Source organism: Numenius arquata, chromosome 11 (assembly GCF_964106895.1).
Source record: "Numenius arquata chromosome 11, bNumArq3.hap1.1, whole genome shotgun sequence".
Taxonomy (NCBI): domain Eukaryota; kingdom Metazoa; phylum Chordata; class Aves; order Charadriiformes; family Scolopacidae; genus Numenius; species Numenius arquata.
In genome coordinates this window covers 34639984-34710820 of record NC_133586.1, presented here as the reverse complement: position 1 = coordinate 34710820, position 70837 = coordinate 34639984, and the positions used below count along the sequence as shown (strand labels likewise).

Sequence of the window (70837 nt, the reverse complement as noted above, 5' to 3'; positions counted from 1 at the left end):
AATAGTTACAACCTGCATCAGTCCGGGGCAGGACTGGGATTCATGACATGAACACCCTGACTTAAAGCATGATAATATCAGCGATCTTAATCACTCGCATATTTACCAGCCCACCATGCTCAAGCCAAAGCTGCCCTTCTCCTCCTGTCCATGACACAGAAAAAGGCACAGCAATATGGCAAAGGCAGGTAAGGAATTTCCACCCATACTGCCCTGACACCCCCATATCTGCAGAGCCGGCAGGAGATGAAGGGACCACCGGTTAGTTGATTTTTCCCTGGAGAGGAAGAATCAGTGGAGGTTAGATGCAACCCCCAGCCCACCCCAGCATTGTCGGGACTCACCAGCCCTCCTTTGCCCTACCCTACCAAGTGCCCCCAGCAGCACCCACTCACAACCATAAGCACAGCCTTTGCAGGAAGGCCCCTTGGTCCAGCAGCAATGCGGGCTGCACACTCTGCTCTCAGACCCAGCGCCGCTCGAGGAGACGCATTTCCCTATTCTGCAGCACCATCTTGCAGCAAGAGGGAGGAAAGCACCTTTCGCAGACAACCGCACGGAGAGGTGGACCTGAAGGACACGGCAGCCTGGGCTGCAGCTGCAACCAGGAGCAAAACAGACAACTGATGAAAGATTTTGATTAGGGATGGTGAGTTATGGCCTCTAGCATCCCAGACAAACCCCAGCATCAGCGCTGGGGTTCAGCTGAACTTAGGAATAGTTTGCAGGATTCAGTATTTTATTGTTAAGCTCTTCTGCCCTCACAGCCCCTTTTCTGCCTACCTCGCTTGCTGGTGGTGCTTCTCACCCAGCTAAAACCAAGATATCTCCTAAATTCTCTGCTTGAACCTCCCCGTGAGCATTGCTCCAGCATGGCCCTCCATCAGCCACCGACCTACCCCACACCAGCACAGCCACATCCATGATGGGAAGGAAACAAATGTGACTCGTCTGCACAAAGGCAGCAGAAGGAGTCTAAAAAGTCTAATACGTCCCCACTACCTCTAAAATGTTGTTCCCTGGCCCCGTGTTCTCTCCAACACAGTTTTAGAGCACCAGGGAGAGCGAAGGATGCGACTGAAACTGTCCCAGCAACAGAAAAACGACCCTTTACACTCTTTTGCCTCCCAGTGCTGGGGTAACTTCAGATGTGATAAGAATGGGGAGAGGACCAGAGCGCGTGGAGGTGTTTGCTTCAGGTTTTCAATTTGCTTGATGACACTCTTAGTTAGGTCTCCTCACTTCTGGAGAGGAACTCAGCTTTTTTTCCTGTCAGTATCTAGATTTCTCAGATAACTCTGAGAATAACAGCAGAGGAGGTGCAAGTACTTAAATAGACAGAATATTAATTTGGAACCACCAAATGGGCTCTGAAACAGTGGAAACTTGATATTAACTTTAAGTAAGATTTAAGTTATTATTTCAAGAGCCTTTTTAGTAAAAGAAATTCAAATTTAAGAAGGCTATTTTCAGTAAAGTTACACTCAGACCATTTGTGTCATTACTTCTGAAGCTAGTTGTATTTTTTAATGAGAAAAATAATCCAAGTGGACCAAAATTGCCTATCACCAAGAGGTCAGATTTTTTAATTCTCCAGTAAAAGAAAAGTGGAGCGGCGCGAAGCTGGGAAACAAGGCAAAGCTCATCCTCCTACACACCGCAGGGTGCATTTTCCCCTTTGTGTCAGTCAGTGTGAGTGCACATAAAAACTTATTTCCATTAAAGAAAAACCCTGAGATCTTAACCAGAGGAGGGCTGAGAACAGCCACCACATTGTGTGTTGAATCTCGAAGGCAAAGCTTCGCCTCCTTTTGGCAACACCAACTTTTCCCACAAAGCCACGGCTTGGATTTATTTCTACACAGCGGTGGGAAAAGAGTATAAACTGTTTCTAAACTCAGTGGGTTGTACAGGCCACAGATTATGGTCAGGATTACCAAATTTTCTCAAATTATTGGGGGCTTTTTTGTTGTTCCTGTGTCTTTTATATTCACAGATTCTCTTGTGCTCTGAACTCTGCCTGTCCCAGCTCTAGCTCGGAGCCCAGCTCCCAAATCTGCTTCAGTCTTTTCCAGCATCCATACTCCTCATCCTCCCCTCCCTGCAGTACCTTTCTGTTTTCACTTGAAGGCAACCTTGCACCACACATGTCTATAAAAAGAACTGGGCTTGGAAAGCACCGAAGCTGCTTCCCCCAACAGATACCCCACCTTCCAGGTGGGAAGAGGCTGAGCTACAGGCGCAAGGGAGAAACAGCTTAACTGATCTTATAAGGCTTGATTCATCAGCTTTTGCACACTGCTGACTTTTCATCTAGCTCCTCTAAATGTGATCTCACCATTCTCTGATCACAGTCTTGCAAAGTGCAGGGAAGAGACGATCTGCAGCTGCGCAGGGAGCACGCGTGTCCCTGGGTGATGCCTTGATGCTCACCACCTATTTTGGCTCTTCTCTTCACGAAAAGCATCAACAGCGACCACAATTAATAGCAGGGACAGAGAGGGAGCTTAATTTTGAGCGGGGACAGAACAAGCTGGAAAGTGTGTAGATAAGAGCGATATTTCCTAATCATCTGTCCCCGAGGAATTTTATCCTTGGATACTCAGGAAGCCAGTTATCTCAGCCATTAGTGAACTTGTGAGGGACAGGTGAGATACCAGCAGACGGGCAAAGGGCAAACGTAGCGTCTGCCTTCAAAAGTAGGAGATGGGAGGAACCAGACAATTACAGACCTATCTGCATAACTGTGATGCCAGGAAATGTACTGGGAGAAATAAGTACCTGAAAAAACCCAAGATGAATAGCAGGACCCAGGGACTGGTCAATAGCAAGTGTAAAACACATGGTAGTATGTTTTATGCAGGGAAGAGGAATACAAGGAGATGCAAGATAGAAAAATTCAAGAGTCCAGGGCTTTAAATATGTCCTTTCCATTCATTTCAGGGAATAGAGACATTGATAAATTATATACATCCACCTCTTGACACTACTTTGGAAAGAACAACCAATAACATTACTGTGCATTAAGATGCATTTATGAAACCACTCTTCAAAGCAGAGCAGTATTTAACATTTTCTTCTATTCCTTCTACTCAAAATGACCATCTGGCAACAGACTTTCTGGAATGGAGCCTTTTCTCTGGTTTCTGTTTGGGGACAATCTGTGCCAACTTCCAGCAGTTCATGTGCTTTTGGGATGCAGAATATAGTTCTCTTCTGAAACATATGTGGGCTTGAAGTCAAATTCAGATACTGAAAAGATCTGGTGTGAAGCAAGCTGTGGGTTACAATACAGTTTTCTCTATGTGCAGGCAACACGTCAAACCAGAAAGATTGCATCCCTTTCCATGCAGTCTCAGGCTACGTGGTAAATTCTGTATATTACCCACAGTTACTTTACTTGCCCTAAACTAACCCCATCAAACCTATCTGAAGTTTCATTTAAAACTTCCAGGAACTTTCATTTGAAACCGTAAGATACAAGATCCTTCTCGGATATAGTGGGAACGATTATGGTCAATTAACTTTTCTTTAACAAAACAAATTCAAACTGCAAGAAGCTAAGAGGTCTCAGGGGCAAAACCTCCTATTTCAGGAGGAAGCGGGAGTCTGGGAAAACAGGGTAGACTATCCCTAAAGGAAGAACAATTCTCCCTGTGCATCAGCCTGCGTTGGTTTTAGAAGCAATGTCTGAAACTTTTAAGAACCAGTGTGTGGTGTATACGCTCAGCCGTCACTGCACACACAGGGCCTTGGAGACACAGACAGAAAAGTCTCGTCTAATGACCTGCGCCACCTCTGTAACTCTCTGGTCCCAGTTCCGCCTGGTCTATGGGCAGAAAATAGTAGGAAATGAAATCTAAGCCCCTGTTTGGAAACTTCAGGCCAGGTTTCTGATCTTTTCTCCAAATGTCCCAGCACACCGGTGACAGAGCTTTGAAACCTGGCCATGTCCATCTGGGGCACAGGAGCAGGCAAGGAACTGCTCAGCCAGGGCTGAGAGAGAGCACCAGCACGAGTAGGGAGATGGGCTTTCCAGACTGAGGGTCATTGCAGGATTAAGCAGAGGACAGGCATGCGGCTCCCTGGAAAACGCCACCAGCCTCCTGCTATTTCTCAGGAAAGTGTCCAGGAAACTATCACTGAATAAACCCTTTTTCTTAAAGGTCTTGGAGTATGTTATAAATGGATTAAAAATATCTTCACTTTTATTGCTTGGAGATAAAATATGGTTAAACAGTATTTCCAAGGAAAGAGGTTAGTGCCTAAGTAGAGGAAAAGACAGAGGCAGTCTCTTTGCTTTTGTGGACAAAATGAAATGCAAAAATAAACATCAAAACCCAGGAGAAATTCATTACTTTTTAAAATTCCTTTCAGCTATAACAGTCTCAGCTTTTATTTCTATTTATTAGATCTACTAAAGTAGGACGCCTGAGGAAAAATTTTAAAATCATCAAATCATGGTCCTTCTTTTCCAACAGCCCAGAAAGCAGTCCATGATTTTCACTGAAGTTTTTACCTGTGCTTCATCTTCCCTTTTAGGAAATGACCACCTTAGAAGCCAGCCTAAAATATAAAGTGTATGTCTGCCAATAAGCCTGAAAATAATGTTGCAAAGTATTTGCATTGGTATTTTGTGGGTTGGTGTTTTTTTTTAAATAAAAGCTGTTACAACAGGTTACAGCCCCAACCATGCTGGTGTGTAAGCGCTGCACAAACATACAATAAAAGACAGATCATGCTCCAAACACCATCCCACCAACAGCAAGGAGATGGACAGGGTCTTATCACCATTTTGCAAGTGAAGCAAAGTCAGATTTGGACACCCCCAGTGAGGTGCCTGCTTAGCTGGTACAATTTGGAGGGAGAGGCCAAATACAATACGTTCAGGAGAGGCCAAGCTTTCCTTGTAATGCCAGAGAGGAAAACTTCATGTCATTTTTAGTAACCCTGTAGGACTTTTTGCAATGGCTCTTGGTGCGTGGTGAGCTGACACCTGCACCTTGCATATCCTCCTGTTTGTGGTAGGTCTGTTGGGGCTTTAGATTTTGTAGCAGCCAACCAAGCAAGCTGCACCCAGCAGGTAGGTGGGTTTCCCAGCGTAGGGGCGTTAATGCTGTGAGAATATAATAGCTCCATTGAGATAACAGCAGCATCGGAAGCACGTGGCTCTCAAATATGGGACAGCTACTCAATCTGCTAATGTCACGGGCAAAGTGGAACAAGTATACAGCCTCCTGACCGACTCACCTTCAGAGGGGTGTATATTTTCATGGTGAATCTTTCTCCCCGATTTCCCTTTTTCCTTCTGGAAAAGTCGTTAAAGTTTTAAATATCTCCATTCACACAAGGCCCACCTAAATTGCTGCGCACCTATATCCCTGCATATGTACGTGTCCCCGGCTCCTAGACCCAGCCATGGAGGAAATAAGGCGCTGAGTTGGCTTTTTGACCACTTCTCTAATCCTTGCTGCTGCCTGTGGTTGCAGACATGACTGCCTCCTGCCAAATAGTAAATAAAGGCTACTCCCCACTCTGAAATTAATAGCATCTTGGTTTTGCCTCCCTGACAGACAGGCTGTAATCTAATCGCACGCCCTGTGGCTTTACCCAGCAATCGCTCTGTCACATCGCATCACATCAAGGATTCCTCAGCACCCACCATAGGTACCTCAAGCTGGGGCTTGTTCTGCAGCACCTCCTCAAGCAGCCTTCCTCGTGCACATCTACAGAGACTGAAATAAGAGGAGGATGTGTGCTGGGGATGCTGGATCACACACGTTAACACAGTGTTACTCTATGGTGAAGCCAAGGGATGCTATTTGTCAGGGAACCTTGATACACAGTTTTTGTTCCTCCCAAGAGAGCAATAGCTGTGCCCAAGCGGTGGCTGTTGAACAGGAGCATGTGGGTATCTGGCCGTTCCCACCCTACAGACCTCTCCATTATGGGCGTACGCTGCTTATAGAGGACTCTGGCTGATAAAACTCACAGCTATTTTTAACATATACAAAAGCCAAATGGTAGAGGTAGGGAACTACAGCAAGGCATTCATATCCAACAGATAGAGAAAGACTGCCTGAATATGATGTTTCAAGCTGAAAAGAAAGGAAATAAAGAAGATTGAGGAGAGAAGTAGAGAAGGGATGGACCTGGAGCTTGTGGAAAGGGTAGCTAGCGGTGCGATTTTGGTTCAGTTTGTTTGGGAGAAGACAACTAATACAATTAGCTTATCCAGCCGACAAGCTGGAAAGGAGTTCTGGACAAACATGCAGGAGGTGTAGGCCAGTGCATGTTTGGGGGTGTCCCTGATGCCACATGAGCTGCATCACTTCTCCAGGAGATGTAGAAGCAGCCAAGTCAGATGGCAAGCAGTCAGCCTGGGGTTGCTAAGTATCCAGAGCAAGATCTGCCGCAGGCCTTGCTCTCAGATGAGCAGGCACTCTTATATCTAGATGCATCCTAGACTTGGACATACGGGCACACGGGCATGAGGGCCCAAGGTTGGCTCCTCAAAGTGCTTTGACAGAGAAGCGGGGCAGACACAGATAGAGGTCACTCCTCGCAAGACTTTCACAGTCCTATAATTTCCTAGACTGTTGTGCACATGCTCAAAAAGAAAACAAAAAGCAGTACCTATCCCCCTGACTCTCCCTAAACCTGCAGGGAATATGCTCTGATATGTTTCTATGGTACCCTCCATAGAAACCAGTTCACCAATCCGTCCTCTGACTTCCTGACCCCAAACAGCCCCCATCCCTCTGTACACCAGCACTAAGATTTTGCCCTTCTGTTCAGACCACCTCTCTAATTAGCTTTGTTCTGACACCACTGTTAACCTTTTGGATCCATTAAATCCAAAGCAGTGTGGTGGAGAAGCCAAATAAGGGAAACTAATGAACCTCCCTTCCTTGGAGAACCTGCCCAGGCTGTATTTCACCTGATTAAAACAGGGTAAGTCCCAGTTCCATCTGCACGGACACAGATAACAGCACACATTACCTGCTGACATCAGGCAGGAGTACGAGATGCTGCTCTGCATTAAAAGAGGAGAGAAGCTCAGAGTTTGCTCTGTAGACAGCTGTCAGCTCCTCAGACCCGCCAGCTGTGCTTTGGCCACAGCCAGACTACAATCTACCGGCCGTGTCAAATATCCCGTTTCCCCAAGTCTGCAGAGCTCAGAGAAAAGAGGATCCAGACAGTGCTTTATCTTGGTGACAACTTTCTTTTCTGAGATCAGTTGGGAACGACATGTGCAGCTATTGCCAAAAAAGATCACCAACAGCTATTGGCATCATCAGCCTTCGGTTACGTGGTTTCCCAAGTGGCACAAGGGATGACAGATTCATATTAATTCCAGTCAGCAAATGGATTATAAATACTCCCACAGCCAGTTGCCACCTGATAGGACTGTCCTTGAGTCCTCCAATTGTGGAAGGGAGTTGTCAACTCTAAATTTACCCACCAGCATCTATTGTATAAAACACACTGGTCTGTGATCCTTGGTAGACACTTGTGCTGTAGCCCAGCATGGATTAGACCAGAAACTGCTCATTCCATCAACCAGACATCTCACTATCGCTTATCTCAAGACTTCGATGGCAGAAAGGAGAGAGGGATGGGTTTGACAGGATGCGTTGGTGTATTGGTCATGCAATTGCCACAGCAGTCCCATCAAGTCTGGGTTTATAAAGTGATCAAAAGCTAGGCCCACCTAACACCTTTCTGATGAGGTAACAGCTTCTGTTCCTAATGATAGCCTTTCCCATCAGAAAAAAGCATCACCACAACTGATACAAGTAAACCCACTCCAAGGATGGGGTGTCCAAAACCAGACAGAGCTGACACAAACAAGACTGAGATAATGTTCCCTGGAAAAAGCAGCAGGCAGGATGCTTAAAGTTTGTACAAATGGACTATTCACTTGAAGAACCATAATTAGACACATTTATCTTTTACAAAACGGAAAGTAAACAGAAGAAAGCAAGCGAGGAACCCCATGTTTTTCTAGCTTTAGAACGGTCTTAATGTCTGCAAATTGGGCCAATGCACATGCCAGCGGCACCTGCCTGAGGCAGATTTCGTCACATAAAAAAAGGGATCTGCCTGCATGGGAGGACAGTTTGTAATGATCAGTTCCGGGCACTTACCTAAAGTAAGCCCATTTTTTGCCTGTGGCTTGTTCATGCACACAAAAGCTTTCCAAGCTCAGGAGCTGGAGGCAGCATCTCATCCCTGTTGCTGGATGGCCACAGATAAAATCTGCCCTCAGTTAGACAAAGACACGGGAGTTACGTGGCTGTTGGGGGCTGCATGACATTTTGCTCCACTTTGGACTTTTTCTGATTTCATGCCCCAGGTTATTCTCTAGTGGTGCTCCTGAGGACATCCAGCCTGTCTGGCAGCAGCAAGAGCCTTCTGCTCACCATCTGCACCCACAGCCTGGGCACCCCCTTCCCCCAAACCCTGCGAGCCCCAGGGGCTACCACAGGGCTACAGGTCCCACAAGATGGCACTCGGCCACAGATGGAGGGACAGCAGCCCAACAGCCCCATCTGTTTCTGGACAGAGCAGGTTCTCTCACCTAATGGAGACTTGCCCCATATTCCCATAATTTTCACCTGCTGAGCACTTCTTAGCAGTTGAGCCAAAATGGTACCTGCCCACTTTCTGGAAACCTCAGGGGAGAACAAGGCTGGAAAATGATGCATCACAAAAATCCTGGGGATCATTGCTTTGAGAAACTGCAGCACACCTCTGCGTTTAGGAAAAGAAAATTTGACTTTGTGCCTTTGTACCAGGAACAGCCATTTTTGTCACCTGCATGAGAATTGCCCTAAACGTAGCCAAATCATACATTGTGCTAAATAGCAGTTTCTCCGAGCTTTCTACATACTTGGAACACTGTAGCATCTTTTAACATCCAAAACACTTTTAACTGACGCTGGAGCTATCTCACATAGGGTACCCCAAATCAATTAATGCTTTTAACCCCAAACTCTGCACCTTGAATTCTTTAGGCAGTGGGAGTAAAGCTCCTGGATTATTTCCTCCCCACATATGGGACATATGGGACAAGGATGGAATCACTCGTACCTTCAAAGCACTTGGGCACCCCTGAAATGAAAGAGGAGCTGAAAAGCTCCATCTCAGTGGTTTAGCAGTTTGCTGTGGAACAGGGCCTGGAGCTCAGTAGGAGGGATAGAACTAAATATTGAATGGCTGCGTGTTGCTTAAGAACTGTGCATCCTGTGCACTTCGTGAGACAGAGGCTTTAGGAAAAAAGCAAAGCTGAAATAAAACCAAAAGCCCGATGGGGAATGTACACAACAGAAAGTCACATCCTGAGTGCTGAGTGTCTGACTTTGCACTGTCCCTTTCACCTCATTTTTGCTCATGCGTGATATATATAAAAAGTAGTTCAGAGTGACTCCGGTCGTACAACAGCCTTTTTCAAAATGTAGATTTACTCCACGGCTGCTGGAGCTTATCATAAAAAAAGTACACAGAGCCAACATCATTTACTCACATCAAAATGTAGAGTACAAGTCTGTATTGCAGGACATTTTATCCTACTGGAACTTTAATCCAGCTAATGCTAACAAGTTATTCAAATAAACGTAGTGGGAATGAGAACAGGAGAGAGAATCAACTAGGCAAATGGATCTACTCTATTTCCATTAGATCTCCAGCACAGAGTTACACCAGCAGTGACGAGTCCATTGCCTCCTCCTGCACAACACCTAAAGCCTCAGCACTAACACAGCCAAGGATCAGGCTAGCAGAGGTTTCACATCCCTGAGGAAATTTAAGTTCCCAAGACAGGAGATACATCGTCATTTTCTGCTCCGTTTTGCCACAACTCCCATCACCTTAAGTGCAGAGCGCTGCCTGAATGTGAACTACTGGATCAGGTTCATATTTTGTAAATATTATTGTTATTTTATGAACTTTGGCATCAATGAGAGCAAAGCTAGAGAGGCTGGAATATGACACAATGGTTTTGAGCTTGACTGTTATTTGCCAATTTTTTAAAAAGTGGGGAGGCAGAAGGAAAAGGATAGTTTAGAATTGTGGTTAAACACATTTTTTCTCTAGAGGCATTTAGATTTTTGCCTTTGCTTTGTTTATTCTTCTTTGGGACTAAGTAAAGTCATATTTTTAAACATAGGACATCCCCCCTTTCCTTTTTAAATAGTGAATTTCTAAGAGTCACCCTAGACAGGGCTCAGGCTGCTCTGACTGCTTGGAGCCAAATGCATCTTTCAGAGTGTTTTCTCGTGGCCTAAGAAAGTATTTATTTTTTTCAGTCATTCCACTTGGATGTACCTTTGTTCACTTTCCAGGAGCGGTTCAGTTTCATTACTTTTTTCTTTTTAATCACAATATATAACAGATTTCCTATTTGGGGCCTCAGTTCTGTTATGATACTTCAAGCACATGAGTGATCCTTGTAATTGTGAGTGATTCAGATATTTAAAATTTGACCAGCACTTTAGGATCTTACTGAATCAGCGCTTACCTATTTCCTTATTTCTCTTTGGGGGGTTTACTCTCTTTTTACTTTTCTTAAAAGCAGATCCATAATCCAGCACCGATACACACAAAACCAAGGGCATGTTTTCACCAAAGCGTGTTTTGACAGCACCAGCAGTGAAGATCAGGGCCCTGGCTGAAAGCATGGATGTACCCATCCTCTCCGGGATGGACTCTGCCAAACAGGAGGGCTGGAAGCCATAGGGCAGCTAATCCTGACCTACACATATGGGGGTAGTGGGGAAAACAACTTCTGCTGGACACAGTGAAAGGAAAAAGCCTCAGAAAATACTTCAGGTTAGAGATTTCCAGCTCCCTAGGCTGGCTGTGCCTAAAATGTGTTTCCAAACCTGAGGAGCCACAGTGGAGATCCCGGAGGTTTCAGTCCCCCTGTGCAGACACAGGGTCGAGTATCTCTCAGCTGGAGCTGGAGGTCGGGAGTGCATCGCCCAAGCGAGTGCCCCGGGCACAGAGGGGCTGTGCTGGGATGGCCGCAGGGTTGGAGTGGAGAAGGCATTTGGGAAGAAGCAATGCAGAGCCTGACAGCTCGGAGACGGCCAGATGTTTTCATCATTATGGAAAAAATCTGTTGGTGCCTCTTTGCCCAGAGAAACACTGGAGGAGGAAATAGCCTCTTGAGCTCTGATCAGGGCTGCATATTAAAACTGCAACAGGCCAGGGTCAAAAAACAACAGAAATGTCAGGAAGGGACTTTTTCTGACTCTGGCTATAACATTCAATATGAAGGTGCCCCAAAAGGCTGCACTGCCTCCCCAGGGATCTTTTCTGAAATCACTGCCTCAGAGAGCTGGAGAGACAGGGCCTGAAAGATGGGCCCAAGTGATGTTTCTCCAGCCCACACACCTCCACCCAGTGCTCCGTTGTCCCTCCAGCTGCAGCAGGTGCTGCCCCTGGGGACATGCAGCCCCAGGGACACGTCACCCCAGAGCTCCATGGCTCTGGAGACATGCAGCCCTGGGGTTGCAAGGAGACTGAGCACAGCAATAATGCAACCAGGGGCTGGGGACCCCTGTCCCCACTCACAAAATCAGCATCGAAGGAAGCCGGCTGCCCTCTTAGCCCCAGACACCCCTGTCCACCCCAAGCTCCAGGCTTAGAGCTACAACCAAAACCAGGAGACACCCAAGAGCGAGACCCAGAGCCGGGAATTTTCAGCTGCATGGGGTAACAGGTTCCAGGTTTTGCTTTCTCTCCCTGTATTCCCTGCAGGCTCCGGTGTTGCTCTCAGCCCAAGCATCCCCACGGGCTGCAGGACGTCCAGGATCCGGCCAGCCCCTTCCCTCGGGCCGCCCTGGGACTCCCCCCGGGGCAGCTCCTCAGGATTCATCCCTCCTCATGGATCCCCCCTTCCCAAAAGCAGCACGGCCCTGTCCCCTGCCAGCTCCTCTCACTAATTTTAGCTTTCAGGCACGAAAGATACGGTGCAATTAAAAACCAAAAGTAACCCCTGAGGACTGCTGGGGAGAAAAGCGTGCAAAACTGTAAGAAAAAGCCAACAGCCAAACCTAAACCCCTGCAATTTCTGTAAGAAATAAACCCTACCCACAAAATAAAAAGACGTTTAACGTTTCATGCATTTCACTTAGATTTTTTTGTTCTTTAACTGACAAATAGAAAAGGCGGGCGCTGTCTGGGCTTGGAAACGGATGGCAAATGGCACAGACCTGGCAGGGAGGAAGGCAGGCACCGAGGCACCACTGGGAACTCTCCCTCCTTTCTTCCTCTTCTTCTTTTTACGGTATTGCTGGGGCTCCAAGGAAGAAAAAAAAAAAAAAAAAAAAAGCTACCGTTTAAACGGTGCTTTTTCCCTTTACTGCCGAAAAACAGGCTGATAATTAATGCAGGAATTGGGAAAAAAATATGTAGACCTGGTTTTATTTATGCGACCTTCCTTTGAAATTTAAAGAGACTTGTGAAGATATCCGAAACTAGGAAATTTTACGAAAAAAAAAAAAAAAGTAAAAATCTAGAAGAACCTTAACAAGATTTTCGTTTCTTTTCACCCTTTTCTTCTTTATACACGCTTGAAATATATTATATTTTATGTTCGGTGAATTGTATATTCATCAGGCTCATGAAAACACTTTGCCGCGCATGTATTTGCCAGTTTGTCTCCCTCATATATTTTATTTTTGCACGGATTTCTTCCCAACAGGATTTCTCTCTGCAAAACAAGCCGCGGGAGCCCTCGGAGTTTTAATTTTAGGAAGAGGATGCAGAAGCGGGACCCTCCGGAGAAACAAACCCATTCCCCGCCAGATCGCCACAAAAACCGAACAACGGATAATTTCCACCCTTCGGGAAAAAAAAAAAAAAAAAAAAAAAAAAAGCTCAAAGGCCTGATCCTGCTCCTGTGGATGAACCCGTCGGGAGCCCCGGGGCGATGAAGCGCTCCGGCCGACCCCCCCGGCTCCGGCCCGGCCGCGCTGAGCTGAGCCCGGTTTCTCGGTGCCTCCGTTTGCAGAATTCCAGGGTGGGAGAAGAGGAACCGGCCGCGCCAAACCCGCGCGTCTCAGGGCAAAAATAAAAGCAGGTCCGGGCGTCCCGGGGTAGGAGGGGGTATTTCCCTTCTTTTTGTTTGTTCGGTTAGGGGTTTTTTTTGTTGTTGTTGAATTTAGGGAATTTTTTGTTTGTTTGGGAGTTTTTTGGTCGGTCGGTTGGTTGGTTGGGATTTGGGGGGACAGAGGAGAGAGGGAACGTTGTGTGGTTTTTTTATATTTATTTATTATTATCTGGAAGTGCTCGTCGGTCCCGCCAGAAGCGGCAGCCCCCCCCCCCGGGGGATTTTGCGGGACGGGGGTGACACCCTCCCGCCCGTGCCTCCCCCGGGGCAGCCCAGCTGCACCGCGGCAAGTGCGGGAAAAGAAACGGGGCCGTCTTGGGAAGCCGCCTTCCCGATGCAGGGGGACGAGGAGGAAAGGCAGAGCCACCCACCCTGCAAAGGGTTCGCGGGGGCAGGTCGGCGGGGACAGGGGGACCCCCGCCCGTCCCACGGCTTGCCCTTGGGGCAGCCGATTTCATGCCTCTCCGGTTGTGGGTCACAGGCTGGGCCCTCGCCGGAGCAGAGGGGACGTGGCCGGGAGACGCCGGAGCAGGGGTGGGGGTCAGGGCTCTGTAACTCTACCCGCCCGAGTTCATCCTCCCACCGGTCTCGGCGGAGCCGATTCTCGGGAAAGGGCTCCGGGCTGGGTCCCTCTGCAGGGAGCCCCGGGGGAACCCGCAGACCCCGGCGGGGCTGAGAGCACCCCCGGGCAGGGCAGTAGCTGGGAACGCTGCCGGTCCCTCATCTCCGAGGGGTGGGGGCGGGGGGCGGGAAATCACTTTTAAGACAAATAAAGCCCAAATACCGTCTCATGTTAAATGCGGCTCCCCCTCTCCGGGCTACACGGCCAAGGGCGGACCCGGATCCCCGGGTGGGGGTGTCGGAGCAGGGCCCCGCTGCCCCGGCCCTGCCCCGGTGCGGCCCCCCCGGGCTCCCGGGGAGCGCAAAGCGCGCATGGTGACATCGCAAGACGGATCGGATTTGCACGGCCAGCAGGAAGTATCCGAGAAGTCAGACCTTTATCTCCTCTGGAAAACATCGTGCGGACAGACAAGCTGCAAACGCCCTGAAATCCTTGCGGCTGTTTCAGGCTTCCCAGCCAAGCGCTGCTCCCATTCCCACTGGAGCCGCTGGGAAGCTTTTTGCCCAGGGGGAGGTGGATCGGGCCAAAGCTCCGAGGGAGAGGGCAGAGAAGCCCCGCCGCATTTAGAGCTTTGTCCTCCGAAACAGCCCACGCCTCATAGTGCCTGGAAGGTATTTCGTTTTTAAAAGAGTTTTCTTGACCATCGCTACACACCGGTGCGTCCCGGCTACCGGACGCGTGTGTCAAACCGGTGTGGCATTTACTAAACGTGAAAGTCTCTTCGGTTGTTCAATTTTCCCGTCCCTGAAATAACCGTATTGCTTTTGTCCTGTGTGCGTCCCCCTTAGAAACGGAACGAACAAGCGCTTTTGTAATTAACGGGCCGCGTTAAAAAGCTTTCGCTCGAGCGCAGGAAAACGGCGGGTCCCGAAGGCAGCGTTAATAACGCGACCGCTGGAGTAACGGGTCCCCGGGTGCTGGGCGAGGGGCAGCGAGAAAGGCGACGAAATCCCAGATCGGTCTCTCGTCACCAGCGAACCCAGCACAGTTACAGGCAGAAAAAGTTACAGGCAAGGGAAAAAAAAGGTTTTGATTTATCTGAGCGGCTCCCAGCTTTCACTTCAGCCGGGGGGAAAAAACCACCTCCAGCGCCCGAGGTGCAAGAGCTGACTTAATTGTCAGATTCCAGGCACGGAGCCCAGGGCAGGAGGGGAAAATCCACGGTGGCATTTACTATTCAAGTCCCCCCCGCCCAGGCCACCCCGCCCGAGTCACCGACGGAGGCGGAAAGCGGCGACCGAGCCATCTCCCGGGCCCTGCCTGGAAAGCGGAGGGGGGAGCGGGGGCGACCAAACCCGAAACAACACGGGAGAGTTTTAGTCCGGGCTTTGCATAAAATTGTCCTGAAATAAAGGGAAGACACTCGGGTGCTTTCTGGCTGCTGCATTGGCGTGCTGTGCCCTGGCATCAGTCCGCCCGGCTGCATCAGCGCTCTCCAGCCCGTTTGCACGGAGGGAAAGGGCCCGATGCTCTCCGAAGTGCCCGGCAGGGCTGCGGCAGCGGCGGGCAGGAACCCCGGAGACCGAGCGGCGGCGGGGATGGCAGCGGAGCGGCCACCTCGCACCTGCCCCGCCGCCGGATAACGGGGCTGTCCCGGAGGAATCGTCCTCCCCCCCGGCTGCCGCAGCCGTCCCGGCCACCGGGCAGAGGGGAGGCACCTCGCCACGGCCCCCTTCACGTCAAGGTCAAAACTCTCTTTTTTTCTTGCGCGGTGCCCGAGGACGGGGAGGCCAGGGCCGCGGAGAGGGGCCGCTCTCACCGGCAGCGGCCCCGGCGGTGGAGGCAGAGCCGAGGAAAGGCGGGCTTCGTTAGAGGCTGAAAGGGGAAAAAAGAAAGGGGGAGGGAGGGGAAGGAGGAAAAACACCGGGGGGGGGGGGAGGTAACAAGAAAAGAAGGGTTTAGCTGCAGAAGAGCGGAGCGCCTGGACAGCTCCAAAGTCCTTTTCCTCCGCAGAAATCCAGAGGGGTGAAAGCAAACCCGGCCCCAGCCGCCTCCCGCAGCCGGGCAGTGGGGACCCCCCCAACCCCCAGGCCCCCTCGGGACCCCCGGTGGGACCTCGCCGCGGCGGACGCGCAGAGCAGACCAGCTATCACGCTGGAAGGATTTGTTCAACCAGGGCTCGCCGTTTCGTAGCGTGCCTTTTCTAATCGTTTGAAAGAAATAACTGGCAAAAAAACCTCGGGGAGCCCTCGGGGACCCGCAGAGATCCCGAAGTCCCAGCGGCTCCCGCCGCCCACCATGGGAACCGGGAGATTGGCACAAATTCTCGCAAGGAAACCCTAATAGGCTATTTCTGGACTACTGGCTCTCAACAAATCTATAGCACCTGAAGTGTTAGCACTCAATTAGTGACAAGGTTTCAAACCCCGGCGTTTACTGGTGAGGTATAAACAGAGTCCGGGGGAGATAGCCGGGAATTAGAGCGGGAGGGGGCTCTGGACATCTTAACCGACTGGGATTAAGAGGAAAACTTTTTTAAAAGGCCCCATGTCTCTCTCTCTAAACAGTCCGAGGTGTCGAAAGCTCAGGGGGAGAGAGGATGTGCTCTCCGGAGCTAATTGCGGGGTTGGGGTGGCTTGTTTGTTTGTTTGTTTTCAGCAAGAAAAGTTTTTGCTTTTAAACGAATCGCATTTAGCAATCCCGGGGAGAAGCAACGAGCGGGTGCGGAAGACAACCCTCGCCTGCGAGGGGCTTTTCTAGGCGTGGGGGCTAGACTCAGTCCCGAGAGGGCAGCGAGAACAACCTGCGAATGGCGGGAGAGAGCAGGGCACCCCCAACACACACTTTCCCCTTGAGCCAGGAAAACGGCAGCGGCTTTGCTTCCCCCGTCTCCACAACGTACACCCACGGGGGCTGGGTCCCGGCTGGATGGGTGGGCTGGAGAAGGTGTTTCAGGGCGCTCCTCCGGGGTCCCCCACTCCCTTTACTCCTTTCTGCGTGTTATTTAAACGCGATTCTAATTTCGCACCCGCTGGCCTGTAATCAAAACAGACCCCAGGGGCTGCGGTTGTCTCACAGAGGGCAAAAGCGGTGCGGGAGAGCTCAGGGTGCGGGTGATGCCTCCCCTCCACTCCTGCCCCGGGGGCTCAGCCGGGGCGGCCGGGCAGGAGGGAGACCGAGCCGCGGCGCCGGAGGGCTGCAAGCAGGGTCCGGAGCTCGGTGAACCGGTCGCCTTTGTCCCCTCTGCTCGGCTGTCATCGGCCGAGACGCCGTTTGCAGTGGGAGCCTGGCCTCAGCGGGCTGCCGGAAAGCACCGGCAAAGAGGGGAAAGGGGGGGTGGGGGGAAATGGGTGCTGAGCCCCGACCCGGAAAGTCCGTGAGCTGCTGTATGTCAGTAACTTACTCATCAATCAGCCGGACACAGAGCAGACCTGGCCTCTCTTTGCGCAGTGTTTGCTTTTTCACCAATTATTGCGGCCCTGCAGCTCTTTTTGTTGATACAGTAGTTCTAAAAAGTGCTAATGTTCATTTATCAGGGGGCCGAGCCCGGGACTCCCACTAGTTGTGATTCTTCCAAAAATATAAACACGAAGAGAAGGGCTAAGGCTAAAGCCCCCATTTGTTTCTAAACTGCAGTATTAAAAGTGATGCATTGTTGAAGATAAAGCGGAGATAACGCTGTCTGTCTCCAATGAATGTCTCCCCGACGCATTAATGACATTCCAAATGATAGCTCCGGCTTATCGTTCAATTAATCACTTCCACCCTCTGCAGCCGGGCCCACATCGATCGGGAGCCGCCGTGTGACTGGGGGTCTGGAGGAAGCCCGTCAATCCTCAATTCACAGCAGTTTGTCGGCCGGCAGCTCTCTCCTCCCGGTGGCCACGGAGCCCGCCGGCGTGGCTGCCCCGCCGGGGATGCGCTCCGGGACCCGATTCCCACCGGGTCGGGGCCGCTTTCCCCTCCGGGTTCACCGGGACAGGGGGACCTCCAGGGCAGGCACTGCCTTCCGAGCTCCAGGCCCGACCTGGGAAGGGCGTTTTGGGGCCGGGATGGAGGAAGGGAGCGCCGTACTCCGTTTCTCCCGTCCCGAGGGAAGTGGGTACCCCTAAGACAAGCGAAACTGCGGCCGCGGGTGTGGATTTGGGGGGGGGGGGGGGGGGGGGGGGAATCAGGATCACTTCTTTATTATAGTATGTATCTAACCTATCCCCATTAGCTTGCAATAAAAAGGAGGCAACAGGGTTAGAAAGACCACCGGGCGGTGCAGAGGGCAAGGGGTACCGCAGACACCCGGCAAAGTCCCGCCGCAAGCCCCTCTCCTGAGCCGAGCTGCCGAGGCTGCCTCCACCTTTCCCGGGCACTTAACCCCTTCTCCTGCAACTGAGGAAAATCCCCTCCGACTTGTTTCCCAGGGAATTCCGCAGGAAGCGCAGCCACGAAGAGCGAGATGGACGCTCGGCCGCCCCCCTCCCCTCATTAAATAGCAATATTTCAGGCCTCCCCGTACACGCTAATCGCTCCAACTGTCATCGCAAGATCCGGATCCGGTTCGCGGACAAACGGCTCTCAGGACACCCGCAGACGGCTGCAAGCGAGGGGCTGCGAGCGCCGGGGCTGTGGCTGCTGCCGCACCGGGCAGCGGGGCCCAGAGAGCGGGACCAAAGTCACGGCATCGCCCGTAAAAACATCCTCAGCTAAATTCCCCAGAAGGGAGCCCAAGGGTGCCGAGACACAAAATCTCAGGAAGGGGAGCGGGAGAGGGGACAGGAGCAGCCCGGAGAGGGGAGCTGCGGGCAGGTGTCCGCCTTTCCACTCGCCCCGGAGGGTTTTCCTCCGGCTGCGGAAGGAGGAAGGATTTGCAAAACTCGCCCTGAGGCCCCGCGTCTTCCCCGGGCAGGGCCCAGCCGAGGAACATCCCCCCCCAACTCACCGCATCCCCGCAGGGCTCCTCCGCTCGGCTCCCCGGGCCCTGCCTTATCTCCCGCCGGCCCCGGCCGCGGGGGCTTGGAGGGGACGAGCCCATGCCCGTGCCTCCCGGAGCCGGGCGGGCCGCACCGAATAACTCCCTGGAGGAGATTTTTTTAGTTAATTTTTTTTTTTTTTTTTTTTTTTACCTCGCCCCCCCGAAGCCAGAAGGCGCCGTAACGCCCCTCCTCAACCTGCGACTTTGCCACTAAGGTTTATTTTAACGACTCCAAGCGCGTTAAGTTAATGAGCCCCCCACTTCTGCTGCGGGGAGCCGGCCGGCACCGGTGCTCGTCCCCGGCCGCAGCCCCGCGCCCGGTTGCTTTGACTTATTCCTCTCTACCCCCCAGAACCCCTATATCTTTTGCAACGCCTTCAACCCGCGTTTCTTGCAGACAGTGCTTTGAGGGGGGGGTTGTTTTGTTTGAAAGCTTTACAAAGAGACGGAGGGCGGGGGGGGGGGAACCTAACCAGCATTTCTCTCTCCAAAGCCAGGCAAGGGCTGTTGAGGGTCTCTCTCCCGTCAGCTGGACTTTGCGGGCGTTGTGCTGCTTGAGAGTATCTGAATAAATCCTAAAAGCGGATTTCCTCTTGAGCGCGCTTCACACAAGAGCGCACTCCCGTTGTCTAGTTCCTGCGATCGGATACTGCAGAATACTAAAAACGAAACCTCCGTTCCCTCGCTTAAAAAAAAGAAAAATAAAATGAAATCAGCACATATTTGGTTGATGGTTTCCTCCCGGCCTGTTTATTTAATCTGACTGTATGATAGATAGCATCAGATAGTGGCTTTGTACACATTAGGCCATTCTGGATTTTTTTTTTTTTTAATGGATCAACAAACTCAGCGGGGAAAAGCTGGATAAATACAGTGCCGCCCCTTTAAATGAGTGGGGATGTTTTTGAGATGTATTACTATATTAGGTGACATGGAACTTTGCATCTCTCATACCATCACTGCAATGTTGGCCAATAGAAAGCTAAAGTCACCCAAAAACTGCCTAGTCCCTCCTTCCCTTCCCTTATGGTCTGGTCCTACCTGCCTCCAGTGCACAAGTCAAGGCTACTCGCGGGAATGCTATGTGCCCCCTCCGTGAGCCCACGCTCCACCACTGCTCCAGGTTGGCTGCTCCTCACCTGCTTTTCCATGACCCTGGGCTCCGGCCGCTGCCCTGCTCTCCTCCGCAATGTTTCCTAGCCCTGTGACAACGACACCCTTCTCGGTGAAGGATATTTTGAACTTGGAACACCATCAGAGCGGCCTGGCCTCCATGGAGCTCTCCTCGCTGTCCTCCCCCTCCTGTATGCTGGCCACCTTCAAGCAGGAGGCGTACAGCGCCGAGCCCCCGGCCCTGCCCGACCTGCGGGAGGAGCTGCCCGAGGCCCACCCGGCCAAAACCCCCGCCGCCTTCCCCGGCTCCTACTACGTTAAAAGCTACGTGGAAATGGACTCGGCCAAGGACGCCAAGGACAAGAAAGGTAAAGCCAGCGAGGAACGGCGGGGCTGGCCGGCGCTCGCCGGGGGAGCTGAGAAAAAAGGAGGGCAAGCGGAAGGCGACCCGCAGCCCGGGGCTGGGCTCTCGGCCGAGGGAGGCTCAGGATCCCCCGGGGAGGCGGGGGGAAGAGGGGACGGTGCGGGGCTGCCGGGGGAAGGCACCGCGCCCGGCCTCGGGGCCCGGGGAGGAAGAGCATCTTCATCCCCTCCTAGGATCCGCGGGACAGACGCACGGCGGGGAGCGTCCCACCGAGCCCGGTCCGGGAGACCCCTACCAGGGCTCCCCCGAGCGGGGCAGGGGCCGCGGCCGCGCTGGCTGCCCGACGGGAGGGGCAAAACTGCAGGATGATACGAGAGGCCTCGAGTCTTTCCAGAAATTAGGCAACAAATCTGATTTCTAATTCTCTCGGCTGAGCGAATGGGGTCGGGGTGGGATTCGGTACAAAAGCTACACGCGGTAAATTCGCGCTGTGGCACAGGCGGCCGCGACTCAAATCAGGGCACGGAGCATCCTTGTTTTCAAACAAACAACAACAACAACAAAAAAAAGACCGTCAGAAAATTACTAAGGAGGTACTTAAAGAGCGGGGCAGGGCCGGTCCCGCTGCCGCAGGACCGGGTCGCCGCGGCGGCCTGCGGGGCCGGGGAAGAGCCGGGGGCACGGGGCTCACTCACGATGCATGCGGTTTATTGAACGCTGCTTTACTTATTTATTTTACACATTTTTTTTTCCTCCCCCGTTTTCCTTTGCCCATTTATTTTGCTGCAGAACTGTGCTCCCTGCACAAGAGCCTGGAGCAGGAGAAAAGAGACCTGGAAGATCCCGAGCGCCCCAGACAGAGGAAAAGGAGGAAACCTCGCGTCCTCTTTTCTCAAGCCCAAGTCTACGAACTGGAGAGAAGGTTCAAGCAGCAGAAATACCTCTCAGCTCCCGAGAGAGACCATCTAGCGAACGTCCTAAAGCTCACCTCCACCCAGGTGAAAATTTGGTTCCAGAATCGAAGGTATAAATGCAAAAGGCAGAGACAGGATCAGACCCTCGAAATGGTGGGCATCCCTCCCCCCCGGCGGATAGCGGTGCCGGTGCTGGTGCGCGATGGGAAGCCCTGCCTGGGAGAGTCTTCTCCCTACAGTTCGCCGTACAATGTCAGCATTAACCCCTATAGCTACAACGCCTACCCCGCGTACACTAATTACAACAGCCCCGCCTGCAACGCCAACTACAACTGCAACTACCCCTCCATGCAGACCATGCAGCCCTCGGCGGCCGGCAACAACTTCATGAACTTCAGCGTAGGGGACTTGAATTCAGTGCAGACGCCCATCCCGCAGGGAAACGCGGGGATCTCCACGTTGCACGGGATCCGAGCCTGGTAGAGCCGCCCCCGCACCCAGCCCACTCCCCTCCGTGGACCACGGCCACCGGCGAGACCGCGGGGCCGGGGATGGAGGGGCTTCGGCCGCGCCTGCGAGCCGGTCTCGGGACATTTCCAGGCTGCGGGGGGATGAGGACGGTTCATTGCAGCATCCCGATGGGGTTCTCGAGCGTGGCGGCCATTTCCAGCGGGGAATTCTTCAGTATTTCGTGCGATCCTTGCGCTTCGGGCCGGGCCGGGCGGGCAGCGCGCAGGGGGAGCTCAGCGCTGCCCGCAGCCCCCGACCCGTGCGCCCGGCCCCGGCCCCTCTCGCTCTCCCTTCTATGGGGGTCTTCTCCCCGGTAATTCCCCTCATTCCTTCCTACAAAGCAGCCTGTCATTTTGCTTGAGTTGAACCCAACAACAGCTAGCCCTACAACTCTTTTTTTTTTTTTTTTCCTCTTCAATTTTTACTCTATACTAATTATTATTGAGATCCACATTTAATATTTTTGCACTTCCCGTGCGGTCCCCGCTCTCCGGCCAGTTCAGCATCTCGCCAGCGCCCAGATCTCCCCTTGCCAGGCTGCTAACGCCGGCCTCGGCTGCGCTCCGCAGGCGCCCGGTACCGGGCCGGGAGCGGGTATCGCCAGGGCACGGATGAGGACAGACCCCACAACCACCACCCCCCCGAACGAGGAATACAGACACTCCGACCTGCCAGGTCCCCGTAGGGTTATGCACTAAAACCTGAGTTAGTATTGAAATGCACTGTCCGCCCCTCGCCCCGCCGTCCGTTCGTACGTGTTTCCCTTTGCTGTACAAGCTGATGGAGATCAGCGAGTTGTCATTAAAGAGAGTGGCTTAACCTTGCGCGTCCCTGGCCTTCCTTGTGCGGCACGGCCCCCACCCCCCCCAACATCCCCCGCCGACGGAGCCGCCCGCCCCGGGGGCTCTCACCGGCCGCACGCTGCCGCCTCCTCCGCTCCGGGAGCCCTTCCCTGCCGGTTCCCCCCCACCCCCCCCGCCCCCTTCGCTTCGTGTAGCCCTCCCGTCATTTCAGTATTTCCCATTTTGATGCCTGCCAACCGTGCTTCTATTTTAACGTCTTTCAAAAACAATTTAAAAAGCCGCTTTTTGAGGTGACAGCCCGGGCAGGACCGCTGTGCACCGGCCGCGTCCCGTTCCCCACCCGGGCTGGAGTGGGAGTCATCCCCGTTCCTTCCCATCGCTCCGAGTCTCCGGGGGCGAGGAGCGAGCGGCTGATTTCTTCCCTGTACAGAAAAGCAATGCAAGGGGGGTACAAGCACCCCAAGCCATAAACCAAGGGGATCGGCCTCTGCCGAATCATGGGAACTGTCCCCCGCATCCGCGGGAGGTTTCCGCGGCCCCTCTGCGCCCTGTCCCCATGAGGGAGAGGGGCAAAGGACCCCCCGCCTGCCCCGGGGCAGCGAGTGGGGCTCCACACCGCCCGGGTCCCTGCCTCTCCTCTGCCTCGGCACCAGCCTCTCGGCCGCTTTTACAGTAGTCGCTATCAAATGTCAATTATTGGGAGTGAGAAACAACAAACATTGTAATTCAGCGCAGTCAAAACATCCTCTGAGTGTCTGAGATTGTCCGGCCCGGTGACAAGGCGATTAGAGGAACCCGCAATCTCTCCCGCCTTGGCCATATCGGTCCCATCAGTAAACAGGGATGGAGACAGGGTGGCTGTGGCCCTGGGACATAGGATGAAAGGCTGCCGGTGAAGGGAAGCTGCCTGCAGCCTCTATCCCTCCTTCCCAAGGGGACCAACCTCACACACACACACACCCCGAGGTAGGATTGCACAGATAAGGAGCTCCGACCGCCTTCCTATCTCTGGAAATGGAAGACGAGCCTTGGGTGCTGCTCACAAAGCCCCTAATGCAGCATAGACACCTGTCTGGGGCTCAGGGCTGGGCAAAGGGTGGCCTTCTGCCCCCACCCCACCCCGAGTCTGCCTCGGGGGCACTTACCCAGAGAGACAGAGGGACATCGGGTCTGTTACAACAAAGGGGACCAGAGCCTGCCAGCCTGAAGCAGGGACACAGGGTTGCCGGCCCCTAAGTGCACAGGAGCTGGGGCCGGCCCCACAGCTGTGCAGCCCGGGAAGAACCAAAGGCTACTTCTCCTCATTTGAAATCTCTCTAACCCCGATATCACTGGCTGCATTATGACTTTTGCCTTCTTCCTACACAGGCTTTGCCTTAGAAGGACACAGACTTCAGCAGATGCTGGAGAGGCAGCAGGTTAGCCAGAAAATACTCTGCTGTAAGAGAGCCAAGGGTGTCTACCTTTCCAAGAGCCCTGGGCAAAGAGCATGGGAGTGGGCAGAAGAAAGCCAGGCTTAAACTCTGTCACTGTTGGATGCTGTAGTGGAGTCGCAGTTTGGTGCCTCAGTTTGCCTGATCTGTAAAATAAGCACAAATCTGCCATGCCGCTCCGTGACACTGGTGTCACTGGCAGATGGATCCTGCCACTGCGGAGCTTGGCCAGGATCAGAGCTCACAGGCAGCCCTCAGGAGACAGGACAAGTCCTGAGTTGACATAAGGGTAAGCATTAAGATTAGCTAAAACTTGAACCGCTACTTTCAGAAGCTGGCCCCGAGTAGGGCCCTTTACTAAGTGGTCTACCAAGGTGGACTGTACTGAGACTCCAGGAAAAGCCACAGGAAAAAGTACCTCCACACATCAACACAGCAGCCGTCTCCACATACTCCAAATATCCTTTCCCTTCCTCAGATCTCTTCATTTCTTAAAATCTGTTTCTTTTCCTCTCAGAGGTACAGCTATCAGGGAATGCAACTGTCCAGTGGGATTTCAGCCTCCTGTTGCACTGCAGAGGCTGTTCTGGGCACCAGCTTTGGGCCTGATTTCCAGGACTGTGCTCATTCTCAGTAGGGATGGACGTACTACAGCCTCTGCTCACACCGCTGCTTGCACACTCCCCTCCTCCCCACGCTTCCCCATTCCTGTGGGAATTGCATCACGAGCAGATGCATGGCAGGATAAGACGGGGGCTTGGAACAGCAGCTGGAGCCTTGGAGCCAGTTCAGAAAGCGATTTAGGCAGAGGACACAGCCGCAGCTGGCTGAGGCCGAGCGCCGTGCGGCAGTCCCAGCTCTGGCAGAGGCACCGGCAGCCGCAGAGCAAGGCCCGGTTAAAGACCTTTCATTAGCTGGATTAAGGGGAAGCGCAAGAGAGATATATAGTAGGAATTAACCCCCGGCACACTGATTTTGGCCAAGGGGGGCTCACTGTCTTCACATACACAGACACCCCATTTCTATTAGTCCTGATCTTCCAGTCTGTCTCACCCCCGGCTGCAGCTCCACAGCAAGAACAGCCTCCGCAGCCAGTACAGCCAACAGGGTCAGGCGGCGGTAAAAGGTCTCCCCAGGACTTCCAAAAGTACCCAGGCTGTCGGCACACACCACAGCACGGTGATGTGCCCTCCTGGGTCCAATCCTCTCAAAGGCTTAGAAAAACTGAACGCATCAAACTTGATATGTTTCTCTGTCCGAGTCTGAAGTGTTTCAGATCTACAGAATGATATGAAAAGCCTGTGCTTAGAAAACAGTATTCCAGGGGAAAGTGCGGACTACTGGTGCTTCCCTGGGGAACCTGGAATCAGAGATCCTCTTGGTGTTTGGGGTCGTGCTAGAAGGTGTAGAAAGGAGGTTTTAATAAGATTTGCGTTTGGATTTGGTCTCACTGTCCTCAGCTTTTTTTTTTTTTTTTTTTTTTTTTGGATTACACAGCCTGGCACTGGCATTCATTTCTCTGTTTTAGACCAGCTTTTTTAGAAGAATTCAGTGCTCCAGCTCCACCTGAAGGTAACAGGGCAAGTGCAGCTCAGCCCACTTGTCTTCTGGAGACAAACTGCATATGGTAGGTTTATACAAACCATTTGGAATTCACAGTTTGTATAGGAACAAGTTGTCAGCTGTAAGGGACCAATACCAAATCCCTCGTCTTTAGCATTTTTGTAGGAACTGAAGTAATTGTTTTTCCCAAATAACACCCCTGCAGTTCCTAAACTGCATCTGTGGCCAGAATTTTATTCCTTAAGTTCAAGGAGTTTTCACATAGAAAGTTATTCTCTGGAGTCAGAAAACAAGAGATACGATCCTGGAAGGAATTAGCAAAATGTTTCAATGTTCCCGAGGAGCCCAGCAGGAAAACAACAGACCAACAACCCTCTCCCTATCCCCCTGCTCCCAATTCATCTCACTGACAACAGTTTAGATCAATATCAGCCTTAAGTGATTTCTTGTTAAAGGGGATTATTAAGAAGAATCAATACCTTTAAAATGCTACTCCACGTTGTCTCCAAAGTGAGAAAGGGATAGGCTTTCAGGCTGGAGTCTGATTTTTCATTCCTGGGTGGTTAGTTATTGACTACAACATGAACTCAATGCTACATCTTGATGCAGAAAGAGAGGGAAGTGGGGATTTCTCCTACCAGAAGATCAAGCACTGGCAAAACATTTGTGAAAGTTAATCAATCAAGGTTTAGCAAAGTGACATGGAATAAGTTCCTTGAAAATCACTACCTGTCTCCTGCAGTCATTTTAAACCCTGCCACTCCAGAGCATCAGTCAGGAAGAAAGCTGCATTTACTTGGAGCAGTCCATCAGCCACAGGCCTTTCCTAACCTCTCCCTAGTTCATTTCCACACCAAAAGGAATTCCAGTGGGTTTTATTCCACCAGCTTTTCCTCTCTCAAAACAGCTTGTTTTATTATTTTAGTAAAAACTCTCATCTAGCCTCAACAGAGGTCTCATCCTTACTGCTTCCTTCACTTCATGCATAGTGCGCTGATCCACACAGATTTTCCCTTCTAGGTGCTAACAAGGGATCTTTAAGGATCTCAAACTCCCCTCTTCTCACTTCCCACCGCAGCCTTCAGGAAACACAGAGTAAAAGCTCCAGCTGAACTCGATTATTGCTGCTGGTTCTAGCTAGTGTGAAGGTTGTACTGCTGTGCCTTAGCTAACTGACCAGTTTTAAAGCATCTCTACCATTTTTATGGTAGTACTGCACCGGCTTGCCCCAGGCTGTTGCTTGGAATGGCTACTAGAGCTGATGGGCTGGCTGAGACTGAGTAAAAACAGGGGATTTTGCTTAAAGAAGTTACTCGAACTGCAAATCACAAACAAGCCAGGTCGATGGAGTCTGGATGAATATGCTAAGAGGCAGGATAAGACAGAAAATAAACTGTTTCCCAGAAACTGAGCAAGAGGAAAAGCTGACAGAAGCCCAGGCAGAGAGATGAAAATTCAGCAAAGCAGGGCATTTTAAAACCAGCTCTGTGTGCTGAGCAGTAGATGTGCTGACTCCACTGAGACTATAAGATGTCTGTTAAGTCATCCCTGCTTAAAATAGCTTCTTTTTTTTTTTTTTTTTTAAGTGTCAACAAAGAAGCCTGGGCAAATGGCTAAACCACAGGTCTGTAAGTCAGGAGATCTGGGCACTTTTCCCAGCTCCGTTAGAGAAGGGCATCATGTTTGCAATTGGGTCAGCAAAGGCAGATGCTGACTCCTACACAGCTGTAAGCACCGGCCGTGCAAGTGCAGGGGCTCACAAATAAGGTTCGCAGAGACCACTCAATACTTGCTTAGTTTGAAGTGCTGGAAAAATAAGTTGTCCAAAAGGAAAAATGAACTTGCAAAGGGGCAGAATCTCTTAGTGGCCAAAATAATTTTATTTCTTAGGGTTGGATAAAATTAATTGGTCTTGGGGAGACATCCTGGAGCTAAATTACTATTTGTGGAGATGAGTAGGCTGAAGGAGGAACAAGCATGAATGACACTACTGTACAGTGGGCAAGGTCAGGAGTTAAAAGGCTCAAATAGGAAAAGAAAAGCAAGTTTGTCAAGTATTTCAAATTCTGCTAACTGCTCTAACTACTACTTAGTAAGAAACATAGCAAACATAATTTAGAAAGGCATTTTAGTCCTAGAACCAACAAATCATGTTGTTGAACAAATTGTTAACTTCCACAGTTAAAAACATCTACTCTCAGAAACATTTTCTAGGTGTTCTGCATATTGGGAATAGGATTTGGTGCACTCTGCTGCTGCAATATACCATGGTTTATTTTAGCACAGCAGTCATTTCCTAAATAGATTGCACTGTCCTCCAGCATAAGCTTTGAATAAGTCACAGTACTGGCTCCTAGAAATTGCCCCCAAATCCCATCTTCCTGGCCAGGATTTTTTTTGTACTCCTTACTATCTGTGAAAAATAAAAGCTGCTTTCAGAGCAGTCACTGCAGTCAGCGGAGGTGCAGCGTACAGATGTGCACAGTGCTGGCTGCCTGTCATCAAGACAAGCCCTTAAAAAACAGGTCACAAAAAAAACCCCACCCAATATCCAAACCCATTTCAGTCAAATAAATAAGTTTCTTATATTTTTAAGTACCAAAAAACTACATTGAAGTCCTACTGCCTGGCTTCAGCAAGTTAGTTCTAATGATATCAAGGAGATTATTTATGCTGTTTCAGGGAAGGAAAATATAAATCTTGGTTGAGTTGAGGTTTCACGTACTGCTTTATGCATTGTGCAGTGTCAGCTGCTGCTTCCCTCCCCGCCGCATACCCACTGAGACAGGTCCAGATCCATCCCGCAATTACACACACTTAACTTTACGGACATGCTTAATCCCACTGAAGATTCTCATACCGACATGGAGAGCGTACGAGGGCTCAGAGTGGAAGTAGACGGACATGCTGACACCCGGCTACATTTCTGGCATCCTCACATGCTGAGGCTCTAGTATCCTTCTGCTATTTATTTCTGGTTATGAGGGTCAGAGGAGTTTTTACACTTGTTCTGGGTTACTGGGTATATCTGAGTTTTTCTTTCCAATTACATGCCCAGAAAACAATCCATACCCTGTACAGCAGTGAGTATTGCAAGAGACCCCATCCTATAGCCGCTAAACATACAAGGATGCCACACGTACAGCCACGCTCAGAATGCAGGTTCCTCACTGCCATCTTTATAGACAGCCCTTTTCAAGCAATGACAAAAAACCCGCTTTACTTAACCCTCATTCTGAAGACACAAAAGCAGAATTGCTGCTATAAAAAGCGACGTTCTGCCATATCTCTCATCCAACACTCACAGGCATCCAGCATGCCCGTCTAGGACCTCGGGTTAATTTCTCCTTTTAGATGCACACACACACACAAAAAAAAAACCAAACCACAGTGAGAACTGCTGGTCATTGGCACCTCCGAAAGGCAGGCCTGAAGCGACTACATTTGTCTGGTTAGACACCAATTTAGAGCCCACCAGTATTTCACCTTGAGAATTTAAGACTAAACGATTTCTTACACAATGGGGCATTAGAACTGGAAACCAAATTTCCCTATTCAGTCCTCTGTGGTAACGTTGTCTATAGCGTTTTTCATTTTTATACACACAAAGATTAGTTCCCTTTTAACAAGATGAAAGTAAATACTTGATATTTTTCCCCACAAAAAAAAAAATAATAAAAATAGTAGGAGCACACAAGAGAATCACCCCTTGTGCAGCACACTGGAACCACAGGCACAGTTTTAGTTTAATTTCCAAATATCCTCTTTGCTTTTCTTTCTTTCCTAACCACATTTCCAGTCCTATTGGTCTCAATATTCTGGTTGTGAAAACACTGTGCTCTGCCCCTTTGATCAGCTAGTGAAAAGCCCTTTCATGTCTTGCTGTCTTCATTACCTTACATTTTAATTGCTGGCCTTGCATGGGACAGACAGGTGGTACAAGGTCACAACAGGAGATGATGGATGGCTTTTGGCAGTGCGTGTCCAGATTACACATGCTGAAATCAACCTGTGCGGCAGTAACCCGTCCTGCTCTGGGGGATCAGCGGGGCACGCACAACACCTGATGGCTACAGCCACCAAATACCTATTTTAGGTCCTGTTAGAAAATAATAATGACCTACGCTTCTTCAGCTCTTTCAGATTAGTATTTCAAAGCACCACCCATGCAAGCGTTACTTATCTGAGCACCACCATCCCTACAAGCTACCAGGACCATCATTTCACATGTTGGTGAAGCGATACATCCAGAAACAGGCATTTAACTCAAGTTAGGTAGAAGATCAGGGAGTGTTAGAGGTGCAGCCCCGAAGTTTCAGATCAAAGCTCCTGCACCAATGGCTCAGCCCTGGTGGAATAAAGATTTCTGAATAAAAGAATCCATTTCAGATGCCAACCTTATTTTAAATCCCATAAAAATCACTGGGGAAATGGATATGGTTTTCCTTTTACACACCCAGAGCCTCCCTTATTTTTCCCTAAAAGATGACAATTCAGTCCTTTGAACCCCTGGTGTACAGGAACTTCAGTTTTACCCATACTCCATCTACTTACACTTAGCAAATGCATACACCCATCATTGCTATGATACAGAAGGTTTCGTCTCCAATGCATTTGACTTGCTGCCTTCTTGGTCATGGCAAGAGTTACACAAGGTTTGTTGCATTGGATAGTAGATACCATGCTGCTATTTTATCTACTCAAACAGAGACAAGGTAAGAAATCAAGGAGGAAGACAGTTTGGACTATATCGTAGAAGACACCAGGCTAGACCATTTTACTTGTCCCTTTTGGCCTTAGAAACCTTTAGACAGTGGGTTCCCAAAGCAAAGGCTGGATACAAATATGTTTCTAAATATCATGCAATTCTGACCCAAACTTAAGTTCAATTCTCTTTATAGCACAGAGAAGCCATGATCTCAGTTCTGGTGACACAGGATGTGCTTCTGGTGAAAGTCAATACCACTATGCTCAACTTGTCTTGTGTAGAAAGGTATTTTGGGGTAGATCCATTCAAGCCTCAGTGCATAACCAAAACAGAATAGAGATGGAATTTTGTCAGACACCTACTTGCTCCCAGTAGTAAAATGCACCCTTACTACCAGTGCAAAATTAATTGGTTTAAAGAAAGCCGTGAAAAGCCAAGTTGGCCCTCCAAGATTTGTCTTGAAAGACAGAGACCCTGACTAACTGCAAAGCAGAAGGAAATGTCTCCTGACTATTTTCTCCTCCTCCCCCTGCCTCCCAGATGGCCATTCCTTTCATTTTCCAGGCAGGTTCCTTCCCTTCACGCAGCTGTTCCCAACTGCAGCTGAAATCAAGACATTGGGACTCATTAGCTCTACTCGGTCCTTTCATCCAGAAGTCGACATGACATGCTCAGGGACCATAAATGACAGGAGTCAAGTTTAGACTGAGGTACGGGTGTCTGGGACTGGAGAGGCCATTCAAGCAATTAGTTCCCACTCACACCATCTAGTTCTTTTTTTTTTTTTTTTTTTTTTTTAATAAGGTGAAATAACATCACACAAATTTTGCAGATTTTGGCGTGTGCCAGTTGAAGAGCACCATCCTCTTCAAAACGCATTAGCCAGATGCTTTCAAATCGAAAGTCTCCTTTAGGACCATTCCTGTTTTATCAACTAAGATAGCAGCATCCCACCCACCTGAAGATATTTAGAGGAGGTTCAAAATCAGTTGAGAAAAAAAACAATGTGCACTACAGGGCTTCATCCTGTACTTTTAGTTTTTCTTAGAACTGATGACTTTAGAGTTTTGAGTCACTGACATTTTGTGGAAATCTTTTTGGGACAAAAAAAAAAAAAAAAAATCATTCTGTGAAAATACAGCCTCGCTGTAATTACTATTCTGCAAAGTTACCTATGCACTGCTTGGTGCCATGCTTTTTTCAGTAAGCTCAGAGATGGTGAGATCTTGAAATTGGGCAGACCCTATTGTAACTCTGACATTCATTTGATGCAGAATCCGAGAGGATCGTTTAATCTCACATGTTGCACTACAGAGGCAGAGAGTTCAGGTGAGGAACAAGGGTCCTCCATCACCTGCTGAACGCAGGCAAGCTGTAAAGACCCGGACAGAAATCCCTGCTTTGGAGCACTTGGATGGAAAAATGGATGGGGCAGAGGGTGAGTGCGGGAAAGCCTTTGCACAGAGAGGAACTGACTTTTAGAGAGAGAAAACGCTTTCTGATGACCTGAGCTAAAGATAGGATGAGCACAACCAGCAGCTTTTTAAAGCAGCAGATCTCCTCTTATCAGAAGTCCCCGAGGAGGGGAACAGTGCTTTCACCAAACACGGCGTTTTACAGAGCTCTTCCCCCAGACACAAGGATCACCCACAGGACCAGCATCTCCGCAAGTTGCTGGCCCTGCTGGGGACCTGGCTGTACCCCAAAAACCTGCAGGGACCTTTCCCTGAGCCACCCCTCCGTTATCTGAGTGCTCTGCCTGGGTACTCGCAGGCGGGCGCTTCCTTTATCATTTTGACTTCTGACCTTGAGACAGATGGGGCTCTGCCCTGCCACCATCACTGTTTCCGTCCAGCCAAAACCCCCTCTGCTCCCCGCCATGGGGATGCTTTAGAAAAAGGGCATTGTGGTGATAGATTTGTCAAGACCAAGGGTCAAGTTTATGTTGATCTACAGGTGTCAGAAGTGTATTGATCCAATGATTAAGGTCCCCAAGAGGTCATCATAAATCCTCAGGGGGATGAAAATACCACATAACTTGCTTGCAGATGTTGCAGAAGTAACCAGATAAGGTAAAGCAACCGCCCAGAAAGCGTTAACAGACACCCTTGGAGCAACAGGTGATGCCACAATGTTATTTTGCTATAAGCCAGGGTGGCCAAACCCATAAAAAGGTGAAAACATCAAGCAATTCAGGCACTTGTCAGGGCATTTGTTTCAGCTTAAACTGGGGAGTCTTTGGCTTGCGCGAGATGAGAGACAGCCTTTAGTACAAACACTTTGCCCTGTTTGGTCAGCACTTTCCATATATTTCCCTGACAGATGTGAATTATAACCAAACACAAAAAATGCTCCTGTGAACATAATTATTTTAGAATAGAATAGTTCAGTTGGAAGGGACCTACAATAATCATCTCGCCCAATTGCCTGATTTCGCAGACAGAAAAGCTGTTACGCTAGGTAGGGCCATAGCAGATCTGTAAAAAGAATCTCCTTGTCCTAATTTCCAGCTCCTCATCTAACGCTGATGCTGAAGTTCCCCAAAGCGTTTGACAGTGACCAGTGTGCACACCATGATCCCTGAAGCCAAGGGCCACACGGACCTTTCTGGCTGCGGTGGCAGACTGGGGTTTCTGTAACTCAGGCGTTTAAGCTCAGCAGTTACCGCAGAGCGTGATGCTCAATCCCTTTATCGTGTCTCCTCTCCTTGCAGCAGACAGAGCAAGGTCTAATTTTAAAAAGCAGTGATATGGTGCTGTTGCAGTCACACACATTACAGTTAGCTGCTGGGTATTTAACTATAAACGTGTGTAAGCTGCTCTACAGTTAGGCTATTCTACAGTTGACTATATGGAGTAGAGTTAAACAAAATGCAGAAAGTTAACTTACTTCTTGACGCTCAAAAGTTTAAAAACAAAATTGGCAAGTCATCTATTTTGAGTAATTTTTTGAGTATTTCTCTGAGCCAACTAAAGTAATTTTAATAAAAACAAGTTAATAATCAACCCCCAATTTTCACCTGACTCCACTTCTTTGGAAGAATAACCTTTAACATTTTAAATCAAGACAACACATTTTCATTTGTGGCATATTCCAATGAAAATTAGAAATAGAATGGAACTTACAGGAATTAATAAAAATTATTGAGATAGAAGAAACTTAAGAGTTCAACGGAAAAAAATTTTGAGTATCAAACTGAAAATTAATATCTTAGACTCCGCTCACAATTTCTCTATAGAAATTAGAAAATTATATTCCGATAAAGAGACTTTACGAGAGCAAAATCCTTATGAGAACAACGTGCAATAAATCACAGTACAGTACATCTTGGCTATCATTTGCAGCTGTCACTGTCAAAGCACAAAGATTAATCATTTTAGAAACGTGTGTTGCAGCGTTTTAGTGCTAACAGTCACTTAGAAGCAGAATAAAGCATAACACGAACTGGTGCTTCCCAGCTGGGGCTTTCATCTGTGTGAGCCTCTGGTCTGCCTCATCAGCACAAGCAGCTCACATGTCTAAGGTAGGTACGTGCTGGAGTATTTTGCTGAATAGTGCCCGAAACATCTAAGAACACAGATAGTGACAGTTGTACCAGGGCTGGTTTCTCCCACGTGTGACTGTGGATCCAATACTGGAGAAAGTTTTAAACCCACCCTTGCTACCTTTACCCACGCTGAGACCAAACGTGCTGGAATTTGCATTGTCTTTGTTCTGCTGAGGCCAGCTGGGCAGGGAAGCTGCTGAACTAGTGCTGGGCTCCGCGGAACTTTATTTCACAGTGCTACCTAGTGGTTTCTGGAATAAACGATCAGTTTGTCAAAATGCATTCTCCATAGAGAACCTCAATACGACGTAGATACAAGTGTGTATAAAATCTAAACCTCCACCACTGTCTGAGATGGGTAGGAACTATATATTTATACTGCAGGGGAAAAAAAAGAAGGAAAAAAATGTGTAAGAACGCTTGCAAACTAATCCTGAGTGTTTCCGACTGGATATTCATACACACATGCACATCAACAACCCCATCCCAACCTCTGGCAGCTGTATCAGATGCCAGAACAGGCAGCACCTTTATTCAACAACCAGCATTTTTCCTTCCTCACAGGAACGTGGAGCTAGTGGCATTCACAGCTTTTCAGAGACTGTCTCTCCCTTTTTCATCCTCTCTCACAGCATCAAGGTGTTAATGCCAGACTCCGTGATCAGATTTTCCCAGATTTCCTGCCAGCACGGGGACACTCCTCAAAAAGAGCAACAAAGCCTCCTCCCCTCCAAAAACCCTTCCACGCTCCTCTCAAACTTTCCTTTGCTGCATTAACAGTGACAGTAGTTGCTGAACTGTCTTCTGTGCTGCTCAGTATCACCTCCTCCCCGCCACCAATATACATGTCAGTCTATATTGATCTATACATTGATCTATATGTTTTCCAGCATCGCAGGTGCCTCAGCGGAGAAGCAGCGCCGTTGCCCTGTGTTTGCTCACACAGAAGACAGTGCTGCCAGGGTGCAAGGCTTAGGTGCTACAGCAGCACACATGAACAAAGTCCTGTTAAAGACCGACAGGGCAGACGGAGAGCCAAGCCTGGCAGGATTCAGTGGAAGACGTTAAACCCAAGTATGAGTTTTCCCATATTTAGAAAGGGGAAAATGGTACTTGCTTCCCTGGGCAATGCCTTATGATTGCCAGATGAAAGGAGTCATGTAAGTACTAAGTAGTATTAATAGTCACAGGCGTAATATATATATATGAGAATAATATAGTCAAACCATACTTAACAGTTATTTCCAATAGCAACATTTGTATAATGCCATTGACACTCAACTGCTGATAAGTTGGACACACTTAAGGAATTTTAATAAGCCTTTGAAAAGGTTTAACTGATGTGAATTAAGCCCTGAGATAATTTAGACGCAGGGCTATCATTCTTCAGTTAAAAATAATTGATCTTGAATGTAAACGTCACATCTTAACGCCCTAGTGTACAAAGGCAAAGAAAATGTCATTTGTCACCAGCAGAGTCTGGGGCTGATGAACACGTTCCTGGAGAAGCTGCAGCGACTCTGAGCTGTGCCTGGACCGTAGGAGGGACCCCGCAGCTCCGCTCACCCCGGGGAACATTTTCTCCTGCGGGGTCATGGACAAGGTACCTCACAGAAATAAGATTCAGATATGTTAACTAACAATACACACGTGGTTGTTACTACAGCGACACTAAATCCAGCACCCCAGGCATTGAGAGCGAGCGCAGACAGGACTGCTAATATTTTTGGCTTTACTCCACAAGAACAGCTCTGCTACCACTCCCCTCTTGCAGAGGCAGAAGCAGAGTCTTCATCTAGAGTTCAGCACTGAACATAAAAGTTTTTTTTCTTTTGGAGAGGAATATTCTGTATTTACTGCTTGCTGTTCCAGGCGATATGCTTTCCTAACTGGCAATTTCTCTCCCAAAGCTCACTATCTTTTCTGGAATCCTCCAACAGACACGTAATGTAATGCCTTTTTGACAAGGTGATAAGACCAGAAGCTCTTGTTGAAATCTGCAAACCTAAACATCCACCCATGTCTTTATAGAAATTAATTCACTTGCAGTAATGAGAATGTAAATTCCCACTTGCTGTCTTTCAGCATGTGTATTACCCTGTGTCTACAAAGGTATTTACCATTAAGTCTATGAAAGATCAGGAACTAAGTTTGGGTCAAAGTCTGCAATTACCAAAGATACTAGTGTAAAGACAAAACTATTTTAAACAAATCTGAAGATAAAGAGAATTGTGGGGTTTTTCCTTTTTTTTTTTTTCCCTCCCTCTTTTCTCTCTCTTTTTTTTTTGGCTGGTTCATCTTGAACAAGCAGATTACTGGCACAAACCAGTCAGTGAAAGCTGGGAGTCACTGGCATTAAGCTACTTGCATTTTTGCTTCAGCTATTTTCAAATATCATCTCTGACATGTAAACAAATGGGAATAACATTATGATCCTCAGCAGCATTTGCAATTTTACATCTAAAAGAAAAGAAGAAAAAGCAGCATGCTTTTAAAAACACAGCTCAGAAAGGAATTCTTCATTGTTTAATCCAAAATACACAGCACTGATATACATATAATAGATCATTTTTCTATATGTACACACAATATATATAACAATGTACAGAACAGGAAGGCTCTCTTCTCTAGCAAAGATCAAGTATTTGCTATTATCAGACACAGGACAGGAGGCCAACTGGATCAATAGGCTTAATATAGAAAAGTCTTATCTTCCTTTCGGACTAGCTAGCAATAATGTCAGCACCTAGATGCCACTGACAGAGTTATCGCCCATCAGCAGCAGCAATAACTGTCCGGGAGCTGGGTGCCACCTATGAAAAGCCTATTGGCTTTTCAAACAGAAAAATTTTGTCCTGCTGTCCATTTTGAAGGTAAAGGGAACCGACCCACCCCTCCCTGGTCTTTGTGCATTTATCGGGACTACGAAATAATGCTTTGCAGCCCATGTGGGTTTCGCTTTCAAATCTCCAGTCCCGTTGGGACGATACAAACCAAAGAACTTGCGGGTACAACGAGACCAGACCCCTGGAGGGGTCAGGTCCAAAAGCGTCCCTGGATGCGATACTTAGCCATCGTGCTGTTGAAAAGAAGAAAGCAAAAAGCTTTCATGTTGTTCTATATATATGTGGTTCTATCTATAGGGCCTGGTGTGCGCTGATCCCCGAGGAGACGTTCTCCCTGCCTGCCCTTTGGGCGCTTATCGGGGGACCAGAGGGACGCACGCAGCATTATCACCAGGCCAGGCTCAGAGCAGCCGAGTGGCATTTTCCTTTCATGCAGGCACCGACACCCACCGCAGGGCAAAGCGAAGCGCTCCGCAGCGCAGCCCGCGACCCCGCCTGGCAGCTCCACAGCAGGAGATAAGTGGGATACGGGAGTCAGCTCTGATGTTGCAGCAGGAGACAAAGGTCAGGAGCGATAACATCTGATCAGTCTCACGTTGCGAGGTTAAAAATAGAAGGAAGCCCAAGTGGAAGCGCGAGAGTGTGGTGGCCTAAGGTACGGTGAGATGTCACAGCACTCCAGGGGGAGACCTTCACCAGATTTGCTTCTTGCTACCCCTACCAAATTATTTTTAATGACTTTGCATGAGCCTCGGGATTCACCCAACACTTCAGCAAACAAGACATCACTTTGAGGCAGAGGCACAGCTACAATTACCCCAGCTCTCACTTTACTGTAGTACCCAAGGTCCATGCTGGAACCGTGCCATTTTCCTCGACACCCGACAGCCCAGGACGGCCGGGCTGGGCCATTCCCGCTCACACGGAGTAAGTGGGAACAGTCAGTGGGCGAGGATGTGGGTAGGCAAAGAGAAACTGGCAAGCGCAGATGCTCCACGGTTATGATTTAGGTACTTAACACTTACGTAATAGGCCTAAAAAGACATTAAAAGCAAACCCAAACCAGGGGCAAATATAAGTAAAAGCTTCTTTTTATTAAGCATTCCATAGGGTTCATATTTAATGCGTTTGCTACTGTGAAGACCATGTATCTGCTTGTGTAGGGTTTGATACTTTTCATGATGACATGGTGGCAGAAGCTGGGAGTTTATTCGGTGTATTTCTGGGGCTGGTGGGACCAGCTGCCCCAGCCCATAGCACAGAGGAGGCACTTCAGCCTGGGAAATCAGTGCTGGCTTCGCTGCCCTTAACCAAATGCATTTACACAGTGACACAGAGACACAACTAGGTGGCACTTGCCAGTGAACTTGCAGAAGTGGGAATAATTATAGACAGTAAAGGGCTTGAATATTAACCTTCCCTATGGTTACCTGCTACTTGTCAGAGTTCTGCCACAGCCCAGGCAGAACAAGGATCTGGCTGCTGGTTGCATGAAACCCATTTAAATGCGGTATCAGAATTAACATATAAAGGAAAGAGTCTATCAAGAGATTCAGCATCACTGAACTTACAATGGAGATGTAAGAATATATGTCCTCTAAAAACCCTCAACAAATCACTTAACAAGAAGAAACAGGAAGAACAGGAGGAAAAACCTAGGTACTTATGGATGTACCCTTATTAACCAGTCTATCTACAGATTTAGTGTTATTCAGAACATAATATATGAATGAAACCTGATCTTTGTTATTCAGACTTTCACTATCCATTTAGTCAAACTACTGCTCATTTTACAGATCTATTTTGACATCATTGAAGGTCTCATATGATTAAACTGCTTTGTATGTTGATAAACTGTCAGCATGGAAAGGGAGCTGCTTTAGTGTTTGCTTTCCGCTCCTGGTTCCTATTTTAACCTTTGCTTTTTAAGAAGAAAAAGATGAAGGTTTTGCAGGTTTCAGAAGCCAGATGGCAAAAGGAAGCAGCAGATTTTTCTGTCATGCTCCCCTCTAACTATGGTACTGCAAATCCCTGTGAGCTCTTGGGGCTCCTCCAGTGCTGCCATGGCAGGAGGTTTCTCTGCAAACTCTTACGGTGATTTCAGAGCCTCGAGTCAGAGTTGAAAGATCCAGTCCAGCTTTTTGCAAAGAATACAAGAAGATACTGCCATGTACTTCATTCCTAAATTCATAATTTCCTCCGTAGTGACTGCACTGAAAAGGATGAGCTGTTTCTATCAGTGTGTCACATCAAATTAAGCTTTTGAAGGTCAGGTTTGGATTCCTGAAATTGGAGGCACATGGCAAAAGGGGAAAAAAACTGTCAATAATTGGTGGATTACTTCAGAGAAAACAATCTTTCTGGAAACCAAGAGGCTGACAGAGGCTACAGGCAGAAAGACGGAGCAGTTCTACATTGACAGAGGCGCAGCAGCTCCTCTCTGCTCACGGGATTTTGCCCCAAACAGTGCACCGGTGGCAGGCAGACTCACACAGTTGGGCAGCTCCAGAAGTGTATGATTTTGCTCATTGGCAAGAATTTATCAGTAACAGAAAGATGACACTGAACCCGAAGAATCACTTATTGTCCCTCTGCCCCGCCATTAATACATCTTCACAGGAAAGACAGAAAGAAAGAAAGAAAAAACCCAAACAGGTAAACAGTACATGAACAAGTCTCTGGACCGTCTTCTTATCTTCCTTTCTCTGATTTCACACATGCTGTGTCTCTCTGCTAGTTTGAGTGGAGATCTCAGCATACGGCATGTGAAGGGCCAGGCCCTAAACTCAGTTAAGTCAATAAAGACTCCCAGTCCCTTCCTCAGACTGTAGCCCTCTGTATGTGGATGAGGATCAATCTTCAAGCACAGTTACAGTGCACCGGCACGCTCAGAACATCTCTCTCTATGTGTCACCTAAAGAAATTGGCACAAACTGTTCCATCGCTTATTCCTGTGATAAAACTAGCATCTCAGCTCAGTGGGACCGTTATTTGCCTCATTGCACGGAGCAGCCCAGACCCTGTTTGTACTGTTTTTATATAAGCAAACAGATAAAGTTTAGTTTATTCAGTGTAACAGTCTCAGCCTGAACAAGTCCACAACGAGCAGCAGGGGCAGACACCTGCATTAAGCCACTCCACAAACAGTTCTGGGTAGCAGTAGGATGATTCAAGAGCCCCAGGATGCATTTTATACAGTTGAAACCCCAGCACAACGGGACAGATGCAGAGATAGCAGATGGAGCAATAACTGGCTATATGACTCCCGGTTGCAATTAGTGAAAGATCCCAGCATAGCCCGCAACCAGGAGAACAGTTTTCAGGAATGGATCATCCTTCCTTGACAAGCAGCTTGAGAAGTGTTTATTCAGTGAACACCTGATGTGAGCACAGGCATTCACAGCACACGAAGCAACTAGAAAGATAAAGATGATACTGCTCCAGATACCACAGTAGGTAGTTACACTACTTACACAACATGAGTTTAAATGATGTGATTTGAGATTTGTTTTCAAGAAGCACTGGCATTTTAAATTTATTTTTCTCCTACCAAGCTTTGAGCAATGCAGTATGCAACAAAGAAACAGAAGTCTGACTTCCCTGCCTCTGAACTTTTTAGGTTTTTATAGGTAAGAGACAAATCCTGCAGCCATCAAATCTTGGAATGTTACATCATCATCAACTGATCCCATTATTCCCTAACAAGCATACCTTAAGATGGACATGACTGAGAAATATTCAAGGATATCATGAACTGCTGCATTAGAAGAGAGAACCAAATATTTTACTAAAATTCAAATACAGGCTCTTTCCTTCTGTTTTAAGTTGAACTGATTTCTCAACTAATGTAAAAAATACCACACCTAATAGTACAAATGAGGACTGAAGGGAGGCTGAGGGAGCTTGGGCTGTCCCACCCAAAGAAGGGAAGGCTTCTCATCAAGAGGAAGGGGATCTTATCAATCTATATAAATATCTGAAGGAAGGGAGCCAGGCTCTTTCCAGTGATGCCCAGCAACCGGACCAGAGGCAATGAGCACAAACCGAAACAGCGGAGGTTTTCCCCCTGAACGTCAGGAAACATTTTTTTACTGTGAGGGTGACCATGCAGTGGCCCAGGTTGCACAGGGAGGCTGGGAGTCTCCATCCTTGGAGATATTCAAAAGCTGTCTGGACGTGGTCCTGGGCAACCTGCTGTGGGTGGCCTTGCTTGAGCAGGGGCTTTCACCAGATGGACCACAGAGGTACCTGCAAATGTCAACCAGTCTGTGACGCAGAAACGCAGATAACCAGGGAAACTGAATGACAACAGTGGAGCAAACCTCCACCCCTATTAAAAAGCCCAAGTTTTGAAGCAAGGTTCCTGTTCCCACCAACTACTCTCAGAGAAAGAACTACATCAATCTTTCAGCAATTAGAAAAAACTTAATTGGTGGGGACTTGGCATTTATACCACAGAGCATCACGATCAACCCATACTGCGGCTGCCACTCTGCTCTGGCTGGGCGCGTTTGGTTGTGGTACACAGCTCCTGCTGCCTCTTGGGAGAACTCTTATCACACCTTTAAGGGACAGGAACAGAGCACGCACTCAGGCACCAATTACAGGAAGGGCTTGGTGCACTGTGCAGCAACGCACAATCACAAAGGCACATCTCACTAAAATATTTGCTTAAGATTTCTCTTCTGGTGGAATCACACCATTACAAATAGGAAAGCAAAGCAACATTAAGCTGATCTTGCCCCCCGCTTCCAAAGAAGAGCCCCACATATTTGCAGACAAGTATGCACATGCCCCCTGGATATTCTCAGCCCCCAAAGATTCCAGCCTGACTTGCCTGGCTTGCTCTGGACCACTCGGCATGTGATAGCAGCCGTGCACATTTGGCAGAGACATTTTTAGAAACTTCCAAGCTATGAATTCACCCTTCCATTTTGGTAAAGCCAGTTATGTGGAAAGCATTTCAAAAGCAGAACTTCAACTACACACCGCATTTCCCCTCAATTGTTAGGTGGAAGGGAAATTACACTCTTGTTTTCCCACAGAGAGTTATCCTGTAATATTTCTGTATTTGCTGATGTTATCACCAATAACCGAATAATTACAAGTCAAATCAAGTAAATCTTTTCAGCACAGTTACGCCACATGTTAAAACTATTTCCATTTTTTTCCCTCAGATCCATGTTTTATTGCAATCACTAAAAAGTGACTTTACTTGAAAACATACATCAAAGTAAATGCTTAGAAAGTGACCATCATGCTGCACACTTCAGGGACATACTGGGGAAATGCCCACAATCCCAGCTATGGCAACAAGGATACCCAGCAGGCAGCTGCTCCTGCCCACAGGCTTTCCACTGTGGCCACCGAGGAATGAAGACCAGGATCACGTCTGCATCCACAGCCCGTTAACCACATGCTGGCAACACAGCTAAATACCCAACAGCGCTGTCAGGCTCCTGGCATACCGTGAGTCAACTTCCAGCTGTTTTCCCCTTTCCCACAGGTGCTCAGAAAAAACAAACTGATCTCAGGATGCTGGAATCCATGGACCTAACACGGACTCTCACAAACCAGCAAGCTCTTTAATAAATAACATCTAAATCTGCTGAGGCATCAGAACTGCCCCATCCTCATCCCTAAACGGCTCCAGCTGCACAGCAAAACACCAATAGTCCTTTAAACGCCTCAGCCCCCTTGGCCGGGAGGACACAGGTAGTTAACCACCACTCAGCTGATGAGGAGTTCATTAACCCACAGCTGTTTGATTGCTACCAGCTGCCTCTCTCAGCCCTTGAACTCCAGAGCAGGGAAATTTCAATCCCTTTTTAAGGTCACAGTAGTTCCTTACTCCTTGTTTTAAAGGAGTGTTACTCTTTGAAGGAAAAAAGAATTTCACTGCAAGCAACATTTTGTGACAAGGTGATTTTCTAACAATGAACCCCACTATCAGCTTGCAGCAACTACATCTGATACCTGCTGCCTGGGGGAGAGGAATAGTCCAGGTAGCAACAGGAGCACTATTGCTGGCTTTCACTTCTGTATGAACCCTCAGCACAGCCCTGAATGTGTCTCCAGAGCTCTCTTTCTTTCTTACCCTAAAGCTCCCCACCCACCTTCTGCAGTCCTGGAGCTCCTGGTCTCAGGAGGGCTCCGACTCTTGGCCCCCAAATCACACCTGAGCCCAAAAGCACAGAAGGAGCAGAGGCCATCCTCTCTCGCCATCCCTGGTGGGTCTGCTCCAATTGTCAGGGCAAACCTGAAGGGTGAAACACCTAAGCAAATGGTACTTCCTTTCAAATAAATTAGTATGATGCCAGTTTTTACTGTTCAAAACACAACCTCGGGTGTGCAGCAGAAGCAAGACCCTGAGGCACACCATCCTGTGTGACTCAAACCCCATCTTCACATTCAGAGGTGGCCACAAACAGGCTGCCTAAAACGCAGAAGATGCAAATAAAAATCCCCCTATAGACACAGAAGAGCTGCACAGGCCCAACTCTCCACACTCCCTAGATAAACGTTGCAACTATCAGACAACAAAAAGCCAGACAACAGCCACCTCTTCCCACAGTACTGTTCCCGCTCAGTTATTCAAAAGATCAAGATATAGAGACCTACCTTCAGGCCAGGAACAAAGTCTGTAGGTGAGGACAAAGCCAGACAGCACGCTGCAGCCTAGAGAGATGATGTTTGATCACACCCACTCAGCCATTCCCAGCTGTGGGCCATATGGGCTGATTGAGGCATCCCACCCTGCCCAGGAGAGCTCCAAGGCACCTACCACCAGCTCTGGCCCTGCTCCAGCACCCAATCACCAAGCCAGAACGTCTACTGAGGGACCACCTGGGGTGGCTGGTTCCACATGTTTGAGATGGTGCTTTATCAAATAACCCTTCTTACCCCAAAGTGAAAATAACATTTATCTTGCTGTCTCAAGTGATTATTTATTTCAGGTCAGTGGCCCACCAGGACCCTGGATGTTTTCTGGCTGCCTATGGAAGGTAACGGTTCCAATGCCCAGTGCCGCAGATCGACCAGTTGTGTCCAGAGCGGGTTTCTACTCTTCCCTTCTCCCAAAAGGCCCAGCTGCTCTTGATCTTTTTTTTCACTTATTTCCCTTGTCTCTAAGGACTGTAAATTGACAATCGGTTTATACAGAGCAGATAGGTATGTTTACAAAAGAACTAGATTATTTTTTTAATGAAATCCGGATGCAACAGAAAGCAAATGTCATAAGGAAGGTCCTTAAAAGTTATTTTTTGCCTTAGTGTTCCAGCAGGTCAAGGTCTGAAAGCTAAAATTTCAGTAACCAGATGAGAACAGAGCAAGACATTAAGCAACAGACCTTTGATTTTCCCCCAGATTGCTACATTACAATCCCCATCCAAAAAGATCATCCCTTTAAAACAAACTTTACTGAAATTCCCAGCACTGTGAGAAAGCTGCTGCTTTTTTTTAAGGTCGGTCTACGCTCTGATGGGAACACGTTGCAAAGATAAACCCAGTGCAACTTCCTGCAGACAGTCACGCTGCATCACTGCTCGCAGCAGAGCTCTCTCCTCTGCTTAGCCTCCCAGTATCTCAGAGATTAGCGACAACCTATTTTTATATTGCATCCACATGAGGGAGGAAATACTGAGGCAGCCAGAGTTTGACCACCTGCAGGTACCGTGCTGCAGAAAGATGAGACTGTTTTCAAGCTGGCTGAAAAAAATAAAGCCGCACTGCTACATCTGGCCTAGGAGCAGTAGGTAGTCCATAAAAAGAGAATTTTATTTGACTGCTCTGAAGTTGCATAAAACGGCACTGCACTGCTGATTTGGGAAACAGGAACTGCTGCACAGCAGTTAATTTGAAATGTATTTATAATCTAAATAATCTTAAGGTCTTAAACATTGTTTGTATTTAAAGATGTATTTTCCAAGACTGGGGGACAGGTGGACACGCTTTTATCACCCTTCGCAAGCTTGTACACATCTGTGCAGAGGGGCACAGAAAGGAGCGGGCTGCAGGGAGGGTAGGAATCTGACATTACAGATGGTGTCTGTGAAATGCAGCTGGATGAAACTTGCTCCATTGTGGCCCAAACTTGCAAATTACAACCCTCTCCTTGGTTAGCAGTCTGCTCATCAGAAGACTTCTTCCAAAACCTGGCTTTTATTATTATTAAAGAGCACACATGTTGATTTTGTGCCAGATATCTTTTTTAAGCTGAGTAATTTCTCTCTTATTCAGAACCAGAACATGCACATTGTCAATTTATTTCAATCTTTGTGTAATTCTGCATCTCAGGAAGGCTGCACTGCAATACGATGAATAAAGGATATGGAAAAACCCACATCCATTCTGACTTGTCTGCGCGTTACAGGACTCCCGGGGGAGACAGGGCTCTCCAGGCCCATGCAGTAGTGCCCTCTGCAGGACGTACCGATCCCAGTGCAGAGGTTTCCAAATCCCTTGTCACCACCTACCCCAGGAAGAACAGCTCAGGTATCAACTCTTGAGGCAGAGCCCATGGTTTTGAACTCCATTACAAATTCCAACTTTCCTTGTTTATGCACAGAGCCACACAACCACCTCTTCAATAGTCCTGCACTGCGGTTGGGATTAATACAACCTACTGCCACTTCTGTATTTAACCAAGCTGGTAGCAGCTGCCAGAGAAAGCATCGTGACTGCTGATGAGATCTAGTAAATGAATATTACAATGACAAAATAATTGACTGGTCACCTCTCCTCTCTAAATGGACTATTGAGAACTAACTACAAAGGTAACCTAGCCACAAATTTCACATAAACTTATATACTCCAATTTGCTTCACGTTGTATTTCTTAGGATACATGTAGCGCTGCCTTTTCTAAAAGTTTACTTCTAACTACTAAATTAAGGCAGTATTTAACCGCTCTGTGAGAATTTCCTAAACAGAATGTCAACTTTACCGGTCAGCTCTGAAGAAGCAATGAAACAACTGCCAGAGGGGAAGGCAATATCAGTTTTAAGAACATTCCAGTGCAGGTTTTGGTACTTCAAGGTACCACGTGGAGTGTGGCAGGTTGGTCTTTATATTATTAAAGCAAATCAACTCCCATTACTAAAGCACAAGAGATAGGGAAGGTAATAATTGTAAAAGACTTTACCAACGGAGAAAAGATGAACTGTATGAGCAAGAAAAACTTTGAAACATACAACTTGGCAGTATTTTGCAAATATAAAGTATTAAGCGGAATTTTATAAAGAAAAGGAGCAAAAGGGCTTTTGATTTCAACAGATTGGCAACGTAATTCTCAAATACATTGCGTGAATTAACAGTAACAAACGGGGCTCCCATTTTTGCTTTGTTCAGAGCCCTGCCAAGGCCGGAGGAACAGTGCCAGACTGCAAGTGTGCTATGCTCCCAGAAAAAACAATCCACAAGCAACAACTGCTGTTAAGAAGAATTTTTACACTGGAAGTTATTCAGGCTCTTTGAATCCATTAGACTTTGGTTTTGAACAAAATTCAGTTTACATGGATACAATAAATAGTTTATTAATGGAATGTATGAGAGTTTCTCTCTTCCATCCTTCCTCTTACTCTCAGCACCTTACACACAGATGTCAAAGCAGCTTCCAGTCCAAGCCAAGGAAAAAAAACTTAATTTCGAGACAAAACGAAGAAAGGTTGAAAGTTAAGACTGGCACCTTTGAGTGCCCAGTTCCTCAAGTGTTTTGTTCCCCAAACCTCTAGGCAAATTGGTGTTTCTTCTTTCCATACCTTGATCCACCTGCTTCTTCCTGACTCATGCTCACTTAAGCTCTTCTTAGGCAGGTCGCATGCTCCACGGGGACAGTATGACAGTCATGCCTGCTCGAATGCTCTCTCAGCTATTGCAATATCCCTTTATTATTTTATGTAAAATGCTATCGTTACTATGGCATCTCTTTCTGATCTTTTGTAATAGTTCAGTTTAAGTTTGGAGTTTTACAAAAATGGAAAGAGTCTTTTTTTCAAAATATAGAGCACCGTGGCCAGGAATAAGGCAAGGGCGAGAAAGATTAGCAGCTTGTCCGTCAGTTCCCTGCGATTGTACTTTGTTATTAGCTTTCGCCCCAATTGAATTGTCCCAGACATGGACTTAAATTCTTCATTTGCTTCCAGGATGGTACGTGAAGAATTGGCTGAAATTAAGGGGAAAAAAAAAAAGTATCAGCTTGTTGCGCTTGAAAGATACATTACAAAGGATATAAGCATGCAATATTCGGCAATACATATAGTGCCTGTGAGATCCTTCTGGGTCAGACTGACTTATGGGTAAGGCAAATGCAGACTGTGTTCTTGCAGAAGCTTTCACAACAAACAAGTCCTGATGTGCAAAGGAAAAATACAGAACAAAATAAGAGCACTGAATGGCTTAAAGGCCCTATGTCCTGTTTGTGAATTTCTAATTTTTAGGTTACCAGATCAAATCTAGTTCACATTTTTCATGAATAAAATCAGTGATTTTAAAATCTACCTGAGAGCTCGCTGGAAGCAGAGTGAAGTAAGAATGGTGCTAGAACCACCAATTTAAGAGAGAGAAATCACCATCACTATCAGCATCAGCTCTAGCAGCAGGAGGACAGGTCAATTTTTGAATACTTTGATGGTACAACTAAAAGTGTTCCCCCAAACCAGAACAGCAAATCAGTGTGATTCAGATGGGGCTGCAGAAAGTGAAAAAGCAGCACGCAGCAGGAAGAGATCCTTAATTATTCAGCTCAAACAATTTGAACAGTTTTTAATAGTTATTTTTGACAAACGTAATTCTTTTGGGTTTTTTCCTAATAAAAAAGAGAAAATCAACTAGAGGAAAAGTGTGTTGATTGATCTCAACTAAAGACAGAATTTGAGAATATGCCAACAAAACCAGATGGAACATAAGTCCCTTTCAAATTCTCTTTCCCTGTGAGAAAACAAACAAGCAAACAAATGCCCCAAACTCCTCAGCCTTCCTCCTTTCAAATTACTAAATGAAAGCAAAAGCCCAGGAGTCTCCTTTTTCTTATATTTCAGAATGCATGTCCTGTATGACAGTGAATGCTGGTATATCACTCTATACTGAACTGATTGATTAAAGAAAGGTCAAACTCCAAGCATGTCTGGTTCACAAAATCAAGCATAGTAGAAATAAGTCTGTAATATTTTGCAAACCATTACATCCCATCTTAAAGAGGCATTTTGATCAAAGTGGAAATAGAAAATTTCTTTCCCATCGTTAATGACAAAGCAGAGCTTCCCTGCTTCACAGCTGCATTTATTCACTGCATACTAGGAAAAGACTTGTTCAGAAAAAAGGGAATTCTAGCCACTGATTCAGAATTTGCAGCTGGGTTTTGTAAATGACCTTTGATAGTTTTTCCCTTGATGAACTCCAAGTGCTGTTCACTCAGAAACAGGGTGAAAAAGTGTCTGCCAAACCCTTTTTAACGGGAGAAGAAACATGCTACTTTTGCATGAACAAACCGTGCTCAGCTGCCATCCTCAGATGGGGGCAGAAACAAGGAGGGCAAAAGTTGTGTTATTTATCCTCATCTTTAAACTGTTCTCTCTTCTGCCCAAAAGCGCAGCCCGTAAGAGGCCCAGGCAACACAGATCCAACTTGTAAATGCTTCATGAATCACCAGTTGTGACAGGTCACTTGATTTATTGTCTTAGGAGTCTAAGCCAAAGAACTGGGTGGAATCTTGGTTTCACAGTCCCTGATGCACCGCTGACAGAGCAAGTGACCTCGGGTTCAAGTCACTTGATCTCCTTGTCTCTTAGCCATCCCAGCTGGAGACTGGGTGAAAACAGTGTTCCAGCCATACTAAGTTTCCCCTGTGTATGGACTTGTACCTCCGCTTTCATTTTCTCTGCTATTGCCAAACTCATGCTAGCACAGTAGCACAGAGTAACACCAAACGCGCTCTTAACACCGTGTGAACTCACATTCCTTTTACAACTTGTTTTATGTGAAACTAGCCCAAAATCTCCTCATCCTACCCCCTTTCCTGTTCATAATCATGAAACAAAAACTCCAACAAACAGCTCCATGCAACATACATTATTCCTCTCTTTTATTAGAGGAGTTCTGCTGGGCAGTCCTTTAATTATCATCGTAGTAAGTTCTCCTACAGCAAAGCAGGTTTCCGCTATGTTCCACACCATGTCATCCTAATAAAGCTCGTGAAAGGTGCTTCAATCATCCAATCCATACCCAAACACCCAAATAACACCTGTACCTAGGGTTTGCACGGTCTCCTCACTCTGCTGAACTTGCTGTGACATCATCCTGCTAATGCTCATCAGACTCTCCGTGATGTTACTTGCACTCTCAGCCAGACTTTCTTTTGTAGTCTTCCTGAAAAAGAAAGGGAAAAAGTAAAGCAGGAAGGGATAAAATTATGTCTTTGGGTACTGTGGGGAAAATGCTGCTGCTAGGGAGCTTAGAACAGAGCTTGGCAGCAAACATCTCTGCCGATATACAAAAGACATGACTAGTTTTTACTGCATGAGAAATTCAGATTATCTTTACTAAATCGTCAAAAAAAAAAATCAAAAAATATTAAAGTCATGAGCCAAAACAACTGCTAATGGCTCAGAATCTCACTGGGGCCTATATTTCACCACTTATTCATCCATGACTGTACAACTTCATAAGCATCAGGAAGCACTGATACCCAGGATAATGAAGTGGTAGTTTGTATCCTATTTTTTGGGATATTACTTCATGATACTAAATACGGCAATTTTTCAATATAGAAACTATATAAACTTACATCCTGCTCTGCACGTGAAAACAGCTTGCATAACAATCCATTAATTGTTTATAAACCTGACTGGAATTAATGTAGAAGATGGTCAGAAAAACTATGAAGGCTAACTTATCCCCTTTTCCATTTAGACATGCCAATGCTAAGAAAACCTGAAATTATCAAAATCCTTAACAGTTTAAACCTCCACAGAAGGTAAATGCACTCATCAAACAAAAGCTTTGTTCCAGATACAATTAAGTAACTTAAAAACATTGCATCACTTCCATTTAAAACTAGTGAATATAGCACACGCTGTTTAAACTCAGATCGTACAGTGGGATGGTCTAATACCTTTGTCTTAAGGAGTCTCTTCCATGCAGCAGTTGATCTTTCTCAGAGTTGTCGATAGCAATTTTGCAAGCCAGATTTGCCTTTCTCCAAGCTGCCTGATTGCTGAAATTGCAAGAGTACAACGTTGTAACATGGCAGTAACATCTCTGAATCAAAAACAATCTTCACAAAGCAATCACCACTGTAAATGAGCACCCCGGATACGTGCATGGACTTTCTCTATATTACACCTCAGAATAACAACATACTGTCCTGTCATTTCTTCTCCTAAGTTCATCATTTATGGAGCAAGGGAAGAAGAAAACTGTCCCAGCTGTCAAATGACTGACAGACTCTCAAGCTACCTACTTACACGCTCAACTGCTCAAAGGAACAAACTATGTTCTGGGAGTCAGGACAGGAGAGAGGAAAGGAGAAGGGAGTCCCTGATCGTCTCTTGGTCTTGGGCAAAACAGCATCTTGTCAGTGACTGTATTTGCAAAACAGGATCCGAAAGATGCTGTACATAAATCAGATTATCTCTGGTTACAGGGAATCCGTAAACAGCACTGGGTGTCCGACTCACCTAAGCATTTGTTTTTTGTGGTTTTCCACTTCCCGCAGTAAGGCCTGTTTCTCCGACTCTTTATCTTGCTCCTTCGCCATCTGTTCGAGCTCCTTTGGCAGAAAGCACAAACACGAAAAGCTGACCAACGACTGCTGCCACCTGCAACTCGCACACCCCACCGCCGGCCGGAGAGTGAATTAACGGGAGATTGATCCGATAAACCAGCACCCCGCCGCCGGGACTACTGATTCGATAAACCCGCACCCCGTAGCCGCGACTATTGATCCGATAAACCAGCACCCCGCCGCCGGGACTCCCCGCCGCCCTCACCTCAGGCCGGCCGCCCCCACCTCAGGCAGCCCGGCCACCGGGGCGGCCCCCGGCCGGGAGCCTCACCTGAATGCGGCCGCGGAGGTGGTGGAACTTCTCCTTCACGGCGGCGTTGAGCTCCGTGAGGGCGCTGAGCGGCCCCGGGCAGTCCCTGATGTCCTGGAAGACAACGGCCCTGTCAGCTCGGCCCGCGACCGCCATCGCCCGGCCCCAGTCCGGCCGGGGCTCCCCGCGGACCCCCGCCAGCCCTGGCAGGGGACACCCGCCGCGGGGGCGGGCGGTGCTACCTGCACGGCCGCCTTGATCTCCAGGTCGAACTTGACGATCTCCTGGTGGCAGACCCGCACCGGCACTGAGGCGGCCGCCGCCATCTTGGGAGGGGAGAGGAGGGGAAGGCGCGGCCCGGCGGGCGGGCGCCCCCTGCGGGCCCTGAGGAGTGGGGAGGCGGCCGGGCCCGCTACCGCCCGCTGCGGAGAGCCGCCGCCGTGGCGGGCTGAGGGGCGGGTGCTGTGGCGAAGGGCTGTTCGGTTCAACAAGGCGGGCCTGCGCCGAAGGTGAACCGTCTTCCCTCAGACCGGTAAAGTCTCTGAGCCTCCGCAGCGGGGAGGAGTGCGGGCCTGTGAGGAGGCTGAGGGGGGGGGGGACACGTGAGGTGCCTTCTGTGCCCCTGGGAGGAGGAAAGGGGAGGCAACGCGACGGCCCTCTTGCCTTTTCCACAAACTCCTGCCATGTCTTCCCTCCCTGCCCTCAGGCCGTGCTGTGTGACAAACCGAGCTTGGACAAAGCCAGCAGGTGTTGAAGGTGGAGTCCACCATGGCCATGGCAGAGGAGCTGGGGATGGGCTGGAGCCCAGGTTCTCCTGATGGTCCCACCATTGACCCATCAGCCTTGAGAGGCAGCTGAGGGCACGGACCAAACGGGGAAAATAATAGGGGGGCTAGTGACAGTAGAGTCTCACAAATTGTACTTACTTAACTAATCTTAAGAAACGTCCTTGTTCTTTTAAGAAATGTTCAAAAAACCAAGTTACTTCCTTACCTAGCTGTGATCCCTTCCAAAGGAAAGCTGCTGTCACTACCAGGAGACTGAGGGCATTTACTCTGAGGGAGCCCACGCCATTCGCTACCACTCCGCACAGAGAATGATCCGAGACAGTATTTCCTCCACAATTTTTATTTTAAATTACAAAGGATGTTGCATACATTGATGAATTTGTATCTGAATAGAAGTGCTAGGGATCAAGGGTGACAGAGTAAACAAAGTCAATAGTTTAATTGTGCCTCTTTTCAAAAAAATAAAAACTGCACAACTATTAACCAACATTAAACATTGCAACTCTTAACAGATCATGCTTTTAACAAGGTAAATTTGTTTTTTAACAGAGACAAGACTTTCAGTAAGTTTTTCTGAGCTCCAGTTGGAAGTTGATTTATAGAATATCAAGGACAGCATTACAATCATGACCCCAAGCGTAGGCAGAACAGGATGCCATGTTTTGTTTAAAATGGTTTTTTTTTTTTTTTTTGCTTGTCAACCACCGATGTCCGCATGTGCCATCAGCCTTAAGAGTTCACCCAACCACAAATACTGAGCAGTAAGTTTTACTTGGACGTAATATTTTGGGAGCACAAATGACTCAAATCAGAATGTGTGAATATCCATCATTAGAAGAAAGATTAATAAAATTAAGTGGTCCTACTAGGTTCTGTTTCTTAATCGGAAGATTTTGATAGGGTGGAGTGTGCTTTTGCCAGTATCAAATCCGATCCAGAAGTTTTCCTTATAGTAGCTAGGTAACTCACCCAAGTTTGACTTACACGGATACCCAACTACAGAATATTCGTAACTCAAGAAAAACTCTGAACACTGATGAATATCTAAAAAGTTTGGAGGTTTTTTAAATTAAAAAACCCCAGAAAAGCGTGGCTTAAGATAGCTCTGTCTCCACTTTTAGCTCCACAGCTCGTTAGAAAGACAATAAATGCATAGTCAGTATTTGCTCTTGTGGAAGGAAGTTCATGAATGTCTAAGAGGCTGAGGGTTATAATTCAGTGAGCACACACTTTATCACACTAGAAGCCTTGAGGGAAAAAACATGGCATATTGTGAAATGTAAATTGTAGAAAGATAGAGACATTTTTGTATGCTGCAAAGAAGATATAACCTAAAAGTGCCATCTTTGATCAATGACACTGAAGAATCCCAATTTATATTAGGAGATAATAAAGAGTGGTGTTTTCTCAACATACTAATGCCCTTAATACAGTTACAAGAAGAATCAGTCACTGAAGCAGTAACTGTTTGAAATGTACTTCAAACGATCCCTGGGGTAAACAAAATAAACCTCAGCTGTGTGCAAGGCTGTGTCAATGAGCCAAGACCACATCTAGCAGCACACTTCACTAGATGATTCCAACTGAAGCCTCCAACTTAAAATAAAATCATGATTAGATGCATTCTTGAAATTCAGGTCTCAAGGCCAAATACAGATCCTAACATTCACGGTACATAACTGGGTTATGCCTCAACAGAATTTCAGGAAGACTAGCAAGCACGTTTGAGGAACAGAATTGCATTTGCTATTTCTGCTGAAGGCAACTTGTATACAACCCTTTGAAATTCTCCTGATAAAGCCTTTTAGAGCTTTAAAAAAATAGCTATGATTACATGATTTATGGAAAAGAAAAGCACATCCACTATTTATATTTTGTGAATAAGCTAACTGTTTTCTTAACGAAGGCAAATATCAGATAAATATTTGGGGGGTAATTTAAAAAAAATAAAAACTGACACCACTGTATTTCAAAAGTGTCTGGTTGCTTTTAGGTTAGTTAAAAGACTCTTCATCCATTTTAGGTTTGGGTTTTTTTGTGGTTTGTTTTTTTTAAAAAAAAAAACAAACCAACAACTTTTTTCCTGGCCCTCTTAGTATGGAAAAAAAGTCTATCCATAAAGAATTAGGAACTGAACACAGCTGAGCCTGATTCTCACATCAGCTTTACAGCGATGCAACTTGCATTAAATCACAATGATTTCAACTGGTATGATAAGAAAATCCAGCCCATCCACACGTAAACATAGCTTTAGTAGTAAGTCTCTCTCATCCAAAAAAAAGTACTCACCAAGTATCAGTAAATGTGTTCAATAAACCATAAAAGGAAGCGTTAGCAAAAGGGGTTTAGGGCTAAAAAACACCCTTCGTGAGCACCCCCACATTTTGCAAGGCCATTCAAAAACTGGTCTTCCATATAAATACAAAAGGACGACTACTGGGAGAAACTGAAATCAGATCTATCCAGACTTTCTTGAGGATGCTTCTATCAGTTCTGATTCAATTTCAGAAGGGTTAGGTTTGAAGAGTTCGGAGGGAACGAAAAACAGTTAGTTCTAGATGTACAAGTAAGGCACAATATAAAGCCACATCATTATCTGTCATGAAGGAAGTAGGAAAGGACGAGAATCATACATGGTACAGCAGAACAAGCAGTCCATCGATTCAAAGTGTGGCACCTAAGTTCAGACTGACGAGATCTCAACAAGAGCAGTTATGACAGCATGCTTTTAATATGGAAACAAATTCTAGAGAATCCAGTGTATCAGAAAAAGGAAGAGCTTTTGTTTGTATTAAATCAAAAATGTATAATTGTTTTTGGATATAGGATTAAAAGTGAATATTCACAATGCCTACACTCAAAAACAAACAAAAAAAAATCCAGGACTTCATTAAGATCCACATACCATGTATGAACACTGAAAATCTTTAGAAAATGGTCTTCTCTAAAGATCATCCAAAAATGCATGCCACAATTGCCAAAAAACAGAACATGTACATTTGTTGGTTTTTATACCCTTATAAGATTTTTGTTTGTGATAAGTATACACTAAATGTATATATTTTAATGACACTAGAGGAAGCAGATTGTTACTGGCATTAAAGTACAACCATTTCTAGACGGTTTAAATGCCACAGAGTCCCCTGGTTAAAATGTAAAGCTGCACAGCTTGCCTATGTCACCTTTATGATAAAGTTAAACCAGCAAAAGGTCTTATCTTTACTCTACATTTTACTGCCAGGTTTTATTTATATCAAGTATCGCTGCAGCATTCTGACCAGCCCAGAGTTAGCAGCAAGTGGCAGGAATCATATAAAACGCAGTTTCTTTTTTTTTTTGTTTTTTTTTTTAAACAAAGTGCTTTTCTAAGATATACATACATATAAATAGGTACAAAATAAAGTGTCAACATTAAAAAGCTCAACTATTTAAAAGCTTTAACTTAAAATAATACATAGAAAACACTGAAATGCAGGGGTATGGAATTCACTAAGGATTCAACATCTACTTTGAAATGCTAGACCAAAATCATATTCTGGTTTTCAGACAAAAATAAAAAGCTATAAAGTTATATTTGCCCAGTATTTCTGAGCAGTAGAAAAGGGGCTTTTCAATACCTTGTCAGTTTAATTTGTCACAAAAGCTTTTACCCAATTGCAAAACTGCTCTCTTAAGGTTTAGAAATGCTGCCTCGGCGACAGTTTGGACATCGCGTGAGGACTTCTTGTATCCAAACAGTGCAGTCACACCGTTCATCTGAAAGGAACAACAGTATTCAAATCTTGGTACAGACGTGGCCTGAACTTCACAAGAGACATTCTTTGTCGGGGTTTTATGGGCCATATGCATCTCCAGAATAACTGCAACCTCGGCAATAATTACAATAGGAATACATCTGACCCACTGTGTAAAGCAGCAGCCAACTCTCACCTCACCCTAACAACAACAACGAAAACACCTGAAACAAAAACACCCACATTCCACTCAGATTTTGCAAGTCTGAAGTGGATTTACAAAGTTTTGCCTAAATTGCCCTGGGTATTTGTTCAGTCTCTTGTAGGAAAGACTTTCTGTACAGCTCAGTAGTGGTATTTTGGCCTCCTCCTCCCTTTTGAGCCTTCCAAAATATTTAGGTACAAAGTAAGCTGTGTGCACACTCACAAGTACGTGGCAGGACTGCCACCTTCATCAGCCACTCTTACTGCACCATTACCGATTCAGACTTTTTTTTATAGTACAAGCTTGGATATAAAAATAATCTACTTATAAACAAAAAAGGAATCACAGTACAAACAAACTTAGACAAACTAGAAATGAAGTGGAGAAATTCCCCAAAGGGAGCGGGGAGAAAGCCTTCATAGACTTTTGCATTTTTTTTCAGCAGCTACATTTGAAAATATTTGGTATTTCTATTTTCAGTAAACAGTGTTCTGTCATCTTTAAATAGGGAGAGAAAGAACAGGGAGGAAAAGGGGGGGGGGGTCCATGAAACCAGAGAATGATCTTGCCTTGAGATAAAGGACTTTCTCATCAAAGGCTAAAGCTTTTAATCTGTACGTTAACACTGACTACAAAGCCAACTCTTATTAGCAGAAGAGCAAATAAGAACTGTGTGTTAATATTCCTCAATCATAGAAACTACTGAATTAACAAGAATAAGTCACATATAAGTTTGAAGAAGCTAGTTTCGAAATACCTGTACAAAAATATAAAAGTCTATAAATTTTTTTTTTTGTTTGTTTGAAGCCTGTGTTGATCCTTGGAAACATCACATGCATAATAATACATCAACTGGAAAAGTGGCAACTAAGGAATCAGATATTTGTAGCTCTTTTTTCTCTTTACATATATACACATTACAATAAAAATAATTTTATTTTGGTTGTTTGGTGGAAGTATACTACAACAAGCTAAATATTTTTTTAAATTCTCAAAGTTGAAAACTATTTTACCAATAGCTTACTAAAATCCAAATATATTAAAATCTCCTACAGTAAGTGCAGAGAAAAAAGATTTAAAGACTCCAAGACGGCCACCAACTTATCTACCATGGAAGCGAACTACAGGAACAGCAAAATAATATTGTTATGTATGAATGCTCCTTCTGTAGATAATTGGACCCAAACAAAAAAATTCACAGTTCAGTAAGATCCCTAACCCTGACCTTTAATTTTTTTTTCTTTTTTCATTTGTTTTTACATTCAGTACAGTATCATATAAGCTGTGCAAAACTTTACTTAGACTGGCAGTTCGCCATATCAGTTGCATTTGTCTTTGGTACAAAAATAAACAATCGCATTAATGTGCAAGTATTTGTTTTCTTCCGGCCAAAGTACCGAAATTGAGTTTTCTAGAGCCATCTTTTATACAATACATAGACTCTGTGGCATATATCTACATTTTCAACATATTCCTATATACATTCAAAAATTTTAAGAGCTGGAACAAATACATTAAAACCTATAATCTCACCATCTATACAACTTGGTTTTTCCCCTCAGGGTTTTCTTCATACAAAACTTTACCAGCTTATACTGATAGCTCTCCCCCCAAAATACAAGGCACAAAGAATATACTTGTTTTCTCTTGCTTGCGTAGACATTTAAATACTATATTAAGCTCAGAAAATTAAAGTCTTATATGGCACACTAGCTCTAATGCCATGTGTGCTATGTACAAGTTAATGGTTGCAAAGAAAGCTCACTGTATTTTATTTTAAGAAGAACAAAAGAAAATCCAATTAAAAAAAAAAGGAAGAAAAAACACTCCCTAAATTGACAGCTTTACCAAAAAAAATGCTTCCTCTTATTTTACTTGGAGCATAAACCTGTCACAATGTCTGGCATATACTAAAATTTTTTACTAGCAAAACCATGTTTTTGGTTCTAAAACAAAAGTGATATATTCTGGTCCTACATAACTTAATTTTAAAAAGAATCCTCATCTCTGTATTTAAACTTAAAGCAGCTTTGAAACTATCTGGTTTATGCTCCAAAAATGCTATTAAGCATTTTATATCATGCTTTGATTTGTTGTACTACATTGTTATTTAAAAACAATGGAACCTAACTGGAAGTGTTTCCATAATGCTAAACTGCCATGCAGACCAGAATGCAATTTACAATGAAGTACTTGACAACACAGGTAGAATCTGACCGATGACAACAGCTGAAGTCATGTCTTAAACTTTTGACATTGGTATTCGTAGCCCTACAAGGCCACCGGTGGGGTCTCCTTCTGCAGTCTTCTCTAAGACTTGATTCACAAATTCTGATGTTTGTCCAGCTACGGGTAGGCCTAAAAAGGGAAGGGAAGAAAACGTGCTGTAAGGTTACTATTCACTGCACGTATTTTTACATTCCTGGAAGTGATACAAAGCCAATGAACACTTTGGTTAGTAACCGACCCAAAGGCATAGACAACTAAAATTAGGAAGTGCTTCTTTCTTTTCTCGATTCCAGAAATTGTTTGCAATCTAACGTATCGCAGATTGTATGTCTCTTCACATATATGCATTAAGTTTCTGGCTTACCCAGAGTGTCTTTAATAAGTATGTGCAACTTCTGTTCCATGTTGACTCCTCTATCATCTTTAGGTACCTGCACCCGATTAACTATCTCTTGTTTAATGGAGTTGATCACAAACAGTAAATTATCTGCAAAGAAAAAAAAAACTGGATTAGATTTACAGCACGGTCCCCCTGGAGCAAAAGAGATCCACAGTTGTCCACACACTGTTAATTATGTCAGAGGTGTCACATCACACTTACTGTAAAATTAAGATGTAACAGTTTACATCTGTAAACTACATTTTCAAAACTATTTACACTACATGCGTACATTTACATAATTTACATCTGTAAAGTAGCTCAACACTGCAGGTAACCCAATCCATGTACATTTTATGGAGCGGACTGTTTTTGTACCAAAAAAATTGTTGGGTTTGTACCAACTCTGTTTTCTCTATAAACTGCCAGGTATGACCCAGATACATGATGGTGCAAAAACACAGACTTGTCTGAACAAAAGAAAAATTAAGATGTGAAGAGTTGTATTTACCATATTCCGTGTTGAGACCCCAGAGTTTTACTTTATTGGCTTCATACTGGGCTTTCTTTTTTAGTCTACAAGCCCTATAGTAAGAAGAGGGGAAGAATTAGAACACTAACAAAAATTCCAGAATACTAAGAGCATCTGTTTGTTTGCCACACAAACTTATCAATCCGTACTCCCAGAGCTGTGATGTACAAACTCATCTATCTACTCACTCACCTTCAACGAAAACACTCTGCTACCTGTATTTACTTGTATTTCACACTTGAGGACTTTATCACTGTATCAATCATTTGCCCTGCAGCTAAGTAAGCTGCTTCCAGTTGAAGTATGTCGTTATCTAGGGAACAGGCAAACTACATCTCCAAAGTGCCAGTTGCCCTACTTTTTGATAAACTGGTAAATAACCCACTGCAGGAACTGCCACAATGAAGCAGGATCTCTTGAGGCAAAAAGAAGTTAGATCTTAATTGAACAGTTGTAATAATCCAAATATACTCATCCACGTAGTGTTATCTGGAATATATACCTGGAAGCCAGCTTGTTCTTTTCTTTCCTTGACCTCGGTCTAGCAGTTAAGGGAAGTTCACTGACTGGCGTCAGGTCACTGATCACCTTATTCAGCTTCCTCAATTCATTACCGATCTGTAGAAGTTTTCTGGGGTTGGGAGTCAAGTCTTCTACATCAGTCCTTCGTGACTTCTTTGCTGCATATTTTCCTGTTTTAAATATGCAGAAAATTGGGTTGGGAAGTGACACAATATGTACACAAAACTGAAAAAACCCCATTCTTAAATATGTATTATTTTGGGTGCAGTTTAAGTTCCTTTGTTCGTTACAAGAGAATGGACTGGAATCATGTGATCCCTATGGCCTCTCACCATAGAAAAAGCACTTCCAGACAAACTGCTTTCTACAATTCATATTACATCCAGATCAGATAAGAGCAAATACCGCTGGCCAGGCTACTGGATGTGAGAGACAGCATACACCCAACTGTGCTGAAAAATGTATGTCACAAGTTCAAACCCAGTTGTTCTGCCCCAACTGTAACTTGCCAACTCCTGTGTTCAGCCAATATATCCTCTTGCACACCCAAGTTGATTAAATTTCCAAATAACCTTATCACTATTAATAAAGAGTGTCGAGGCCTATTACTGAAACGATCTTCACTGATACTGAGCTTAAATGATCTACATAAAGGCTAGTTAACCCCTTCTATATGTATTTGAAGCTATTTAAGGCCTGGTTTTCCTGAGGAAATACACCTATTCAAGACAAAATCTTTATTCCTTATGATTCTTTGCCACTGGTATCCGTCTTTTTCTAAATTTCTATTAAAAATGCATGTTGTTACAGGCACTTGTATGAAAAAAAACCCCACAACCTGCTCCAGAAATATTTATTAGAGAGCTGATAATTTAGCATGATTTATCTGAGGTAGTAGATGACCTTGGTACATCTCTGTATATGAAAATAAAAAAGTACTGCATGTGTCATATTCTGTAGCTTCTGGATGTTAAGCAGTGTTTGATCCTGCAAATCCCTTGCATGTGCACCTGACTTAAAGGTCTCACTTGCTCCTCCAAGTGTCTGGTGGGACTGAGTCCTCAAGGCACATTTGGTTATTTGTTGTTTAATAACAAGTATAGATATAAGCCTCCGTAAGAAGGAACAGTGATAGAGACTTTAGGTACTGATGTTTCACTACAGGATAAATAAGCATATAAAAGCTAAGGAGATTAAAAAAAAAAAGTTTTCTTCTCTGAATAAATCTACAAGTAGCAACAACAACAAAATCTTTTGGGTTAACAGAAGGTAAAGTGCCATGTTAAAGAGACTAATTTTCAACTGTTAAGGGAATGTTAACGTTACAACCAGGGAAGCTGGTTTAATTTTCTCCTTCAAAGCCAAAATCAAATGGAGCAGCCTACCAAAGAGGTCCTGTGACAAGAAAACAAACATTACTTCTAAGAGTGGTTTGTTCTGGGAAATGTTAGTCATGTGCGGTACAGCAAATTGCTAATCGAAAAGTTACAGGAATAAAACACAGTTATTACACCAATTGATTTAAGTTTCTAAGAGAGTATTTTAAAGAAATAGTTTATTCACAGAAAAGTAACTACTTCACTGTGCTGCATTCACAGCAGTGGGAGACACAAGTAGGGAGGCGCAAAAAGAGTCCGTTACGCCTTATTGCTTGTCCTTTAGTTCACGCTGCAGTTAACATGAACTTTGCATCTCGGATCACTTCCAGCTCACTTCTAACACAAGCAAGACCGAAACGAACAGCTACGAGGAGCAAATATCAGTCAAGCGACCCATCCAATACGTTTACAGCGTCGCACTGAGAAAACTTCAAACTCTTGGAGTTTCCACTGAAAGCCCTTGGAAGTTACAATTCCCAATTCATCCACCTTCCTCGGGAAGAAACCACACTGAAAGTTACTACTGTACGTCCACTGTGCCTTCCTTGGACACCGTGCAGATCTCTGCTAACTGAGCAACAGACTTACAGTGTTTTAATGATGTATTTTCATGGCCAAAACACAACTTACAAGTACGGGAGTTTGGCTACTGAAGGTGTTTAGAATGGAAGACATTCCCTTGTAACGAGGACTCCGTTCTTACCATGATGGAGACCGTTCTTCTGATACATGTTACTTGGTAACGTATCGCGATTCCACTCGGACGGCCTCAGCATCCTTTCTTGTTGCGATGGTGTTAGTTGCTCACTGTACTCCCAGAAGTATCTTCGCTTGCCTCTTTTCCGAGAGGATACTGCAGTCATTTCTTTTAAATCCTCCACAGAATCATTTTCATACCCTAAAAGGATGCATTGCTTTGTTTATATAATGTTGACAAAACTGTTTCTAGCCTTTTAGCGGTGAACTGCATATTCAAGTCAAGAGCAAAACCACTGAGGAGGCCTGTTTTACATTGTCTAATAGACTTGGTTTCTACTATCACCTACGACTGGGTACTCGCCTTAAATCCAGGGACAGACATTGAGCCAGTGATGGTGCTTCAGTAGTTGAACAGAGACAAACTATTTATGCATTGAAAGCTCCCTTATGTTCTCTGACCCCTTAAGCTCTGTTGCTCTTTTGCGCTTCTCCCCCACAATCTCACCACTGCAAAGTACAGACAACAGCTGCTGGAGAGTGTTCTTCTATCCCTACCACTTGCTCCATGAATTTACAGGAACGTAATCCTAACTCGCCTCCACATTTTAATTAATCTTTAATCAAAAAGCATGGAAAGAGAAGCAGATAATAAAGATGGATTAGCAAAACACTCATAAAGAAAGCAAAATTATTCAATCATAGAATATTCTGAGTTGGAAGGGACCCACTAGGATCATTGAGTCCAACTCCTGCTCTTCCTTGAGTCTGAATACCTTTGGGAAATAAATCAAACCACCCATCTCTATTAGAAGGGGGCTCTGTTATGAGGACAATGACCTAAAGCCTTTAAGAAAAGACCATCTAAATTGAAAGGGTCCAGACAGGAGCTGCTCAACCTCTTCCTCACCTCTTTAGTGGGATGAAGAGAAATGATCGACAGTAAAGCTACATAGTATTTTAGAGGTATATTATGATGCACTTGGTATGATGAACTGTTTATGAAGTACATGGAAACTGTAATGCCACTATCCACATTGTATAAATATTTATACTGTAATTATGTAAACACAAACCACAGGTTTTGAAATCTTACCTATGCTTTAGAAAATAAAGACAACCTATACTGAGGTTAAAAACCCCCAACCATTGCATAGCCTTTTGTACTAAAATACTGTATAGTAGTTTACATTTACTTAAAAAAGAATGCATTTCAAAACATCACATACGCTGATGGAGCCTAAAGAAAAGCCACTGAACAGACTGTAAGCTTAAGAAGCCTTGACCCCATCTGCTTGAGCTCTGCTTCATCTTTTAACAGTAGCACAAAGAACACTTTCTTCTTTTTAAAGCAGTCTGTTCAATTAGTCTGTTTGCACTTGAAAAAACAGTTGAAAGAGGAAAAAAAAACTTTCTTGCTTTGGTCTAACTTTCACCCCATAACCCAAGGTATGAATACAAGTCAGGTGCGCACAAGGATGAAATCAGTTCTAAAGTTCTGTTTCTAATCATTTCATCAACTCATTTACTTCGATTCTCTAAGTTTATTAAAAAGCCTGTATTTTAAAGGCAAATCAAACACTGAAACATGCTTTATAAAACATTTTTTTCTTGTATAGCCAAAATGATGACAAGTTACATTAAATTTAGTTTCAAATACCGTAAATATTTTTAACTGTACTCCCATTTTACACAAATGTGTTTGCTTTAAGTATCAAAGTACTCTTAAAAACCCCACTTACTTTCCACTTGAAAAAACATGTCAAGCTATGTGACTCATTATATAGAGATGTATAAATTTAGCCCATCTTCATGATAACATGGAATTAAGCCATCCGATGAAAACAAACCTCTTTAAGAGCTGATGTGTACAAATGTAAAACAAGGTTAAAATCAAGACTTCCTGTTTGCTTATTTAAACCATAATTAAGTTAGCAACCTAAATTACACTGACTTAATACATCCTGCCTTGCAACTCTAGCTATCATTTGACCCGCTATCATTTCATAGTTAGAGAGAATGATCTAGTGTGTGATGTCCTAACCTAGTCTGTAACATATAGGAGTGCAACAAATCTGTTCAGCTTTTCTGCACTGTATCCATCTTCCTTGAGTTCTCCTCTTAGCAAAGATTATATAGCAGTCTCGCTTTCTTTGGCAGGCTTCTAAGAAATCTGGAAGGGTTCTTGTATTTACCTTTCAGGCCCTCTGCAAGTCCCTCCTAAAAATTTTTGTTTGCATCCCTTACTACTGTTTTAGCTTTAAATTCACCAGGGTTAAATTACGTAAAACGGAGAACAGGATGGACATGACTTCTGCAACTACCAGATTAAAAGCAAAAATAGCCCCACCAAAACAAAACCAGGGAAAGCCTTCTGTTTACCATTTAATCCTGTTTACCATTTAATCCTACTGACTTCTGTCATTTATGAGTCTTTTTTTCCCCCAGCTGATGGTCCAGGTGCTCAGAATAGATGCAATGCAACAGTATCCATGTCTCTACAAGCACTCTTCCCTTTCAGGTATTTCTTCTCTACTGCTACTGAAAACTGAATCCATTGTTGCATCTCCCATTTCTGGAATCTCTTGATTACTCAATGGGAGAGAAGCAGTCATTTACAAATATTTCTATTAAATGAGGTAGGTAAAATATACCAGCAACAGCAAAAAAGGTTTAAGTGCTAGAAAAGGCCTGGGCTGGTAATTACCATAATAAATTGCCTTTGCAGGTGACAAAAATTGTTAAATCTGTATCATAATAAAAACATTGTTGCCCAAACTTGCTGGAATGCCAGTCACATTTTTAGTTATTTCTCCAATTTCCTGAAGTTCACTACATCTAAGTATTTCCTCAGACAACACTAATGCTTTAAGAAAGCATTTAACACACTCCAAAAACACACATAGAAGAATAAACAAAACCGTGCATAAAATACATCAGAGGGTCTGCAATAATCAATAACTTTCTGTCCTTTCGGTAATTACATCTTCACTCTAAATTCAGCAACTGATTTTGGTTTCAGTGCTATGGAAGGTTAAATCTTCCTCTGCCATGCCTATTTTTAGAAACTTTATCCATAGTATTTACCTTTACTCTAAAGGTAAAAAAGCAACACAAAGTACAAGAGTTACATAATTAAAATACCCGGAGACATTACCTTCTGATATAATCAAAACATGTGGTGAAACTTTTAATATCACCACACTTGAGGTGAACGGCTTCGTTCATTTCAAGTTCCAGCAAGCTTGTATAAGCCAAGTTCCTCGGTTTCTGTCCTGACCATGGAGTTGGACTTAGAAGGGGAGCGCAATTGCGTGTCAGTAAAATTTGAACAAACAGCAAACAGTTAATGTAATTCCACCAGCTGAAATCCCAGCATTTTAATACATCTCCTTTTCAAGGTTGCCAGGCTTTCTGTGCAATGTGCCTCCGTGGGCTGCAAAGCGCTGTGCAGTGCAGCAATCACTGCAGAGCTGGAAGAGCTACTCAAAGCCCCAGAGAGTAGAGGGAGTTCAATTCGGAAGGAAGAGGTTTTAAAATGCTAACAAAAACGTGTTATGTACATGTAAAAGTAACATAAAGGGCGTAATGCTTAACAAGTTTAATGCCAACTCAGGAAATCTACTTAGAAAACAATTAAATCTGAGAGTTCATTATGACAAACGCTTGACAAGCTTTAGGGAAGCTGCTGTTTTCAAAAAGGCAAAATTTCAGCTGCTTTCTCCCCCGAAGTTACATATTGCCAAATGTCAGAATACATTAATTCTTATAGTCTACTACAAAGCATTTATAAAATGTGAATATTATAATACTTTCTACAATGAAACTAATAGTTGGTTACAGTCCTGTCCCTTTTCCTTCAGATTTTATTTTTGCACAACATTACCGCTTTGTTACCTTCCAGGTGAAGGTTAGTTCTTATTTCTGTTGTTAAGGCTCCATTTCTACATGCAGGAGAGAGGAATTCAGTATCCTTTGAAGACCCACTAAGTGTTACTGCTGAAAACCACCAAGAAACAGTTCTATTAGTTTCAGTGGTAGGTATTTTCTTTGGATTCTGTGGAAAATTGTACCTGCAGTAGGACTTAAGTAATTCTGAAATTACTTCACTCAGGCTATGATTTCATCCCAGCTATCAAGAGATACAACTCTGGATAAATTCAAAGCAGCAACCTACTGAAGCACTAGAAAGCTCTGCACATCCTAGCATCAAGTCACGAAAAAAAGAAGACAAAAAATGCAGGTTGTTGCTCTACGACCTTAGGCTACCAGCTAGGTTTCCTGTATTCTCTATCATTATTTTTCCTGCATGACCACAGTTTATGCAGTTTTTTCTCAAAACAGGGCAATAGAGAGCTGGTATAGTTTTTATTAATTGCATTTTGCCAAGCACGTAAAAAATCTGGGATGAAAGTTCATAATTTAAGATCAGCGTTTCTCAACTGTAACTATAAGCATTCAAAAGCATCCTTTCCCACTTGGCAGACAAATCCATTAACCTTCACATTAACTAAACCCAACATTGCTGGTACCTGGTTCTGAGAAAGTATCGCTGATGTCGTCATCTTTATCATCCTCGTAATCTTCTTCCTCATCATCATTTTCAGACAGCTCATGCTCACTGCCGAATCCTTCATCGTGGTCCTCATCTTCAATATCGTCCTCATCATCCTCATCTTCCTCAGGATCTCCTTTGGCTGACTGTTCACCCAAACTGTCTGTTACAAACAGAGAATAGTTGTGCTCTTCTTTCTTCTGTGAAGAATCTGACACTGATGTGCTGGCAGAAAGACTGCTCTCCCCCACAATAAGCCCTGGGGTTTCCTGGGGTGGACTGAGGAGCAGTTCTTGAGTCTCTTTAAAAGGCAGAACAGGAGGCGTACTGTGACTATGCGGGGACTCTATTCCTTTTCTTTCTTGTCTCTTTGCTACAGCACCACAATAGCAGGTGTTTTCCTTTGCTGCATCAGCATGTGTCTGGCTCAACACTGGTCTGCTCTGCGGTAAAGGATTGATCTTTACTTTTGCCTTTTTAACATAGTCTTTACATTCAACATGAATGTTCACCTTTTCGTTATTGTACACATTGGTCTTCACCATGATTTGTGTACTGGAAGCAGGCTGAGTTGCAGGTTTGCTTGCCTTCTGAACACAGTCCGACAAAGGTGCCTCAGCCTGAACGTTCTTGGAGGAACAGACTGGGGCTGCTGCTCTGGTTGCAATTTTTTTGCCAGGTAACAAAGAATTTAAAGGGTTTTGTTTTACACTGAAGAGCAAATCAGGGTAGAGCGAATCAGAAACAGGTTGGGAGTCCTCACTGTTAAGCTGAGCCAGTGTCGGTGTTTTGCTTATCACCTCTTCATCTTGATATGGGCTTGAAAAGTCATCAAGGCCCAGATAATCCACCTCTTTTGTTCCCCAAATGTCACAGCTGGTTAATTTAGTGTACTTAGTTAAGTCTTCACAGTAGGTGTCCCACTGCTCCCACTTTGAGGTGAGAGCAGCTTCTTTGTCCAGGATGTCTGTAAAAGACTCCAAGTTCTCAAGGTCTTTGCAGTCCTCCATTGAAAGTAAGTTGTCTCTGGAGCTTTGCTGATAGTCCATTTCTCTGTCCTGTGCATAATAAGACAAATTAAAAGTTAATACAAAAAAATGTATCAATCATCTCTGTCCTCTACCTAATCTAGTATGGTGAGCTTAATTCCAGCGAAGCCTAAGAGAGTGGTAAGATACGAAGATACCTCCACTTCCAACTAAAAGCTTTTTTTGAGGGTGGGAATGAAGTCCAGCTTCCATGCTTCAGCAGCAGATCCTTCTGAAGAGATTGCTAAAGATAGAAGTCAAATGCTGCTGGACTCTTTTTCTGCTATTGCAAATTCATCTGGTCATCAGGAACCAGACTAGTACCAATATCCGTGTATTTAAAACAAGAAAGACATCACAGGCCAGCTGTTCTAGTCTCTAGTGACCTCAGCCAATCTTTGCTGTGTGCTTAACAGAGTAAGTTTACCAGTCCCTGGAAAACCTCATTCTAACACGATCAATTAACGACTGAGGTATCTTTCTCCTTTGATGCAAGGGGAAAAAAAAAAAAAAAAAAGAAAAGAAAAGAATGCTAGTATAAGCAGCTCATGAGTCAACTTTTCTTTTGCTTCCCCTGCATTCCCAGCTTGGGTGCAGCAGCTAGAGCTGCTCTTGCAGAAACGACTGTAGGGAAGAGTCTCCAGCACCATCATGTCAGCACAGCTCTGTGTGAGACTCCTGTATCAAGCCTCTTCCCATCGCCAGCTTTAACAAGCGACTATTGAGGAAGCATCACATTTGCTGGACAAGCAGTTAGGCTCTTCCCTAACCAGTAGCTAGCAGTGATGAATAATCTTCTAGCATTCCTGAATAAATAGCCCTCTATTTCTAGAGAAACTCAAGGTATTAGTCAAGGAAAGTAGTTATGTGCACACACAGAAAGATGACCTACCAGTTCATACATGAAGTCTGGATCTGAACTGCTTGCCAAGAGATCCGTGCTCATCAGAGTCTGCTCTGAAAACACATGGCTCCGAAAGGCGTCCCCAAAAGGAGGGTCCATTCCACTCACACTGGGCTACAACAAAATTGATACTCACGTCTGAAGCATGCTATAAAAAGGCATATTCTTTTCTTCAACAAAACATAAAGAGTATTACCATTTCATCCAAGTCTCTGAACTTGTGCTATACTTGCGCCTGGAAGGTTTTTACCTACACAGATATGCGTGTCATTTCTCAGAGTGAGAGAATGCTTTAAGAGCAGCTAAGAACATGCAGCTCTAATCAAAGGACACATTTGTATTCATCATATAGCTGCAAGAGCATTGCTCATTCATTCTTTTTTCTTGGTTTGAAATTCTCACACGTTTGCCAAGTTTAGGGATATGTCAGCGTTTGTAGAAGAGGAGAGCGAGTACTGGCAGGATCTGTGAGTATCAATAGGCACCACACGCTTGCAGGGCCTTCACCCTAATACAAACCATTTTGCACTAAAGCAGTGTTGACTGTTTATAGAACCATTAGAACTCATAAAACGTCCACCTGATATTGTAACAAAAGCAAACTTTATTACAACTCAATCAAGAGTGTTATATCTCTGGAGAACAAAGTGGAACTTTATAAAAAAAAAAACAACAACAAAACATTATGCAGGATGACTGTGCATGCAGGGAATGGGCAGCAAGGCTTTCTGCTACATTTAATTCCAGACCTCTATTTCTCTTCTAGACACACTCGCCCTGAGGGCTGGGAAGGGAGAAACACTGTACTGCTGAAAGTCATTCAGTGTGCTGATGTGTGAATCACTGCAGTAATAAAAGGCTGCTCTCCAGGCATCCAGCCTCATACAGACAACAACTTTGCTGAATCTTGCTGCGTGAACCAATACAGTACCAAGAGCAGCAACACAGCTTCCACCAGGCACTACCGGGACCCTAAAAAATATGCACCATTTAATCTCTTACAAATTCCCCGTGCTAATGCCAGTCAAATTTACTCTTAAACTTTTTTTTTTAATTAGGAAGCAAAATGATTTACAGAAGCAAATAAAATCATGACAGACTTACCTGAGGCATTTCCAAGCCCAGATTCCCCAAATCCAATTCCAAACTTCTTGTTTTATTCACTTGTAGATTCCTTTCCAGCTTTACTTCAGTCTCAGTGAGTTTACACAATCCATGCAATGAAATTTTTCCTTAGGATAACTTCGGTTCACCCTGATGGAGCTCTTCTATTTGTAGACTTCTGTGTAGAATAAACGCAGCAAAACCCCAAGGAGGTAAGTAATCCTTCACCAAAAAGGTAATGCTTAAAAACCAGCCAAAGTGAAGCAAAGACAAAAATTTCCCCGACAAGTGGTTATTCCTCATTCTGGAACATACGGTAATCTTCTTTCCCTGCCATCTTTCATTGAATGAAAAGCCACAGATGCTACAGAACAGTTCCTGCAAAAACTTTTTTGGCTGAGTTATGTTTTGTTGCCTTTTTTTCCTCACTACTGAGACCACGAGCTCTACAGACATATGAAAAGAAAAGCCTGCCTAATTGGAAATAACGACTGGCACACTGCTGGGTATACAGGAGCAGAACAATCTTCATGACTAATATAACAGAGCCAATGAATTTTAAAAATGTCTCGGGTAAATAACTCAAAATGCTAATTTGAGAATAGGCAGTAATACTGTTTTGGTGATATCCCCTCCTTTTCTTAAGAGATGAATCCATCCAGCAGCAGATAAGATTCTATCAATCACTCATACAGCAACATCTAGTGGCAGAGGGATTACAGCAAGTGTGCTCACCCTCCAGCAGCAGAGGAAGGGAAGAGACAGACTTCCTCAACGGAACAAACTAAAAATTGTGCCAAATTCAGAGTTGCCTAATAAACTGTCTTCTCTATTAATTTCAAGTAAGGCACACATTGAAATTAATTTCATTAGTAACAAAATCTATTAGTACTTTTACCAGTTTAGTAGTTTCTATAGACCTGCTGCTACTTCAGATGCGTATCTAAAGACTTTTCCGAGCCTAGTATCCTGCTTAATCCCACCTTTTTAACACCATAAGGAAAAACTCAACTGTAGAAAAGCAAGCAACTTAGTACAAACATCAGTAACTATATCTACACTGAAAGTATGACAAGAGACTCATGAAATAAGTAACAGGAAGTAAAATAGAGCAATGTTTTATCAAAATAACAACAAAAAAAATAATCCCCCATGGTATCAAGCTTTAGTATCTAATGTAATTACGTTGTTTTCAAGGATGCTGCTTTCTTACTGTCTTCTGTGCCTGCAAGACCCTTACCCTTATATAAAAAGTGAAAAAAGCTAAGAAAAAAGCTGCATTAGAGGAGCACAATCAAAGAACTGAACCATCATACTTGTGCCGTTTGCCAGCATTACCAGTTAAAATGTGTTTGTTTCTTTGAGCAGAATTCTTCTTTCAGCATTGCTCCTAAGTCAGACTTCAGCGCAATCTGCTCAGGCTATGTTTATTCTCTTGTTTTGAAAAACTGATAGTAAAGTAAAAGCGTTCTCCTCCAGCAGCGCTACGCTCAGAACCCTCCTCCCACCAGCACATGACAGCATCCCCATGATTATTCCTACTTTCAGATAGTATCTCAGCTCTTTTGTTATATTCAGCATATATACCACCAGACTGTGGGAAAAAACAGACACTATGCAAAAAAGTCTCTACTTATCAAAACGTACTGCTTTTCAAATATTGGCTGGAATATAAAGAACATCTATTACAAGTCCAGCTGTACACAAGCTCTTGGTAAAACCATGCTACCACTGCCAAAGCAAGCCATTTCTTGTAGCGCTCTGTGTCAAGTAAGAGCCAGTTCCTTCTGGGAAAATTTTCTTTCTGCTCTAAAACTTTCAGGGAACTCTTTTTACTTATCTTAAAGTGACATCTACAGTTAAGTTTGTGTCACTTGGGAACATGCCTCAACAACTCCCGTCTCCGTTCACCCAGCAAAGGCCACACCACAGCAGAACTAGTCCTTCCTATGCTGTTAAAGTGGCACCAACCGCTAATTCACTTTTCAACCCGGCCTGATCTAGGAGAAAGGGCCTCTTCTTTAAAGCAAACAGATGATGTTCTCATGTGCAAAGGAAGAGACGAGAAGGGTATCATCTTTAATACCAGTCTACACCTAAGTAGTATCTGACTTTATTTCCATACAGAGTGCCAGAGACTGATGTCTTTTTCAACAGAATGTCAGATGAATACTTGGACGTCAACACCAGAACACCGCCACCACCATCTGCATCCACATGGGAGACTGTCAAACTTCTGCCGCTGCATGATACAAAGGGGAAAGAAAGATGTTTGCTGCGTCTTTAGCAGTTACTCTTTGTTAT

The 70837-nt window shown here is 45.4% G+C and overlaps 3 protein-coding genes across 5 annotated transcripts; 1 reads left to right on the top strand and 2 right to left on the bottom strand.

Moving 5' to 3' along the window:
- The first annotated feature begins 18803 nt into the window (after positions 1-18803).
- NKX2-5 (NK2 homeobox 5) lies at positions 18804-22373 on the top strand. Its single transcript, XM_074156217.1, has 2 exons — positions 18804-20129; positions 20915-22373. Exons 1-2 carry the CDS (start codon positions 19838-19840, stop codon positions 21520-21522), a joined length of 900 nt encoding a protein of 299 aa, XP_074012318.1. The 5' UTR covers positions 18804-19837; the 3' UTR covers positions 21523-22373.
- Positions 22374-45576: 23203 nt separating this feature from the next.
- On the bottom strand, positions 45577-50817 carry BNIP1 (BCL2 interacting protein 1). 2 transcript variants are annotated; one of them, XM_074156230.1, is made up of 6 exons: positions 50721-50817; positions 50500-50592; positions 50122-50213; positions 49557-49658; positions 48693-48811; positions 45577-46610 (listed from the first exon to the last, which is right to left on the bottom strand). In XM_074156230.1, exons 1-6 carry the CDS (start codon positions 50802-50804, stop codon positions 46414-46416), a joined length of 687 nt encoding a protein of 228 aa, XP_074012331.1. In that variant the 5' UTR covers positions 50805-50817; the 3' UTR covers positions 45577-46413. The 2 variants fall into 2 exon arrangements, with proteins under 2 accessions (XP_074012331.1, XP_074012332.1); XM_074156231.1 differs by lacking the exon at positions 49557-49658 and having other exon boundaries at positions 45583-46610; positions 50721-50804.
- Positions 50818-56463: 5646 nt separating this feature from the next.
- Positions 56464-69008, bottom strand: CREBRF (CREB3 regulatory factor). 2 transcript variants are annotated; one of them, XM_074155936.1, is made up of 9 exons: positions 68534-69008; positions 67418-67543; positions 65475-66555; positions 64840-64941; positions 60950-61144; positions 58848-59037; positions 58325-58398; positions 57799-57921; positions 56464-57563 (listed from the first exon to the last, which is right to left on the bottom strand). In XM_074155936.1, exons 1-9 carry the CDS (start codon positions 68540-68542, stop codon positions 57448-57450), a joined length of 2016 nt encoding a protein of 671 aa, XP_074012037.1. In that variant the 5' UTR covers positions 68543-69008; the 3' UTR covers positions 56464-57447. The 2 variants fall into 2 exon arrangements, with proteins under 2 accessions (XP_074012037.1, XP_074012038.1); XM_074155937.1 differs by lacking the exon at positions 64840-64941.
- Between the last annotated feature and the right edge of the window lie 1829 nt (positions 69009-70837).

What these genes read in the sequence shown, in the direction of transcription:
- NKX2-5 (XM_074156217.1), top strand. Translation starts at nt 19,838, where the DNA reads ATGTTTCCTAGCCCTGTGACAACGACACCCTTCTCGGTGAAGGATATT. An exon ending in GGACGCCAAGGACAAGAAAG is followed by an intron (nt 20,130 to 20,914) that starts GTAAAGCCAGCG and finishes ATTTTGCTGCAG; the next exon opens with AACTGTGCTCCCTGCACAAG.
- BNIP1 (XM_074156230.1), bottom strand. Translation starts at nt 50,804, where the DNA reads ATGGCGGCGGCCGCCTCAGTGCCGGTGCGGGTCTGCCACCAGGAGATC. An exon ending in CACAAAAAACAAATGCTTAG is followed by an intron (nt 49,659 to 50,121) that starts GTGAGTCGGACA and finishes TTGCAATTTCAG; the next exon opens with CAATCAGGCAGCTTGGAGAA. An exon ending in GGAGACCGTGCAAACCCTAG is followed by an intron (nt 46,611 to 48,692) that starts GTACAGGTGTTA and finishes CCTTAATTTCAG; the next exon opens with CCAATTCTTCACGTACCATC.
- CREBRF (XM_074155936.1), bottom strand. An exon ending in GGGTCTCAACACGGAATATG is followed by an intron (nt 57,922 to 58,324) that starts GTAAATACAACT and finishes TTTTCTTTGCAG; the next exon opens with ATAATTTACTGTTTGTGATC. An exon ending in ACTTATTAAAGACACTCTGG is followed by an intron (nt 57,564 to 57,798) that starts GTAAGCCAGAAA and finishes TTCCCTTTTTAG; the next exon opens with GCCTACCCGTAGCTGGACAA.